At 35.8% G+C, this 72,089-nt stretch overlaps 4 protein-coding genes and 2 pseudogenes across 4 annotated transcripts; 3 read left to right on the top strand and 3 right to left on the bottom strand.

Moving 5' to 3' along the window:
• Positions 1-16,236: 16,236 nt before the first annotated feature.
• On the bottom strand, positions 16,237-19,000 carry LOC145636229 (replication protein A 70 kDa DNA-binding subunit B-like). Its single transcript, XM_081687729.1, has 8 exons — positions 18,871-19,000; positions 18,720-18,796; positions 18,462-18,592; positions 18,308-18,386; positions 18,117-18,228; positions 17,837-18,015; positions 17,636-17,756; positions 16,237-17,249 (listed from the first exon to the last, which is right to left on the bottom strand). The coding sequence occupies exons 2-8, from the start codon at positions 18,737-18,739 to the stop codon at positions 16,617-16,619; spliced, it is 1,275 nt and encodes a 424-aa protein (XP_081543855.1). The 5' UTR covers positions 18,740-18,796; positions 18,871-19,000; the 3' UTR covers positions 16,237-16,616.
• A 6-nt stretch (positions 19,001-19,006) lies between these two features.
• LOC145636228 (uncharacterized) lies at positions 19,007-29,777 on the bottom strand. Its single transcript, XM_081687728.1, has 12 exons — positions 29,407-29,777; positions 28,371-28,435; positions 26,475-26,578; positions 26,354-26,391; positions 26,135-26,225; positions 25,996-26,060; positions 25,829-25,900; positions 24,854-25,168; positions 21,450-24,777; positions 21,260-21,348; positions 19,899-20,068; positions 19,007-19,142 (listed from the first exon to the last, which is right to left on the bottom strand). The coding sequence occupies exon 9, from the start codon at positions 24,241-24,243 to the stop codon at positions 21,847-21,849; it is 2,397 nt and encodes a 798-aa protein (XP_081543854.1). The 5' UTR covers positions 24,244-24,777; positions 24,854-25,168; positions 25,829-25,900; positions 25,996-26,060; positions 26,135-26,225; positions 26,354-26,391; positions 26,475-26,578; positions 28,371-28,435; positions 29,407-29,777; the 3' UTR covers positions 19,007-19,142; positions 19,899-20,068; positions 21,260-21,348; positions 21,450-21,846.
• A 4,999-nt stretch (positions 29,778-34,776) lies between these two features.
• Positions 34,777-35,401, top strand: LOC145637172 (putative sesquiterpene synthase pseudogene; annotated as a pseudogene).
• A 7,244-nt stretch (positions 35,402-42,645) lies between these two features.
• LOC145637171 (cytochrome P450 716A2-like) lies at positions 42,646-43,290 on the top strand. Its single transcript, XM_081688660.1, has one exon. The coding sequence runs from the start codon at positions 42,646-42,648 to the stop codon at positions 43,288-43,290; it is 645 nt and encodes a 214-aa protein (XP_081544786.1).
• A 6,474-nt stretch (positions 43,291-49,764) lies between these two features.
• Positions 49,765-58,441, bottom strand: LOC145635149 (GDSL esterase/lipase At5g45920-like). Its single transcript, XM_081686433.1, has 5 exons — positions 58,180-58,441; positions 57,834-58,052; positions 51,037-51,104; positions 50,735-50,899; positions 49,765-50,040 (listed from the first exon to the last, which is right to left on the bottom strand). Exons 1-5 carry the CDS (start codon positions 58,276-58,278, stop codon positions 49,881-49,883), a joined length of 711 nt encoding a protein of 236 aa, XP_081542559.1. The 5' UTR covers positions 58,279-58,441; the 3' UTR covers positions 49,765-49,880.
• A 4,264-nt stretch (positions 58,442-62,705) lies between these two features.
• On the top strand, positions 62,706-64,882 carry LOC145635147 (protein FAR1-RELATED SEQUENCE 5-like; annotated as a pseudogene).
• Positions 64,883-72,089: the final 7,207 nt, after the last annotated feature.

The following is a 72,089-nucleotide window of genomic DNA, read 5'->3' as shown; positions in this document are numbered from 1 at the left end:
ACTAAGTGACTCATAATCCGGTTGCTCTTGTCTCAGGTGATGGTGAGGGTGGACGGCCTCCGGGGCCCTTTCAGGCGAAAACAGGAAGAGGTAAATGACGCCAAACGGAGGGCCCTTGAAAACCTCAACTCTGCTGAATATACTGATTATATGTGTAATTTAAAGATTAAAGCAGTAGATTTGAAACAGGAGGAGCTGATCCGGAGTTTGACGGCTGCAAACGATGAAGCTAACAGCCGGGCTGATGACCTTGATAAGCAACTGAAGGATGCCAAATCAGATCTCAAGGCATTAGAGGATGCTGACAAGGAAAATGCCCAACTCCGAGCAGACGTTAATCGCCTGGGAGTTGAGCTTGTCAATCTGCGAAACAAGCAGTCGGACGAGCTTGCCCAGGAACAAAAACGGCTGACAGAGGAGAATGAGCGTGACAACTTGGCCCGGCTGAAGATCACCTGGAGCCTTCTTTACCCAGAAATAGACTTTGAGGTCTATAAGCTGAGGTATGATTACGCCACTGAGGTGTATGATGCCCAGCTACTGGGTGATGCTCCCCCGCCTCGCTTCAAGGATTGGGCTGCTGAGCAGGGATATGATGTCTCTGATACCGAGGAGCCGGCGGATGAGCGTAACGAGGGCCAAACCAGCCAAACTCATCCGGAGCTGCAGCAACCACCTCAGCCTTAGGCGGGCCTCCCCACTTTCTGCGGCAGTATGCCATTCTTGTTTCTATACCGGCTTGTATGCCGTGTTTTGTTGTACTTTTACCAACCATGGGGTTGGGTTAACAATTTATTTTTTGTTTCTTCACCGGATGTAGCTCCGGTTAACACAACTTATGGCCTTTGAGCCATTTTTAATATTTAATGAAGTATTCCGACTCAGTCGGTTGTTTATACCTGTTTGTGTTTGAGTTTTTCAATTTGAATTTTGCGTATGTTTGCAATTCTTTAATATTTTGCCTAACTTAAAAAAGCATGCGGCAGTTTGCAATCTGGGTGCTCTTGCCCCTGGGCGGCTGTGTGGTTGGTTTTATTCCAAATTGATTGATTGGCTTGAAAAAACTTGATACTAGGAGAAGTATGGGGTGTTTTTGGGCCAATCAATCACAATGGTGATGGCCCCAAACCAAGTGCACAGCCGGCCATTAGAGCGGGTGCTTTGAGCTTCTTACCCAGGCGGTTATATTCCGTCTGGGGTTAACACGTAGCCATTACACATAATCTCTTGCCCCAATAGGGGTAGTGAGTGCAACTTTGGAATAAATAACCTAAGTAAGAACTTCAGCCGATGACCGACTGATGCCTCGGGGCATCCGGTATTCGGTAACTTAATCATTCCTTAGATTATTCCGGTTAGACGGCTATGAGCTGACCAATTTGGTCGTTCAATTTTCACCATCTGTGTTGGTACATAGAACCGACGAATAGTCTGTTCTCTGCGACGATTGCACCCGGAGGGGTGTCGCCGGACGCCTTTATCCATGTTGGGACAGACGGTTTTGTAAAATAAGCAACCATCCGGCCATATTGTCCTTTGGTCTTGTTTGAGACCGGTTGTATAGCCACTAAGCGTTTTTGTGCCTAGTTTTTACGCGAACTTAGTTGGTTGAACAAATAATCCGTCTGAGTATTACCCAGACGGACAAGCAATTGATAATTTACACCAAGTATCGAACGTAATTAAATAAACAAAGAGTCCGTCTGAGCTTTACCCAGGACTAGCAATTACTAGATTACACTAAGTATCAAACTTAGTTATTCATACAAAGAGTCTGTCTTAGTTTTACCCAGGCGGACAAGCAGTTATAATATTCAACTAAACTAAGTATCAAACTTAGTAAGTTAGACACAGGGTCTGTCTGGGTATTGCCCAGGCGGACGAACAATAAAAATGGCAAAATAATTCTGCAAACAAAGCCTGAATTTTCATTAATTGACTTACTGTTTACAAAAAATATACATTCTCAGAAGTAGTACTTTTTTAGATTGTCTACATTCCAAGTTCTAGGCAGGCGGTGACCGTCTGGAGTTTCCAGACGGTAAGTGCCGTTCCTGACTTCTTCATAGATCCGGTAGGGGCCTTCCCAATTAGGGGTTAGCTTCCCAGCCTCATTGGCCCTACCGGTTGCCTCCCTTTTTTCGTAACACAAAGTCATCCACCTTCAGAGGACGCTTGTGCACTTTCTTGTTATAAGCTCTGGTCATTCTCAGACGGTATATCTCATGGCGCAGGGCAGCGTTGCCCCTGCGTTCCGGGAGGGAGTCCAATGCCAGCCGCATGGCCTCCCAATTTGCCTCTTCATCATAGAGCATAACTCTGAGAGTCGGCTTGTAGTGCTCAATGGGCAAGACGGCTTCAACACCGTATACCATAAGAAATGGGGTTTCTCCGGTTGCCCCTTTAGCAATAGTCCAGATGGCCCACAGGACATGAATTAATTCTTCTGCCCATAAACCACCAGCTCTTTCAATTTTCTTTTTTATGCCGTCTGAGATGAGTTTGTTGAAGGCTTCAACCTAGTCGTTTGCTTGGGGTCGGCCGACTGATGCAAAACAGTGTGAGATACCCTGATCTCCCAACCAAGTCTTGAGCTGGGGGGTCTCAAACTGAGGGCCATTATCAAACACCATAGACATAGGTACCCCAAACCGGGTGATGATGTTCTTCCAGATGAAAGAGATGACATCCTTTGTCTTGATGTTCTTAACCGGTTCAGCTTCTACCCATTTGGTGAAATAATCCACAGCCACCAAAACGTAGCGCTTTCCGCCTGGAGCAGGCGTATAAGGACCTAAGATATCCATGCCCCATTTAGCGAATGGGACTGGGCTGTGGATTGCCGTTAGATCAGTAGCCGGGCGGCGAATTAGTGGGCCAAACCTTTGGCATTTATCGCATCTTTTGACTAACTCTTTGGCGTCTGCTTCAAGAGTAGGCCAGAAGTAATGCCGCCTGGCTCTGACGGCTAGGGACCTGCCGCCTATATGAGAGGCGCAGTACCCAGCATGCAATTCTTCGGGAACTTCTTTCCCCTGTTCTGGGGTAACACACTTCAATAGAGGTTTGAGGAAACCCGCCTTGAAGAGTTCTCCGTTTCTCAACTCGAAGTTTGCTGCTCGCTTTTTCATGACGGCTGCCTCCTATGGTGAATCAGGAAGTTTGCCGTCTGCTAAATATGCCCGGATGCCATCCATCTAGGTAGAACTTTGGTCTAAGATTCCAATGGGCTCTTCGTGTATGCTTCTCTTTTCAAGAACTTCCAAAAAGACCGACCAGCCCCTCTGAATTCAAATGGGTTCAGATCACAGCAGGCGGATGAAGCCAATTTGGACAACGCATCCGCCTGGTTGTTATCTGACCTAGGTACTTGATTCAAACGGAATTCCTCAAGTGCCCCAACCTCTTCTTTGACTACCTGAAGATGGATGAGTTGCCTCATATGTTCCCTCATACTAGCTGACGACCAATTGAGAATCAGAATAGGCGTCAATTTTAGTTGCCCCTGCTGCCTTACACATGCGGATTCCGGCTAGCAGTGCTTCATACTCCGCCTCGTTGTTTGAGGCTTGAAACTTAAACCGCAGTGCATATTCAAATTTGTCCCCCTCAGGGGACTCATATATAATTCCTGCACCGCAGCCGTTCTTCGTTGAGCTCCCGTCTACATACACTTTCCAAACCTGGTCAATGTTATCCGGTAGCACCGGTCGTGTCATTTCAACAATGAAGTCGGCAAACGCATGACCTTTCACTGCCTTTCTAGGTTCAAAAGTGATTTCAAGACTTTTCATTTCAATAGTTCATTTCAACATTCTGCCGGATGACTCCAAAGTAGACATTGGCCGCTTGAGGGGCTGGTCGGTGTAGATTACCACCGGATGAGCCAGAAAATACGGTTTCAATTTCTTGAAAGCCATATACAGGGCAAGGCCAAATTTTTCTACCATGGGGTACCGGAGCTCAGCATTTTTTAGTACATGGCTAATGAAATAGACCGGAAGCTGAACACCGTCTCTCTCAGCAAGGAGAACGGCACTGAGGGCATGATCTGAGACTGCTAGTTACATATATAACACCTCTCTAGGCAGTGGACTAACAAGCCTTGGCAAAGAGTGCAAGTGTTCTTTCAGCCGTTGAAAGGCCGCCTCGGCATCATCCCCCCATTCAAATCTGGTCTTCTTCCTGATTGCTTGGAAGAAGTAAAGGCATTTGTCACCTGACCGGCTGAGGAATCTCCCCAAGGCGGCCAGACAACCGGTTAGTCTCTGCGCTTCCTTGACAGTGCGGGGTGACTTCATGTCAGTCACCGCCTGTATCTTCTCAGGGTTAGCCTCTATCCCCCTTTGATCAATCAGGAATCCGAGAAACTTCCCAGACTTAACACCAAAGATGCATTTCTTAGGATTTAACATAACCTTATGCCGCCTGAGTGTGGTGAAGGTTTCTCGGAGATCAGCAAGGTGATCCGCCTGCTGTTTGGATTTGACTATCATGTCATCAATGTATGCCTCTACATTCCTCCCAATTTGATTAATAAAGACCGTATTAATCATCTGTTGGAACGTAGCCGGCGCATTTTTCAAGCCAAACGGCATCACCGTGTAACAGAATAACCCCTGATCAGTGACGAAGACCGTCTTTTCTTGATCTTTCTTCCATAGGGGTATCTGATGGAAGCCGGAGTAGGCATCCATAAAACTCATCAAGGCATGACCGGCTGTTGAATCGACCAGACTGTCGATCTTAGGAAGCGGATAACTGTCCTTGGGACATGCCTTGTTGAGATCTGTGTAATCTACACACATACGCCAGGTACCATTCGACTTCTTTACGAGCACAACATTCGCCACCCAGTCGGGGAAATTACATGGCTGAATGAACCCAGCATCTGTAGACACCCATTTGTTTCTCCCCAAAACCAAACCCAGTGATGAGTGCCTTTCACGTCAAATCATAATCGAATGAAACGAAAGTGTGGAAAGGTCTAGTGTTGCGGAAAGTTTTATTTCTTTTCTCTTCTCTCTGTTTTTAAAAACTTTATTTTAAGAAAACAGCCAATCCAGTTTGGTTGGTCCATGATATGGGTCCAATAGTGGTGTAGTTGGATGGGGTTTGCAAGGACCTTTCTAACGGTATATTATAAGCCCAATTCCGATGAATATTGAGGAAGTTATGGCCAATTTACTAAACTGGGCCTGGTTTAAGCTTTATGTACGGCCCAATGATCTAGGGGAGGGCCTAATATGATTTATCATTCCTAATGCAATTAGGAATGGTTTTAGTCTTCTAGAACATTCTAGAAGGTTCTTATCATTCTTAATTCAATTAGGACTCTTCAGAGTTTTAATTAGATCAAATAACATTTTCGACTGAAATTATATTATTTTATCTTCCAGTATGGGAAATTTATCAGATTTTCGAAAACGCGTTGAATTCCGAATTGGCGTCCAACCCCAGGCCTTGGCGCCTAGAACCGGGATTGGCGCCAGACGCCAGCATTGGCGCCTGGCGCTAGCCACTGGTCCTGGCGCCAATGAGCCAGGGCTGGCGCCAATGTGTTTTTGTGGTCTTCAGACTCTGTTTTGATAAATTATCTTTTTTGGATGATTTTCTCTATAAATATCGTATCAAAAACTCCGTTTTCATCATCAATTACCATTCATTAATTCTCTTCATCTACAAACAATTCGTCTCTTTTCATCAATTTTCAATAACATTAATTCTTTAGTATTCTTTTCTAAACTTTGTTTTCAACATACAAAATTCCGCATTCACAAGATCTTGATACACCTAGCCATATTCGAAGTTGCCTTCGCCCTAGACGTGAAAGGTTTTAATTTCTGAGGGTTTGGTCCCAAATCTCTCTTTCAATTATTTAATTTAATTGTTTTGATTATTATTTTCCTTGAAGTTACTAACGTGCGTATTTTGTTATTAGAAAGATGTACGAGACATCCAAGTAAGTGCTTTAATTGATTAATTGATTTATGATGTAGAAATTATGCTTAGATTGTTATTTTGATTCCTAGCATCATGTCTAGGGTATCTTTAATATTAAGTATGATTAAAAGTACGATGCTTCCTATGTTCTTCCTAATATTTATGATTGTTAGTATCATGTTAGGGCTAAAGATTTGATTTTTATTGCTTAGTGACATGCTAGGGTTTGTTATTAATCTTGTTAGTATCATGCCTAGGATCTTGCTATTTTTATTATGCTTTAATATTAACATGAACATGATTATGATTATAATTGTTATTATTATTATTATTATTATTATTATTATTATTATAATAATAATTATTATTCATGATGTTATTTATTTATTATGTTGCTTGATGATTTATTTATTTATTGCTTGATCACCTTTTATGCATGTTAAAGGGAATTGGTATTTGCAATCACGCTTAATAAGATAATTAATAATCTTGTTAGGTTAATTGTGATTATAATTCAAGTGATCGCCAATAATAGTTTATTTGTGCATTAATATTCAACCAACATAGATAAACAGGTTTAGGGTTAATCCTATTGATTGTATGTTAGTCAGAAAGCGCACATGAATACGAGCAGAATAAAGTAGAGGCCTATTATTAGGGCAGGTTCAATCTCTTTTAGGTTGGATTTGTACCATCATCCCCGAACCCTATTTTGGTTCATGACCTTATGGAGTTGACGATCTCTTGGATCGTTAAGGGGTGTAACCTTCACCTCGTGATGGTTTACAAGTTCCTTAAAAACTTGTTGGCGACTCTTTTGCTCTATCTTCTTCCCTTTTGGACGCCACCGTACTTTAGTGTATGATCACAGTGGGGTTCAAGCTAATGGGATTTTTAAGGCTTGAAATTATTCCCTACAGCATCCAACAACTTTTTAACTTCGGAAACTGCCGCCTAACTTCTTTCCTTGCCGTGATTTCTTTTCTTCTGCCGGATGGGCTTCTTTTTAGGATCCACGGCGAGTTTGTGGACAGCAAGATCCGGGCTGACGCCTGACATCTCTTCCACTTTTAAGGCAAAAATGTCTTTGAATTATTTCAGCAGGAGGTGCAAGTTTGCACCCAACTTAGCAAAAGCAACCATCCCAACCTTCACAGTACGCTCCGGACGGCTGTCGTCCAGAGGTATTTCAATATGCTCACCAGCCGGTTGGGACGGAGCTCATCTGACCGTTCACCGGTCAGTGATTGATATTTTTTCTCTTTCTTCACCTCCACCAGCATAGGTGCCTTTCTTTTCTTCCCGGCTGCTGGTGGGGCTGGTACTGGATCGACATCCTTGACATTGTTAAGGTCTATTGGTTCCTGGCCGCCTGGGGCTACGGTATCTTTGACGGCTGAGAGGTAGCACTCCCGAGCCGTCTTCTGATCCCCATTCAAGGAACCAACAGAGCCGTCATCCCTCTCATACTTGATGAGCATGAGGGAAGGGATGATTACAGCCTTAGATTCATTGAGAGTTGGCCTGCCCAAAATAATGTTGTAGGCGGTCAGCTCCTCAACAACCAAACACTTGACGACCAGGTGTCGTCCTTTTCCTTTCTCACCCAGCCGGATTGGTAGATCAACCCTTCCGACTTGGTAAACCATTCCACCCCCAAAGCCAACTAAGGGATGGGTAACCGGATGCAAGCTGCTGTCATTATATTTCAGCTTCTGCAGGCACCGGAGGCTGATGATGTCTGATGAGCTGCCGGTATCAATAAGGATCCGTCCAACCAGCTGGTTGGCAACCTTACATTCAATGACAACCGGGTCATCATGTGGACGGCGAACACTGCCCCTATCCTTCTCAGTGATCAGAACGTCTGGGAAGGAGGAGCTTGTAGACGCTTGCCCATCATCATCTTTGTCCATCTTTCGAAGATGGCTCTTGGTGCCCCGGGTGGTAGGGCCACCACATGAGAACCCGTCTGCTATGGTGTAGACCGGCTCCTTGTCGGTATCCAAACTACTAGCAAGCTAAGGGGTAGTCTTAGAGGACTGACCCTTATTCTTCTTCTTTGCCTCGGCTGGGGACTTAGAAATGTAGGACTTCAACATTCCCTTGTCAGCCAGACGGTCCAACGCCCGTTGAAGGCTGAAGCAGTCGTTTGTGTTATGGCCAACTTCCTCATGGTATTGGCAAAATTTATTTTTGTTCCTTGATTGAATGGAACTTTTCATTGGATTCGGCTTCTCTAGGGACAGCCGGTCCTTAATCTCCATGAGGATGGAGTTGCAGTCCTTGTTAAACTCGTACTTAGGGACGTACGGTTTAAATTCTTTCTTCTTCTTCTGGGACGGCTGGTCAGAATCACTAACCGCCCAGATTTCTTTTCTCTTTTTGCTCTCTTCTTTCTTTTTGGCCGGCTGAGTAGGCCGGCTGTCTTTCTGTTTGTCGGACTTCTTAGAGTCCGACTGGCTACCAGGCGAGCAGAGGTCGGTAGCTTGAATGTAGCTTTCCGCCTCCCTCAGGGCCGCCTGTAAGGTGAAATCCCCTTTTCTGACTAGGTCTAACTTAAAGGTCGACCCGTCTCTCAGACCCTTGAAAAAGTCTGTAAAAGCTACCTCATCAGACAATCCTTGAATCTGAATTCTGATCAGATTGAACCGCCTGACATATGAGCGCAACCCTTCTCTCTCTCCCTAGTTAACAGTGTTCAAGTCAAGGCTTGTTTTCTTAGCAGGGATGTTCATTGAGAAGTTGGAAGCAAACAGGAAGGCGAGCTTCCTGAAATTGTCAATGGACCCGCCTGGCAAGTTGCCAAACCATTGTTGGGCAATGCCCCTCAATGTAGCCGGGAAGCATCGACACCAAGTGGCATCATCCAACCCCTGTAAGTACATGAGGTTGGTGTATGCCATAAGGTGATCTTCCGGGTTGGTAGTACCATCATAGGTACCCACCAACACATTCTTAACCTTGGCCGGTTGTGCCGCCTCGGTTATCTCCCAGGTGAACGCAGAAGGTTGTTCACCCAGGCGTAGCAGACGAAGCTGCCAGTCCAGTGGCTGGACATTTTGATATGCCGCCTGACCTCCGAAGAGAGCCGACTGCATGAAGTGAGGGGGATACTGACCGTAAACCTGAGTAGGCACATACGGTACAGCTCCAATCATCTGAGGGCCAGAATGAACGATAATACCACCTGTCTGGCTCTCATGCAGGGAGAGTGCATTCCCTGCAGAAGTGTTGTTGAAGCTGTCTGGAAAGTTCGACGTTGAAGCCGACTCAGACAGCTGTTGGTTTCTCTTCCGGTTGATAATCTCCCAGGCATTAAGAGTTGTACTTCCCACCGGCTGCTGAGTCCGGCGGGTGTTGTTGGTGTTCCTCTTAGGAAGAAGAATTTTTGACCAATCAATGGTCCCGGCTGCCTTCTCCTTTGGATGAGGAGTGGGCTGCCGTTCTTTGACTGACTTCCCCTTTTCCAGAGGAGTATTCTTGGCCGACTGACCTTTACTTGGGCTTGCCCGGCTCTGGGTGATAAGCTCTTTAATTTCACCCTTGAAACTTGTCATGAATCTCATGAGTTCGTCTCGAGTGACAGGGGCTGATCCAGCGGCCGTATGGGTTTCCCCTTCCGGCTGCCCAGGGGGTCGGCTTGTACCCGCCTGGGAGGCACCCCGCTCCAGAGTGTCTCTGGGTCGGATGCGCTTTGTTCTGAGAGAGCCGTCATCGGCTGTAAAGGTTTCGACCTGAGGATCTTCATCCGCATGGTCTGTAAAGACTTCTGGGTCATCGCCTAGACGGTTAGGGGGTGGTACAGACTCTTGAACCATCTTCGAGGTACTCTCCCCACAGACGGCGCCAAATGTTTTGGGTGTTTTTGTCCCTTGGGAGAGTTACGTCACGAAGTCTGATCCGGCTGAGTTGTACCTGCAAAATAACGGAGACTCCGGGTGGTTGGAGCTCCGCCTTCGACGATCAAGTTAGTTACTTGAAAGGGAATAAAGAGTACGAAAATTTAGGTGGGGATCTGCTTGGATTCCAAGCTCAGGTCTTTCTCTGATGTGAGAGAATGTAGGTGTAATAAGTGATTGAATCTGTCCCCAAAGTGGGGAAATATCTCCCTATTTATAGGGTCCTTGGAGAACGTGCCCCTATCTAGGTCATTTGACCTAAATTTCAGTGGGCTGCGTCGTAAAACGGCGCTTCTAGGGATTTGGGCCCTTGAAGGCCGCCATTTCAGAGACATATCTGAGGGCGCCAAGTGTCAAGAGGATGTTGAGCCACATGGGCCATCCTGAGCTCGACACGTGGCTTCCTCTCATTGGTCCACGTGTCTAGGGTATTTTTACCCTAAACAATTATTATTATTATTATTATTATTATTATTATTATTATTATTATTATTATTATTATTATTATTATTATTATTATTATTATTATTATTATTATTATTATTATTATTATTATTATTATTATTATTATTATTATTATTATTATTATTATTATTATTATTATTATTATTATTATTATTATTATTATTATTATTATTATTATTATTATTATTATTATTATTATTATTATCATCATCATTATCATCATCATCATTATTATTATTATCATCATCATTATTATTATCATTATTATATCTCAAAAACAAAAAGTCATACAACCTACAATAAATTAGTGGGAAGCCGAGATACAATCTGGGCCCCCACTCCTCTAGCTATAGCAAAGACTACCCTAGTAAAAATATGAGCTGCAGCACGTGCTCCAATGTCTTGCGTCGTTGAGAACCTCTGAATTCGCTTAAGCAACGCAACAACTTCCTTCTCTAATTCACCAAACGAAGAAAAGGAGAAGGGAATGAATCCATATCCAATTGCCTGACAACGAGCCTCATACTTAACCCGCTTCCGCTGAGCTGCATCAGCCACAACCCGTCCAAGAATAAAGTCAGATAGCCCTGACTGTGTCAAAGGAGAAGATCCTGTCAAATCAACACAGACATCGCGACCACGATCCCAAGAATAAAGTAACACATCAGCAGGTCTGAGGGCCTCACCGTTCCCTCCAAACAACCCAATATCAACCTCTTTCCTTGCTGAAATCCCAGAACGATAGCAAACATCAAATAGGGTATCCCGAACAACATTATGTCTATGTTTAATACCCACGATACAAGCACACGGCAATGCGTGATCGCCAAAAACATCCCCTGGAAAAACCCTCGAACAAGCAGAGCATGGTGTCGAGGCAGAGAACAACGGAACACCCAATCGGTAGCATAATACACATCGATAAGTCTTTGCATTCATAGTCTGACCCAATCCTGAAATAGGAACGGCCCGAAGCCAAGCAGACGTGTGATCTCCCTGCTGAGATTTCCACAATGCTGATAGACGAGGGGATAATGAAAAGGTGGATTCTGCAGAATCGGTAACCTTCGTGAAATATATATTTGCCAATTTCTTCATGAGTTTTGGGGCAGCGACCTCACTAGGATTACTTAAAAAACCGGACTCCACCGCGCCATTAAACAGACCCAAAGCATCTTCAAAAGCTCGACCATGACCAACAATGTCAGTGTAGGGAATAATTTCAAGCTTTTAATCCCACTAGCTTGAACCCCATTGTGATCATACACTAAAGTACGGTGGCGTCCAAAAGGGAAGAAGATAGAGCACAAGAGTCGCCAACAAGTTTTTTTAGGAACTTGTAAACCGTTCACATGGTGAAGGTTACACCCCTTAACGATCCAAGAGATCGTAAACTCCATAAGGTCTAGAACCAAATAAGGGTTCGGGGATGAAGGTACAAATCCAACCTAAAAGAGATTGAACCTGCCCTAATAATAGGCCTCTACTTTATTCTGATCGTATTCATGTGCGCTTTTTAATTAACATGCAATCAATAGGATTAACCCTAAACCTGTTTATCTATGTTGGTTGAATATAATGCACAAATAAACTATTATTGGTGATCACTTGAATTATAATCATAATTAACCCTAAACAAGATTATTAATTATCTTATTAAGCGTGATTACAAATACCAAATTTCCTTTAAATATGCATAAAAGGTGTGATCAAGCAATAAAAATAAATATCACACAACATAATAAATAATAATAATCATAAATAATAATTATAAATAAAATAATCATCATCAAAATAATAATAATAATATTCATAACCATCATAAATTATAACGATTATAATCATAATCATAATCATGTTAATATTAAAGCATAATAATAGCAAGATCCTAGGCATGATACTAACAAGATTAATAACAAACCCTAGCATGTCACTAAGCAATAAAAATCAAATCTTTAGCCCTAACATGATACTAACAATCATAAATATTAGGAAGAACATAGGAAGCATCGCAGGAATCATATTTAATATTAAAGTTACCCTAGACATGATACTAGGAATATCATAATAACAATGTAAACATGATTTCTACATCATAACATCAATAAATCAATTAAAGCACTTACTTTGATGCCTCGTACCTCTTTCTAATAACAAAATACACACGTTAGTAACTTCAAGGAAAATAATAAACAAAACAATTAAATAATTGAAATAGAGATTTGGGACCAAACCCTCAGAAATTAAACCTTTCACGTCTAGGGCGAAGGCAACTTCGAATATGGCTAGGTGTTTCTAGATCTTGTGAATGCGGAATTTTGTATGTAAAAGCAAGGTTTAGAGAAAGAGAGAATTATAGAATTAAAGATTGCAAATGAAAACTGATTGTAGATGAGAATTCGTGAGAATTGGTGAATGATTAAGAGAGAATTAGAGAATTAATGATTGCGAATGAAAACGGAGTTTTTAATACGTTATTTATAGAGAAAATCAGCCAAAAAGATAAAATAAACAAAACAGAGTCTGACGCAAAGAAAACAGAGCTGGCGCCAACCCTAGCTAGCTGGCGCCAGGCGCCAACACTAGCGCCAGGCGCCAGGCGCCAAGGCCTGGGGTCAGACGCCAAGCTTAAATTTAACGCGTTTTTTAAAAATCAGATAAGTTTGCCGTACTGTAGGTTAAAATCATATAATTTCCTCGAAAATGCTATTTGATTTTGATTAAAACTCTGAAAAGTCAAAGTCAATTTATCAATGCTAATTGAATTAGGAATGAAAAGAACTTTCTAGAAGATTCTAGAAGACTAAAACCATTCCTAATTGCATTAGGAATGATAAATCATATTAGGCCCTCCCCTAGATCATTGGGGCGTATATAAAGCTCAAACCGGGCCCAGTTTGGTAAATTGGCCATAACTTCCTCAATATTCATCGGAATTGGGCTTATAATATATCGTTGGAAAGGTCTTTGCAAGCCCCATCCAACTACACTACTATTGGACCCGTATCATGGACCAACCAAACTGGATTGGCTGTTTTCTTAAAATAAGTTTTCAAAAACAGAGAGAAGAGAAAAGAATTAAAACTTTCCGCAACACTAGACTTTCCACACTTTCGCTTCATTCGATTATGATTCGACGTGAAAGGTACTCATCACTAGGTTTGGTTTTGAGGAGACACATTTGGGTGTCTACAGTCAGCATGTCGTAGAAGCTTTGTTTGCAACCTAGTAGACTGTAACCGAGAAGCAAGAAAAGAATAATGCCGAACATCACCTACAGAATAAACACCAAGCCCTCCAAACGCAAATGGTAAAGTGGCAAGCCGCCACTGCCAATCGCCAAATCCAGGTCCTGAAGCAGTAACAGTACGCTCCAAAGAAGATCGAAGAGCCTCATCAAAATTGCGCTGAGCCGCCTCAAAAGTACTAGGGGGACAAGTACGCAACGTAAAGTAGAGTTTGGAAACTCCGGTACAAGCCCTAAGTAACAATAGCTCACACTGAGGATCATCCAGCGTAGCAACCTTATCCATAAGCGCAATGGTCTTGGTCACCATATGCATCACAAGCTCACTAATAAAACCAGAATCAGAACTAGCAGGACCACCTAGCAACTTAACACCACGCGAAGGTCGAGCAATGTTAGGTGGAAAGACACCCACAAGCCTGCTTCGGGGGTCTTCTATAGGCCAGAAAACTTCAGTTTTGTCCACGTTAAGATGTAACCCAAAAAGAGGCCCTTCCTCCATAATCAGCTGCAAAATCTTCCCCACTCCATTATATCTCAAAAACAAAAAGTCATACAACCTACAATAAATTAGTGGGAAGCCGAGATACAATCTGGGCCCCCACTCCTCTAGCTATAGCAAAGCCTACCCTAGTAAAAATATGAGCTGTAGCACGAGCCCCAATGTCTTGCGTCGTCGAGAACCTCTGAATCCGCTTCAGCAACGCAACAACCTCCTTATCTAAATCCCCAAGCGAAGAAAATGAGAAGGGAATGAAACCATATCCAATCGCTAGACAACGAGCTTCATACTTAACCTGCTTCCGATGAGCCGCATCAGCCACAACCCGTCCCGGAACAAAGTCAGATAGCCCTGTCTGTGTCAAAAGAAAAGACCCTGTGAAGTCGACACATACATCACGACTACGATCCCAAGAATAAAGTAACACATCGACAGGTCTGAGAGCCCCGTCATTCCCTCCAGATAATCCTATGTCAACCTCCTTTCTTGCTGAAATCCCAAATCTGTAGCAAATATCAACAAATGTATCCCGAACAATATTGTGTCGATGTTTAATACCTACAATGCTAGCACACGACACCGCATGGTCGCCGAATACATCCCCAGTAAAAACCCGAGAGCAAGTAGAGCACGGTGTCGAGACATGGAACAATGGAACACCCATCCGATAACACAACACACATCGGTATGTCTTAGCGTTCATCGTCTGACCCAATCCAGAAATAGGGACTGCCCTAAGCTAAGCAGAGGTGTGATCACCCTGCTGCGACTTCCACAATGCCGACTGCCGAGGAGACAAAGAAAAGGTGGATTCTGCAGAAGCGGCAACCTTTGTGAAATATATATCTGCCAATTTCTTCATGAGTTTAGGGGCAGCGACTTCACAAGGATTACCTAAAATGTCAGACTCAACCGTAAACAGACTCAACGCATCCTCAAAAGCTTGACCAAGACCCACAATACCAGTACGACGCAGAAGCTGCGTCTGCAGCCCAGCAGACTGAAACCGAGAAGCAAGAAAAGCATAATGACGACGAACATCACATGTGGAATAAACACCAAGCCCTCCAGGCCAAAAGCAAATGGTAAGGTGGCAAGACGCCACTGCCAATCACCAAACCCGGGCCCCGAAACAGTAACAATACGCTCCAAGGAAGATCGAATAGCCTCGTCGAAAACGCGCTGAGTCACCTCGAAAGCACTTGGAGGACAAGTACGCAAGGCAAAGTAGAGTTTAGAAACTCCAGTACATGCCCTAAGTAACAATAGCTCACATTGAGGATCATCCAACATAGCAACCTTATCCATAAGCGCAATGGTCTTGGTCACCCTATACATCACAAGCTCGCCACTAAACCTGGAATCAGAACTAACGGGACCACCAAGCAGCTTAACACCATGCAATGGTCGAGCAATAGAAGGGGGAAAAACACCCACAAGCCTGCTTCGAGGGTCTTCTGTAGGCCAGAAAACTACAGTTTTTTCCACATTAAGATGCAACCCAAAACGAGGTCCTTCCTCCATAATCAACTATAGAACATTCCATTTGCTTCAACGCTCTACTTGGGCGTTATTAATAAACTTGAATTGCATTTAGTGAAAGAAGGCAGCACAATTATTGGTTGTTCACTAAAAAATGGTGTTGAAGTATTTTATGAAGAGCAGGGTATAGTTGATGGTGTTGGGGCTTTGGTGGTGTATCGGCAAGGCTATCCTATCATGTTTGAATTAATGCTTTGACCTGCCTAGCCGTTAGAATTTAAGTATCTTTCATCTAATGTATGGTCTATTCTATGTTGCATTAGAATGTTTTATCCGAATAAGCTGTTACTTGGAGTAGTTATAGCTGTGTGCGTTTCATGCTATGTATTAGTAATGCTAGTATTACCACTGTTTAGATAAATGTACTATATCTACGGTTGTAATACTTAGTTAATTTGTATTATATGTATTAATGGTTTTTTTAGAAAAGTCTTGTTTACGTGAATGTTAGCTAATTAATGTGATCTTTTGAAAGCTTACTGCTCTCAATATTTTGTTAGTTATTTGATCATAATTCAAGCAGCTTTAAACAAACATCATAGTAATAAATTTCACGAAAAGCAATGTAATAAATTTCACGAAAAGCAATATACATAAACTAATATATTTTTTATAGATATATTTTAACATGCACATTAATTTAGCAGTACATTAGAATATAGTCCTAGTATGGTGTTTTCCAGGAACATTAACTATTGCTATTGTTCCTGGAAAACTCCTCAAAAGATTTCTCTCCACAGCATCTAATTCCTATATACATGAAATTCTGGAGATAAACTGAAGTTTAGTACTACACGATGCTGGAGCTTTTATAAAAATTTTCGGCAACTATCTATTGTCCTTATCATAATATGCAGATCTACTGTCCCAGCGAAAGCGAAGTTCTTATAGTTGCCCATATACTTAAAGTTTAGCAAAAGATTTAATATGCAAAAGATGTTCAAGTAGTGCACCTTAAGTAGATAATCTTCAATACTTCATTAGCAGCATATATAGTTTCTTAGTAGTTCAGGGACTACTTTTCCTTGGTGGCAGATTCAACAGATGGCTTGTTAACCTTTTCAGTCTTCACAATAATTGGTGTAGTTTTCCTGTGCTCAGATCCCAGAGGCTCAGCTACATCTTCAACACGATCCTTTTCCAAAGGTATTGTAGGATTTTGGCCTGCAGTGTCCTTCTTCGGAGTCATTCCGCCAAAGCAAAGTTTCTTTTTCGCCCCGACTTGTGATAGTGGCACTTGGGATTCGCTTTCTTCACTTTCAAATTCCATAGGACTTTTTCCTAAGGATTTCTTGCGCTTAAGTGATTCAATAGTTTGCTGAGGGGTGTAAAGTGTTTCAGTGTAAGGCTCTTCTTGTGTATGCTTGTCAGAATTTTTCTTCAAGTTTGGGGTAGGAATGAACGGTTCAGAATTACCTGACTCAATAGTGTTCTCTGGAACCTTTTCACTTGCATCTTTTTCTTGGCTGAAGTAACCAGCAGATAGTTGCTCAGCTTCATGGGTGTGAGGATTTTCTTTAAGCTCAATAGCTCTGAGTGTCCACTCCAGCACATTGTTCTGACCCAAGTGCCAAGTAGGTCCAACTTTAATATAGAACGGTGTGCTGCTGAGTAAGTCTTGAATGGCCTTGAATGCGTTGTGATCATCCTGCGTTGATTTTGTTATAACAGCAAGCATTAGAATTAACTGAAAGAGCACGTGTAGAATCGTTACTCATATAAAATAAAAATGTAATCTGTATAAGCACTGATTTCATATAAGTAGATTGCGATATTGGTCTTACATAATGAATTATGTAGAGAAGATTTCAAGTGTTAAATTTAACTTGATTAATCCTAAGTCTAAGCATATTGTTGCCTATAACTCTAATTTTCTGAATGCAAAGTTTTTTTAGTATTCTTTGTAAGGTTAAACTGCACATATAGGCTGAAAATTTTCTGAATGCAAAGTTTTTTTAGCATTCTTTGTAAGGTTAAACTGCACATATAAGCTGGAAAGTAAATAGAAGGTAAGAATATCATAAATTAATTTACCGATTCTTTAATGGCATAAATTTCAGTTGCAGTTTTCATGAATAATCTTTCTGTATCATCGTTGAAAGTGGTGAATGCTATAGTTCCTGTGGTGTCGCTAGCTTCAAATTTGAACGTAATTCTGGTACAAATGTAAAGTAAGCATTGTTAAGTAGAATATTAATAAATAGTAATGGATATAAAAGGAAACTTGTTTTATACCTCTCAGTGCAGATGCATTCTTTGTTCAAACAAGAAGAGCAAGAATAGCGCTTCTGCAATGGAAGGTTGGTGCGCTTGCAGCAGTTTGAGCAGCCCGTATATGCATTCACTTTTTCTAATTCAGCATCCTGAATAGTCACTTCAATCCATAAAGTTTCTTCTTGCAAGGTGTTACTTGGCTACATGTACATTATATTTATGAATATCAGTTAGAATCTGTATACTTGATTATAGTTTAGCATGAACGTCTGAAAACAGGCAGTAATTCTTTAATGTTTACCTTTTTCTGCTTTAGTTCAGCAATGGAAACAATTTTTTTGTTTTCACTTGGGTACCTTACATCTAAGACTCTTGCTTGTCTATATACTAACCTCTGGTGGAAGAGATTAGCCCTGACACAATGTTAGTTAAAGAGCAGATCAGCACACTGTAAAGGCTATTATTTTTGTTAGTTTAGGTTTAGGAAATTACCAATCAGACACCACACGAGCTCGTTCTCCCTCAGGTTCATATATTATTCGAGTGGACATAGCAGAATTCATCGAAAAACCTAATTTAACCAAGATGGGATCATTGATTCATCGCAATTAACCATTTACGTAAGTTATAGTAATATCTGTCTTACCACGACGAGTGTATGGTTTAAGAGCCGTGAATCCTATAACCTTGAACGCTTCTGCCCAAGTAGGTAATTTGTCGAAGTACTTTCCTGCCGTAAGGTCATTCCACATTGAGATGGTGAGCGGTCGATCGCAGCTGTTACATGAAATGCATATTCTTAGTGATCTTAATTTGTAATTTGTACCAAATTATATATCTGGCATATCCGAACATTTAGTTCTTTGAAAATGAATCTTTGATCAGTGATGACTATTTCTCGCACCCAGCTTTCTCTCTTTCCATCTCTGGCTTCAACTTTCCTCGGCTCCTCTTCTACAAATAACACTACACCTACGACATCTGTGAATTAAGACAACTTTGTTAGCCTTTATTATCTAACTTTGGTGCGAGATTGTTTAGTAAGTGCATTATACCGTATCTCTCATCAGGATCTACCGCACGAGTTATACTTGCTATTGGTCGATAGTTGGGCAGAATTGGTTGGTCCAAGCTCTGGATGTACTGGCTGAATTACTGTTCTACTACCAAAAGTCATTTGGTAAGGAAACTGATCAAGTTCATTCCTCCATTTTTCGTCAATGAATTTAATTGGCGCAGCAGAAATGTCATACTCTCCGAGGTACTGTAATTCCTCATCAAAGGCTTCAATTTGATCGTCAAATAAAGTACCGCGCATTCTATTACCCTGTGAAGCAGACATTAGTAATTAAGTTCAATGACCATAACCATTATATTATAGTTATGCATCAAAATTGCTAACTATATATACCTTGTTGTTAGGTAGGGAGAATAAGGCGTCACTGCTCTTTGATTTAAATTGCATACAATATGTGCTTTGCTTAATATAATTGTTGCTCAGACAAAGTTACTTTATCACTGATGTAATTGACTATAAATGATAAGCAGCCATTCAAAACTTTTAACAACAGTAAGCTCTGTAGAGTAGCGTTATTAGAAGGTGGTTTTATTCTTATTGTAAGATAAATCTAAAAAGCTAATATTTTACTTGAATTTTAATCATTTAGACATAAGTGGAATTTCATTATAGTGTAATTTATAGTATAATTCAGGTAACTAAATGTTAATCTGAGTATGATTATTGATTACAGCATAACTAAAATTTTATTAAAAGCTAAATCACAATATAAAAATAGTAAAGTAATATAATCAGTCAAGCTGTTTTTTTTATTATTTGTTACTATAATTATTGTACAGCCTACCATATTGCCTGATATGAATTAAACTGCACTCAAACATGATCTAAAAATAGTAGTCTTGTTTATGTGAATGTTAGCTAATCAATGCGATCTTTTGAAGGTTTGCTATTCTCAATATTTTAGTATTTTAGTATGTGAAACCTTTTTACAGTGTAGTCTTTCAATTGCATCATAAATGTAGCAGATTTAGTATGAAAGTCACATATAAAGTAATAAATGCATACCTTTTCATCCTTTAGAAGTAAAGTCTGGAATCTGACCGTTTTTTTGGAAGATAGTATGTCCCTTCCTTTTTCAGCAACAACCACCCTTACTATATAAGCCTTGCTTGCTGCATTTAATTGATTCAAGTACACATATTCTGGCTTCTGTCTTGTTGTTTTGTATTTCTGATCTGTGCATGCAAATGGTTCCAGTAATATTCTGGTTAGTAGCAGCTTTTTATGAAATGCATAATTTTTCATCACTTATCTAGCTAATTCTAACTAATCAAGTAACTCACAAGAAATTTCTATAGGAATAAAAATATGCACAAGTAAAATTAAACTAAAATGCAAGGAATGTTGTAAAAGAGAGAACTATACCTTCCATGGTTAATTAAGTTTCTGGTAAGTTTGCTTTGTTGTGTGGAAAAACCGAAAGGCCAAGTAGCAAATCCCTTTATATTACCTAGGACAGAATATAAGAATAGAAAATAGAGCACAGGAATTGTGCTTGGTTTGAGTAACAGTGTTCTGAATAGCCATTGGTTTTTTTTAATCCTTGTCACTGTTTATACTGTTGAGCCCATTCTTCTGGAAAAGAAATTTGGGCTGCTCATTGTACTTTTTAATTAGTTTTCAAACATTGGAAAAGGTAAGTCCCTTTATAAACAATATAATAATGATAGATTTTTTTATGTGACAAATCTCAAATTATGACAGCCACAATTCAGTAAAATCTTTTGGAACAATCTTCCTATTTTTAGGGGAATTGCTTTTATACACTGTCATAAGCAAAGCATAACTTTAGGAATTCTGCTCAAAAAATGTACATAAAATTTAAAATACTGAATACTCCCTCTGTCCCAGTTTACTTGCAACATTTTGACTGGACACGCTTGCCGATGCACATGTTTGACCGTTGATATATTTTATTATATATTTATATAAGTTATAAAAAGTTTATATTAAGTAACTATACATTAAAATAGACCCAACAACATCTTACATGATTACATTGACTTTCATATAATAATTAAAAAGGTAGATGTGTGAATAGTGCAAAAAGTCAAACCGTTGCAAGTAATTTGGGACGGAGGGAGTAGCTTTTAATATTAACTTATTTTCCATGCTTCAAAACATAAGTTATACAATTTACCTTAGTGGGCTAATGTGTAACCACATAGGTCTAAAAACCAAGCAGAAGAATAATTTTTGGCCCCAAAATGTAGAGTTTTTTAGCATCTTAACATCCTAAAGTTGAACAAATATCTCCTCTTTTCCTAAATACAAGCTTCATGCAATGTAAAATAAACCAAGCTTTAATTTAAGAATATTTCCAACTTGAATTGTATCCTATACATATAAAAGGCTTTGCAATTCACCTTAGTAAGTTTATCTTTAGGCACATAGCTTTTACAGGCTTGGCTCATCAATAAGTTGTTGGCCCATCCTTCTCTTGAAGAGCTTTTTCCTGCAATGTATAAATGATAAGCTATTAATTTAAGCTGCTTTGGACTGTTAACCTGATTATTGGTGTCAAAAAAAGTGCTGCATAATGAAAAATAAACTCACTTTTCTTGGTTAATGCATAGTTGCTTAGATGACTCCTGCTAACTTTAGGACAGTATAAGATACCACATTTAAAGAAGGAGCTACTGATATAACCTTCACTTTATCGGCAGATCGTGCCCGTGAAAGAGCCACATACAATTGACCATGTGAAAAACATGAACGGGGAAGATAAACCAACACTTGATCTAAAGTCTGCCCTTGTGACTTGTTAATGGTCATTGCAAAGCTCAGTTTGATGGGAAATTGACTCCTCTGAAATTGGAAAGGATATTTCTGAGAACTTGATGGCCTGAGCTTGATTCTGGGTATAAAAACATGTTCCCCTTGATACTACCCGACAGAAATCACACACTCAATTAAATTGGGCAAAAACCTTTTACATATAAGGCGTGTTCCATTACATAGACCCGAAGAGGGCAAAAGGTTTCTGAGCAATATTGCTGGGCAATTTTTTTTTTAGCACAAGATTGTGAGGACTCATTCCTCCCGGACATAGTTTATTTAGAAATTCTGTAGGATATACGCTGCCACTATCATCTAGAATACTGTCATAGCTTGTATAAGTTATGGCTTCCCCCGGGAATCTTTCAATCATGAAAGAGTTTATATTATCGACATCCTCATTAATAGGTGTCAGAACAACCCTTTTAGAAAAAATTTGAGGATCTAAAGTGTCTGAACCAAGTTCCGGAAAAGAAGATTCAAGTAATCCAACTATTGGATCATCATCAGGCTGGAAAGTCTGCACTATTTGCGAAGGCAACTCAACAAAATCACTTTCCAAAGTTTGCAATTCACCGTTTCCTAGTGCAAGCAAAAATTGACAAAATGAAGGATCTTCCTTGGCTCTTAGGTTCTCAGTTAACCTGAATCTTCTTAAATGCTGCCATATATAAGAACTCACTACACTTGCTTCAACAGCTTCTCTCTGAGTCTTATTAGGGACAACAGGCAACACTTGTCGGAAATCTCCACCGAAGACAATGACCTTTCCACCAAATATTACATCATTATTGCACATGTCTTGTAACAGAAGGTCTAGAGACTCTAGATTTTGTTTGTTTGCCATTGATGCTTCATCCCATATTATAAGAGCCGTTTCTTTTATTAATGCTGCTAAACTACTTTGCTTAGAAACGCTGCAGGCTAATGAAGCATCACTATCCATTGGAATCTTGAATCTTGAGTGTGCCGTTCTACCAGACGGAATATTTGCTGCGGCTATTCCTGATGTAGCTGTTGGCAAAACAATCTTATTCATAAGGCGGATCTCAGCATAAAGTGCATTGTATAAGAATGTTTTGCCAGTCCCACCAGGACCATCTACAAAAAATGCCCCTGGTTTTCCTTCCACTATATGCTGCATGATACATGTAAATATTTCCTTTTGTGCTGGATTTAGCAAGCTTCGGCTGTCTATACAAGCCTGAGGAATCAGAGCATCTAGTGCATCTTGAATGTCTTTTGTTCTATCAATTTCAGTATCATTGTTATCCATTAAAACAGCTAGACCACAGCCACATAATGACTTCCCCATGGCTTCTAGATGTTGTTCTACTGATATCACAATTAATTTTTTGATTTTGCTTTCTGCACCAGAGTACTTTCGTGCAAAATCTTCTGACAATGCAGGATAAAATTTGCACCTTATCTCTTCAGGATTGCTTGGCTGGCAAAATATAAGAACTGTCGCAAATAGACGGCGTAAAGCTATAGGGAGCTGAATTTCACTTGCTTCAGTTAAACAAATGCTTGCTGCATCATCCTCTTCCAGAATGACAGCTCTAAGACAGGCCTCCTTGAAACTCGCGCACACATGACCCTGAACTGTACGAAGATGCGTAAATGACTTTGGACTGTTGACATGTAGTAGTAGCAGTCGAAGGTAAAAGCGTTCACCTTCAGAAGGAGCCACAAAAGCTAATCGGCCAACCATAGGCTTCTTCACTTGGCGTTTATACCATGATTTTGTAGCAGCTTCCCATCTATAGTGTTCTGGAAATTCTCCGTATAAGTACCCTAGGCCATTCTCGGTAGCCGCATTTATACGGAAGAATTCTGTTAAAGCAGTCTTAGTATAAGCACCGCTCACAATACCCACATCTAGACGCTCATAGGGCCGTACACAAACAGTGTTCATGTCTGGAATATGAACAGGTAGAGGTAACACTGGCGGATACATCTCAAATAAATCAAAGCTAAAGATTCTCCAAGCTGCTTCGCATGGTGATACCCACCTTCCTGACTGAAACTGAGCAATTTCATCAGCGGAATTTTTATCTTCAGCTGAAACATTAAAGGCCACTCGATCATGTCCTTTGTAAACATACTTATACAAATATTTCACCGCTTTTATAGTCGAGCAAACCTCGACATTCAAATGACAGTCAAAGAGTGAGGTGAGGTAAGGGTTATAAGGCACAACCCATCGATTATCTAGGTTAGCATTTCTGGCCTTCACTTGTTCCCCTGTATCCGTTCTCCGATAGATAGGATAACCATCCTTATTTGTCGTTGTTTGTGCGGTGAATTGTTTTTGATACCCATTTTTACAAGAAACGACATTATCTTTCTTTCTCATACAAGGGCACTCTGGATTTAATTGGCCACAAGGTCCATGCATCATATGCTTTAACACAATCTTACGTAATGCAGGCTGAGTCACAGGAGGTATCTCTGCAGAAACATACTTATCGTAATCAGCAGGAGACTTCATCTTATACTGCCGCTCTAGAATCAACAGGAAATGAGCATGTGGCAATCCTCTCTTTTGAAATTCTACTACATATATCATTGCTGCCACTTTACCAAATACCTCGTCTTTCTTGATTTTTTTTTTTCAGAGCAATCAACTTTGCCCTGAATATACGAGCAACTAAATCTGGTCGGTCTTGTGCAGTCTCACCGGGCTCTAGTTCAGCTTTTATCTTTGGCCAATTCGCGTTGCATGTCATAGTGACAAAGAGATCAGGTTTCCCGTATCTTTGCACAAGAGCCATTGCATTCAAATACCTCCTTTTCATGTCACGGGGGCCTCCTATAAATGATGGTGGCAGAATGAACTTATGGCCAACATTAGCTGCACTTGTCTCTCCACTTTCTACTGTGTCAAGAATCCCTTTATAAAGATCAGCTCTTATTGTATCCTGATATTGCCGGAAAAAATCTAACCTTGTATTTTCAACTTTGATATACATATCTGTGATGTACGGTAGAAATGCCCGGCCTGCTCTTAAGAGCATGTTCCCTATTCTGATTTGAAGTTTATAAGCATAGTATTCTCTTGCAGAGATATACTTATCAGCTCTGGTATGTCTTTTAGAAGCTCCTACAAACATTAAAAGCAAAGAATAAAGGCAATGAAGCAATTAGGACAAAATATCATAGATTTTGTAGAAACTTACGAGCAGCTTCTGCACCCAGAAAATCAGCCGGTGTGTGCACCACGCACGATTGAATAGGATCAGGCTGGGTTGCCACTTGTCTGTCTCCACCATGAGAAGCTTTTTTTAGGCCCTGATGCCAACCACAGTCGCCTTTTGGGAAGAGCAATGGATACTGTTAAGGGTCATAGCACCCATAAAAATGCGCAATCCGGTGAGATGTTGCAGATTTTCCTGTCACAAGAATGTGTGGCCAGGAACTCTGACTTGATGAAACACTATCAGGCCAAATAACAGCAACTTCATCTGAAGTGGGAGCGTTATACACTCTCTGATCTGGCACAGTATTTGAATTTATTATAATGTTAGTACTTTCATCGACATGTACTTCTTTCAAAGATCGAAAAAATCTTGCATATGGATTATCTTTAGTTATTCGCATTAATATGTCAATAACATCTTGTCTTAATTCTGGAAAGCAATTTGTTCTATGTTGAAGTTCATTTTGGCCATCATAGAAATAAAGCTGCAGGTACTTTGGGCCATTTTCATCTGGTATTAAGTCTGGTGCAGAATGATATATTTGGCCATGTAGCTTAAAGACATATATGCCTTTGTATGTTTCTCAATCAGTTTTACCGCCAATTGAACTAAAAGCAAATAAGTTATTGTACAATCTAGCATATTTTCTAAAATGGACAGCATCTTCATCCTTCGAAGTAAAAAGCCTTACTAATTCAGGAGGATATTCATTCCCAGCTATTTTAATATCACCATTACCACAGCAAAAATGCAGGGATTCAAACGCAAACTTTTTAGCCCAGCATTCACTACAGTAGGTAGGAGCAGATAATTCTAAGGGCTACACAGGTAATGGTTTCCCTATAGTAGCTGCAGGTGTTTCTGTAATAGCATAAAAGGAGGCATAACATAAATCTATTGCATAGCAGCATATTTATGTTAACTCTGTGAACTGAAATTATAAGTAAGACTTACTTTTAGCTGCATTTCTTAGTTGTTTTGAACTCTGTGCAGTTGATGGTGCTACCTTAGTAGCCACAGTTTTCTCTGTAAGAGGAGAAAGAGAAAATAAGGCTAGATCCTATTAAATAGCTCCACACATATATTTACTCTATAGATTCTAACCTATCCAAAGTACTCACTTTTAGTTACATTATATTTTGAAGGTCTTGATCTAAGCTTTTTAGGGTTTGATTGTTCTCCTTCACTGTACAGAGCATAAAAACTTATCAATTTGCTTTACAAGAAATAGCATCCATTATAATAAGTCAATTATTCTACCTAATGGAAGTATGTGTTGATAATAAAGCACGTGTTCGCTTTGACTTCCGACCTTGACTTGATGGCTTCTTAAAATTATAAGGCTGATCAGCTATCATAAGAATATCAAAAACAATAATTTAGTAATTTGATCATTAAACAAACACTATAAATCAGTATAGCAATTTAAGCACAAATATAAAGACTTAGTCTAAACATCATGTAATTTTACAAACATACCCATATTACGCTGCTACAGATCAAGATATGTCAGGAACCTGCACAGAGCAGCAGTTACTCCTATTTAAGTGGATTTGATATACTAAGCTGCACATGTCTTTCTACTCAATATAAATGTTACCTGTTCCAGTAATTAGTCTAGGTATAATCTTGTCATTAGGGCAGCATCATTAGCAATAATTCCTGAATTCAACACTGATCCTGGCTTCAAATTGCAACACCCCCCTATTTTCAATGTCACAAAACAAGACAAATTAAAGTTTGCTCACTACTACTTGATTAATAAAGTTTGCACATTAGTACCAGATTAATAAAGGTTGCACATCACTAACAATATTTGCCTTTCAACATTTTCAATACTTGCTGCCTCACTTTTGCTTCCTTTCCCCACTCCCTCACATTCTTATACACATTATGCTGCAGCCTTGAATTGAATGCATAATAGATTAAGCTGTGTGATCAGAACTTGCACATTAGCAAATTCAGATTGGTATGACTCTAAATTGCAAGGTGCAAAGGAAAAGTTTAAATCTAACCTATACTGAAAAAATAGATATTATTACTAAAATTCAAACGTTGAATACATATAATATAAAACATAGAAGAGCATAATATAACTAAGAGGCCCAACAATCAACAAAAAATTATAGGATTTTCCTGAATCACCATGTAAATCAAAAGGTGCGTCCATTTTTCATTCAAAATACACATTACATTATAATTTTGTTACAGCATACAAGTCTATTTTCTGCTGAACTATTTCAGCAATCACAACTCATAGACCTCAGTTTAAAAACAAAAGCAGAAACAAAAGGCTAAATAATAATAGGCATATGGCCGTACTAAACCTAAACACCTGTAATCAGGTAAACATCTTGCCGCCCAAAATAATAAACTAAAAGTTTAAACAACCTAAGCAAACTTCGCACGCTTCCAAACAGTCTCTAGCTCAGGTATGCCAGAAACCAAAGGCTCAATAACTCTAAAGCCAGAAGAAGATGCAGCATCTGATGGTGTGGTTGAGCGTCTTTTCATTGGAGCATATGGAGGAACATCAACCTTAGGTATCTGAGAACCCTCAGAAGTAGGAGTCAAGTGTACATCATCATCAAAGTTTTCTCCTCTGGCAGCTAAGTGTCTCTTTAATTGGTAAAACCTACTCTTTAAAGCACTACAAGCAACATTCCTCACCAAAGCAGCACCATAATTAGCATCAATAATTTCTAGGTTATACCTAGCCACCAAGTAATGAATAGCTCTCTTAGCAGCCTTTTGCAGTGCACCAGTTACCTCAGAACATGGATCACTATATATGCATTCCATTTCACTTCCATTATGTGGACAAGTCACTGTTAACCAAGCCACAAAACCCAAACCTTCAACCCAAATAGTCTCTAATGGACTCACATATGCTCCCGTTCTTGTAACAACAACACCCAAAAAGTCTACAAAGCTAATCGTGACATGGACAACATCAGCAGATGTTTTTTTGCACAGATTACTCTGTGTAGCAGGCATCTCTATTCCCTTTTCACGACATAACTCAACAACCTTATGCTTAAAAAGCTTACTGCATAGCTGATACATTCTTGCTCTATCAGATGTAAAATCACTCACTCTCACCCCAAACTGGCTCATCAATTTCTGCACAGCTTTCTGAGCTGCCCTTTCTTGTGACTCCTGAATTGTGCTAGCTTCCCCACCAAAGAATACAAATTCAGATTTGCCACACTCAGTTTTAATACGTACACAAGCATTGTTTCTATCCTTATCTATGAAACCATAAACTGGTTCAGGGAAGTTTAAACAGTCAACCACTTGACCTAAAAGAGGTCGAAATGGGATGGCAATTTTGCTGGATTGAACAGCCATAACCTGTGACCGGCAAAAATAGAATTAAAGAAGCAAACATACTCACTAAACTAAAACTCCAAGCAAATCACATCAGGTAAAGTAGCACATCTAAAAAGCTAAACCACCATGTAAATTCCAATTCAAATTCATTCAATAAACTTACCAACAATAGCAGGAAACAATTTTAACAGCACAGCAAGCTCCAGCCTGATGCAGACACCTACAAGGCTGTTGTTTTTTTTTTTTTCAATTTTTTTTACCCAAAAGAAAAAAAGGAAAACAGAAAACACACAAATCTATAAAATAAGCAATGTAACCAAATAGTAGTTCCATCAAAAATTTGAAAATAACACATATGCATAAACAACCAACTGAAGTAACTGTTATAGATCATCTGTAAGCAACCCATAATTGTAAGTTCAGTAATTCTAGATCAATGACTATCCAGGTAACTATGAGTAATAAAAGTCCAAGAATCATTAAGTCAATACTCAGATTTGTCTATAAAATTTTGATCCCAATGGAATTTCAGTCATTACATTGCATTTTCATGAAAAATTACCAGGAAAACAATTAACTCAGCCAAGATTTCACAGTACCAACCTTTTTTCTCACAGAATAAAGAAGAAGCAAGTTAGAAAAGAAAAGTAAATATGCAGCACATATAAATATAGAATTTGAAAACAAAGAAATAAACCAAAGTACATATTCAATATATTTTATTAGCAAAAAAAGTTACACCATATAAATTGCTCCAGCCCCCCATAAACAAAAAATCTTCCTGTCTCAAATTTTAAAAAATAATATTAGAGTACATACTAAGCCCCCCCTATAAATCTATAACATATACGAAGCATAAAATACTTCTATCTACGGAGTATTTTTTTAAAATACACTCCATCTTCCAGTATAAATATACAGTTCTTGAACAGTATGAGTTCCAAACACAATCTCATTTTCCAGCCACAGCCATCAATTAGTTGAAGTAAATACACTTTGCCCAAATTAAATTACATTACAAACAAACCACTTACCATTAATTAGTTGAAGCAACTACTAACCACACTTTTCCCAAACTAAATTACATTAGAAATCAGACCACTTACCAATAATTAGCCGTAGTAACCACACCTTTCCCAAACTAAATTACAAGCTTAACCAATTTAACCAGGTGAAAGTGCAAATTAAGACTCACAAACCTTACACCACGCAACAACCAGATGTAAAATTGCAGCACCGCAAGCTCCACGACACCACTCCATCGAACGAACTGCTGGAAAACAAAACTAAATCAGCGAAAAAGATTAACAATGGAAAATAGGGGAAAAAAAAAAAAGAAAAACAAAATTAGACATAATTAACGAAGAACGAAAGAGAGGGTAGGTAAGAGTGCCAAGCTTGCTGTCAGCAATGGAGAATTGCCCATGCGTCAAACTACAAGGAACAGCTGGAATGGAAAGAAAAAGACCAAAATAACCTTGGCAATTTGGGCAATCAAGAAAAGGGGCTAAGGGCAAGGGTGTCATTTCCTTGTTTATAAGGAATAGTAAAATGAGGAACAGTAAAGGTGTTTGGGACTTTTATATATGTTATAGATATCGATAAAAACATTTGAAACATTATTTTGAGTACATTAAGACACAGTAACATAACTTATAATCTACTTAATATGATTTTATTGTTGTATAATTCATGCATGTATAAGATAAGTTTTAATAAGATTATTAAGATACAAATAATAATATGATCAACTTCACACATTGGGATTTAAATATTACTCTTAAAGACAATAGACAACTTTATCAATAAATAAATAGCTAATTTTATTTATATTGAGTAATAATCAATTAATTATTTTATTTTTAATCATTTTAGGGTAAGTTTTAACTAATCCATTAATGTATAAAAATTTGTTTAAAAGGTTCTATATTATATTTCATCTTTAAGTTCATTATCTTGTTTGTTCATAAATTAAAGTTCATGATCTTGTGTATTATTTGTGATTAACTTTTGGTATCATGAACAATTGATTAGGTGTACGTACAACCCGTACTTCATCATTGGATGACACATCAAGAGTTGACTTTCTAAGCTCTTCTTTAAGAAGTCTTCTTGATGCAGCAAGGTACGGACATACGTAGTATTATACTTCATATTTCTACACATTGTCCTAAAACTTAGTGTCTATTTCCATTTGCGTGGGTTATAATAACAATTTTTTGTCTATCAATATGATTGATCATGTAGAACACATAACAATTTTTTGTCTATCAATAATACGATTGATCATGTAGAACACATTATAAATTAAAAAGTTGATATTATTAATATTGACAATTAGATGAATACAATGGTATATCACATGACAATGCAATTATTGTACAGTAAATAATATTGCAACATATAGAGTTTCATGCTTATTAATACACTATTTTAACTATAGTAACCTTTAATTGTTTAAAACAAAAAAAGTAAAAAAATTTAAATTGTTTGGCTGTTGATATATTTGAAGTATACACGAAATTAGATTCAAATTCAATGTAACATATATGATTGGGTTTTTCTAAGTTATACCCCTAAGGTATTCGAGTTTCTAAGGTGTACCCATGCTTTTTCAAGTTTCTAAGCTGTGCCCTTCAACTCCTTATCAATACTAAAATGTACCCTTATTAGTTGTTTAAAAGTTATTTGAGAGTGTAATTTCGTGGCTTCAGTTTTCATTATTTGGGTTGCGGTGGCTAAGATTTCTTTCTCCTACCATTTCCTTACCTTTTATCATCTTTCTATTAAATTTATAGTTAACTTTAGGTGACGTGGAAGTCCCAATGAGGGTACCATTCATTAATGGTAGTGAGTTGAGGGGCACAATTTAGAAACTTGAAAAAGCATGGGTACATTTTAGAAACTCGAATACCTTAGGGGTATAGCTTAGAAAAACTCTTTCATTTTTAACTTGTACTACGTATATAAATTGTAATATATGGTTGATGCATGGGGATTCTGTTGATTAGTATACTGAGTATTGTAAAAATGCAAATACTACCTCCGTTAAATATTATGTGCAATTTTGGAATATTTTATATCTCACAAATAATACCCCAAAGCTGCACATAACATTTAACAGAGGTAGTATTACAATATTTATGAAACTAACCAAAATATAATGTGGTCTCGCGAATTTCAATATATTTGTGTAAAGTTACAAAGGCTATTAGGAGTAATGTTAAACTTATTATATATCTTTGATGTTAAAGGAATGGATCAAACGTCAAAGGGTTTCTTCCAATGGTCATTCTTGGATGTAATTGAATGTCCAGGAGGTTATGAATTTGGCCTCTATTACGTAGATTTAGATGATCCTGATTTGAGAAGTTACCCTAGAGAATATCCATAGAATATTCTTATCTTAGGTTTAGGATATATTTTATATAAGATTATCTTTGATATCTGTACATATCTTATGTTACTTAATATGATTAGGTTTCTCATTGTAACCCTATAAATATTGATCAATGGAAATCACTCTAATCAAGGAGTTTACATTATCTGACATGGTATCACAGCTTAGGTGAGATTTTGGGATCATATACAAAAATTAAACCCACCGGCGGGATATACACAAATTTCTTATGCTTCCGCAACCACACACATATAGATTTTTTTTTCTTTTCTCAAAGTTTTTTTTTTTTAAAAAAAAAATCTTTATGTAGCCTTGCGCTTCCCACCAATAGTAGCAACCGCGAAAGCCGCCTCCATCATTGGTGGCAATCGCATACACTACCGTCTCCCACTACTGGCAGTAACCATATCTGCCAACCTACTCCATGTGCTGCACTCTATTTCCACCTCCTCATGACCAACAATGATTCTTACATTGCCCCATTGGTTTTTCTACACATAATCACATAGATTTTGTTTTGGTGGTGGTATACCAAAATAAGGTCAACTTTTGCACATCTCTTTTGCTATCAAGTTGGCTCCTCTTATTGTTGCAGCACTTGGAATCTTTGTGGAGTATTGATTCTTGCTACCTAGGTTTCTCTTTTGAGAATTGATTAATTTTAAGCAGTGGAATTTAATCGTTTTCTTGCGCAATTCTATTTGTTTTTCTTCAACTGTGATTTCACGTAGTAGTGTAGTGTCTTCTTCCCGATGATGGTTTGATCCCTTAGCTTCTTCTTCTCTGGATCTGCAACTTAGCCCAAGTTTGTGTGCGGCTCTTCTCTTTCTCCTCCGACCTAGCAGTGCTTATCTCTACTCTATGTAGGTCGTGGCTGTTGCTTCTCTCGTCATCACCGGCACATGTCTACTACTTCCCTTTTGATCATGGGTTACCATACTATCCTTACCTCTCGATGCGTGATTCAGATCCAGTCTGAGCATCCGATTTTCTCCCGCTCCGACTGCGGGGGTATGATAGAGAATATCCATAGAATATTCTTATCTTAGGTTTAGGATATATTTTGTATAAGATTATCTTTGATATCTGTACATATCTTATGTTACCTAATATGATTAGGTTTCTCATTGTAATCCTATAAATATTCATCAATGGAAATCACTCTAATCAAGGAGTTTACATTATCTGACAGTCTGCACATTGGTACTCCGCATTGTTGAAAAGAGATGGATTCCGTAATTCCTCCGTGTTGAAGAGTGGAAACCAAAGATCATTAGAGAAAAGAGAAAGACAACTGTTGCAACGAGATAATAGTATCGAGGCATTGAAGATGGTGGGAAAAATGGATGTGTATTCTCTTTGTATTGGGGCTGTTAATAAATGAACCTCTAAACATCTACTTATGTATCGTGGCTTGTAAAGGCTTGTAAGTTGTAACACACTCTATTTTATGACTCATGTTTGAAAATAATCTATAAGCGTTTCGAGGTATTATTAATTGAGAGAATGAGGGATATCTCAAGTGGTTAGAGCTTATCTTCATATTTCATAAGAAATAGGGATCGATTCTCATCAGTTGCTCTTGTGACTCATTGAAATTAGTTAGTCACCAACTCACCACCCTTCACTCCCTGCCTCAAAATGTACATTTTATTTGATACCTAGAGGCATGGTATGAGTCATACCCGCCATACCTTGTGGATTTGAGGTATGAGTTTACAAATTATATTTTTCTTAAATAAATTAAACAATATGTATGGGTATGATATATTCATTCCAACCCTAAACTTCATTCCTAAAAAAAAAAAACCCTTCAAAGGGTAGAGTTAGATTGAAAAATTTTCTAGACCAAATTAATTTTGTAGCTTGTTGACCCGAATGAACAATACAAGGGGGAGGGGGTTGAATTGTATTGTATGGGAATTATGGTATAATTTTTGGGGAATTTATAAATAAAGCTTAAAGAACTCAAAGAAACAAGATAGAATTTAGCGTGGAAAACTTCTTGGCCCTAATCAAGAAAAAAAACCACGACAACTAGGGCTTTTAAAACAAAACTCTTAACATAAAAGAGCAAACCTATTACAAACTAAGATTCAACCTCAAGTTCCTCAGTGAACTTGTTTATCCCAAGCAATTGATCCCTCAAACAGTTTTTCTCTAGAGCTTTCTCTCTCTCTTTTACTGCTTCACTGTACTCAAAGCTCTTCTAACTTAGAGTTCACTCAAGCTCTAACTAACCCGGCCCAAATACAACTCAAGATTAACTCTAATTTTTATACTAATTTTTACCTACAGCTCAGGGTAGGGAACATTGCCTGCAACCCCCCCCCCCACACACACACCCTCCACGTGTGTCTTGTCCTCCCTTTATTTCCATTTATGAATTTCCTGTAAATTTTTATGTTCATTTCTGTATTGATAAATGTTCATTTTTGTATTATTAGATGTTTATTTTTAGCAAGGATTTTTTTGTTCTAATTAATACTTCATATATTATCTGAATTGTATTTTAAGATTTTTTTTAATAATTAAAACTAAGAACAAATTTATTTATAAGAGCATCTCCAATGATTTATTAAAATGACTTACTTGCAAATTTAAAAAGTATAAAAACAAAAAGTTGACCATTGGAACAACATTGGCAGTGTTGCTCATCAAAACAAAAAGTTGACCTTGCTTTGATGAGCAACACTGCTTGAAAGTTTAAAGCAAATACATTTTTATTTTTTTTTTAATATAATGCAAATCAATTTCCACCAATTGAAATACTACTATGTGTGAAATAGCTTGGCATGCAGAATTATACAGTACTTTTTTTTTCCAATAGAAATATATAGTACTTGATATCATGATATGTATGTATGATGTATTTCATTTTCTTGGGGGTCTATCTTTATCATCATCTTTTTAAACATTTTTTTTAAAACAAACATTTTAATTTTTATTAGTCATAAATTTATTTTTTTTTATTTTTTTTATTTTTTTTTTATTTTTTTGTAGTATTATTTGTAGACTAAAATATTAAACATATAAAAAAAATTAACAAATATTTGATGAGGCAAGCTACAAAGTAATGTAGCCAACCAATGTGTAATGTAGTTTCGAACTTCATCTAAATTATTTTCTAGCTGACAGCGACATGCCAAGGTTACCTACAAGAAGCAAAATGACGTTTCAAAAAAATTGTTCCAACATATATGATGACAGCTTTAAGAATGGCATTGTTAGCTCAGGTTACTTGTACATCAGTTGTATACATTTTCTCGGCTTGGGGAAGATTGTGGCTAAGGATGCTTATGAATGGATCAGTAATGAAAATTCTAAGGCTCCTAGAGCCTCATGCATACTCACTAGGCTCTTGGATGACATTGCTGGCCATAAGGTGTGTGCCTTTAATCAATTAATAATGAAACTAGTATTCAATTTATTATCATCATTAAGATGATAGTAATACTAATTTTACATTTATTCTCATATTATTTATTGAACTTTTGCAGTTTGAGCAAAAAAGAGAACATGTTGCCTCCACTGTAGAATGTTTTATGAAACAATTTGGTACCTCCGAGGAAGAAACCTACAAGGAGATTCAGGTGCGTATTGAGGAGGCGTGGAAGGACATAAACGAAGAGCTTCTTGGACCAACTATCGTTCCAAAACCTCTTATAAATCAAGTAATTAACCTTTCAAGGGTCTTACAAGATTTCTTAAATTTAGGTGAAGATGGCTACACTCATCCCAAGTACATGAAATCAAAAGTTATAGTTGTTCTTATCGATCCTATCATAATGTAGCCAATGTTTAAGTTACCTGAGTTTGATAGGCCCCGTGTTCGGGTTTTCATATGCTTAAGGTATAGACTATAATGTAAGTATGTAACTATGGAGGCCATTGCATTAGCCAAGCAATGCTACTTCTCTTATGTCACACCTCTTTTCACTAGTTAACGAGAGGTATGACTATGCCCGTAGTTGGGCCTGGAAAATAAAGGCAGTTACGTTGGCCCACAAATAAGCAGCCCAATTATCACAATATTCAAATAATAAATGTACTTCCTTTGTTCGAGCATTGTTTGCTTGACACAAAGTTATGTACTTCCTTTGTTCTAGCATTGTTTGATTGACATAGAGTTCTAAGCACATGCATATCTATTACGTACTCCCTCTGTCCCATTTTAATAGTCTCTTATGAACAAATTTTAGTCTCAAAATGTTCACCCCATTTGTTTTTTCCAAGAGCCCTTTCCCTAAATAATGTTGGGAAATGATCTAATTCCCAAATTACATCTACTCTTTTTTTAATTTCCATTATACCGTCCACGTCAGCTAAGGAAAACAAACCGATTTTTTTTTTCTCGGTCCAGCAACAAACCGCTACTTCAAGTAGCGGTTTTAATTTTGTAAACCGCTACTTCAAGTAGCGGTAGCGGTTTATGAAATTAAAACCGCTACTTCAAGTAGCTATTTATGGGTTTGTTTTGTAAGTTTTTCTTTAAAAACAAAATATCTGTAAATCAGTAATAAGTAAATACAAACCGCTACTTCAAGTAGCGGTTTACATATTAGAAACCGCTACTTGAAGTAGCGGTTTTCAGTAGCACACCGCTACTTGAAGTGGCGGTTTTCTAATAAACCCGTTTTTAAAAAAAATTCCCACTGAACCGGTGACGTGGACGGTATGGTGGGAATTAAAAAAAGACTAGCTGTAATTTGGGAATTAGATCATTTCCCAATATTATTTAGGGAAAGGGCTCGTTGGAACTATTAATATTAATTTTTTACCAAAATTGCCTTCAATTTGCAACAATATTTGTGCAAATTGTTTTAACTTTTATTACTTTCTCTCGAGCCCTTTCCCTAAATAATGTTGGGAAATTTTCTAATTCCCAAATTACAGCTAGTCTTTTTTTAATTCCCACCATATCGTCCACGTCACCGGTTCAGTGGGAATTTTTTTAAAAAACGGGTTTATTAGAAAACCGCTACTTCAAGTAGCGGTGTGCTACTGAAAACCGCTACTTCAAGTAGCGGTTTACATATTAGAAACCGCTACTTGAAGTAGCGGTTTGTATTTACTAATTATTGATTTAGAGATATTTTGTTTTTAAAGAAAACTTACAAAACAAACCCATAAACCGCTACTTGAAGTAGCGGTGTTTTGAGGAAAACCGCTACTTGAAGTAGCGGTTTACAAAATTAAAACCGCTACTTGAAGTAGCGGTTTGTTGCTGGACCGAGAAAAAAAAATCGGTTTGTTTTCCTTAGCTGACGTGGACGGTATAATGGGAATTAAAAAAAGAGTAGCTGTAATTTGGGAATTAGATAATTTCCCATTTAGGGAAAGGGCTCCTTTATCTCTCTATATTTTTGCATACCCAATGTTAATTTGCTTTTTCAATGTAGTTAAACTATTCTTTTTTGTGATTATTAATTCCCGTGAAAAATGCCCATAAGGGACTATCAAAAGGGGATGGAGGAAGTAGTATTTTTATAAAATGTACTTAGTCAGGTGTGGATACCATTACTTTTGAAGGTGGAGTGGGAACAAAATTAATATTTTAATTGATTTCTTAAAAATTAAGGGAAAAAAAAAAACCATATCAAATAAGAGAAATAATGTATAACGGCGAAATTGGAAAAAATTGTACAATATTAAAAAAAAAAATAGTTTTCAAATGACTACAATTTTAAAAAGTGATAGTTCTTAAATGATAGTTTTCAAATGACTACAATTTTAAAAAGTGATAGTTCTTAAATGATAGTTTTCAAATGACTACAATAATTTTAAAATTGTAGTCATTATATTAACATAAATCGCAACCATTTATTTTATATTGTCTAATATAAACCGTTGATAAGGTCAACTTTTTAATTTGACGTATAAAAAAATTTGAAAAAACAAATCTGCCAGTGTTTCTTGATTTCCAGCAGTTATTTTTTGGTTTTTCTAGTCAATCTTGTTTGAGTTCTTTGAAGGAAATGGAGAGTAGGATTTCCCGCAAAATCCGTTCTACAAATTCTTTACTTACTAGTTTGTATACAAATTACGGAAGGAATTGAAGTCTATCTATAATAGGTGGAAGAAGATGAAAGTAATTAGTTTTCCCCAAATTGATTGATTCGGAATACATACCTGCATAATAGTTTCCATCATAATGCTGAGAAGATTATCTGACAAATTGTTGATGTCTGAAGATTTTGGTGATGAGGAACTTAAACTACAGCAAACTCATTTAATAAAGGTTTTTCAAGTGTTTGTTTAGTTTAGGTGAAATTGATCTTGGAGATGGAAGAAGTAACTGAAACTAAGAAGACTTGAAGAAGTTCTTTATTCAAGAAGGTTATTCGAAACAGAAGAAGTGTTCCCTCACAGGAACTGAGTTCCCTAACAGGAACGTTCCTTTACAGGAACTTGAAGATAGCTGGCTAAGATCTTTGGAGGAACTTAGTAAGCGTGGAGCTCAAGTAAACCTACCAGTACAGGAGCACAGCGCAGCAATGACTTAGTTAAGATTTTATCTTCTAGATTCATTGTTAAAAATGTTAAGTAGGATATGCATGAAGTCTATTAGAAGCGTGGCAAGTTAGCTTGGCAAATAAATTAAAATCGGAAAAGATAAAAGATAGAATTCGAAAAAGATTTTCTTTAAATGTTTATTTCTTAAAATCAGTTTGTTAAAAAGATATTATGCTTTTTAACTTAATCTTTCTATCTTATTTTTCGGAAAAGATTTTCTTCTAATGATTTACATATAAACCGTGTATAAAGATAAGTTAAGTTTAACTTATTTATCTTTAAGAAAACCTACTTTCTATACAAGTAATACTTGTATAAATAGTAGAGAAAAAAAAGGAGTTTAGTTTTTTGTGAGTTTTATGCGTGAAGAATTTACAGAGCTTTAATTGTGTAAGTTTGCCAAGCTTATCATCTTGTCATATTAGTTTCGGGTTTCATGCATAGCTTGCCTATCATATACTAGGTGTCTTTACTTGTAATTGGTTTGGGTTATTTGGGTGATAGTGTTTTTGTTATCATTGCATACAGAGAGAGAGCTTCTGTTGAGAAGTTGAGAAGATCTGTGCTTAGGGAGTACGAGAGAGAGTCTAAGTGTGGGACTTAGACTGGGTAAAATAGAATCCTATTCTGTAGCAAGTTCGTTCAGGAACTTGTGAGTAGAGGTTTGATTATAATAGGTTGTAACTTGGTGTTTGCCCTATTATAGTGAAATTGTTTGTGTTTGAAATCCCTAAGGTAGGGTCGAGGTTTTACTTCTAGTTGGGCACTAGAAGGTTTCATCGTAAAATCTTGTGTGCATTGCAAGTTCCTTTTTATTCTGTTTTATATTTGAAAAAGTAGTCACTAGGAACTCAACTACAATTCACCCCCCCCCCCTCTTGTAGTGTTCGTCTCAACTAACACAAATCATGAACTTAATGTAAACAAAAGATTGAGAAGCAAACCTACTTTTTAACAATTATATAAAATCCAATCACAACCATCCGTTATTCGGTTTGGAGAAATGAATTGCAATGTTTTCGATTTCTTTCAGTGAAAAATTGAACCTGGGAGTGAAGTATCAAGTGAGAATAAGAAAAGGGAGGGAGGGAAGGTATTATGTGGGGCCCACATGACGTCATAAGGTGGTTGAGAGCCAAATAGGTGGCAACTTTTAGTGTTTAAGAAAAAAGTTGGTGGAGTTTTAGAAAAGAATATTGCTAACGAGCGCCCCGGGGCGTTAGATAAGGATAAATTATATTGGTTGAAATGGTATTAAGTTAGGAATTTATGACAAAATCACACGTCGTTCGGTGTAATTAATGTTAATTTTACTCTAACATTTGCATTTTAATTCTCTTTTCTAACGCCCCGGGGGCGCTCATTAGCTTTTGCCTTTAAAAAAAAATAATAGTACATGGTAATTGCTAATTAAATTGGAAGCAATAGTAGGTGGTAATTGTCAAAATTTCCTTGCAATAATTTAACTTTGGAAAAATTGCTCCCATTAATCTGAACTTTGTCTCGTCCGCCGAAATTAATCCCAACTTTCGTTTATTATCTATCACTCCCAACTTTAAGGGGTATTAACTTCTATTGCACCCAACAAGTCATCCAACCTGATGTAGCAGGTTACCTAGACACGTGTCAACACGTGATAGGTCCAAATTTTTTTAAAAAAAAAAGAATAAATAAATAAAAACAAAAATTAAAAAAAAAAAACTCCCAAACCCAGTCACCACCCCCCATTCCCGGAAAACACTGCATCACCACCCCACCCCGCCGGAAATTCGCGCCCATCCCCGAAAACTCCTCCCCCGCTGCCGAAAATCGCCGCCCAGCCACCCCTTCCCTTCCCCCACCCCCGAAAACCCCTCCCCAGCAGCCCAACCACCTCCTAAACCCCCTCCCCACCCCCGAAACCCCCTTTCCCAGCAGCGCCCAATCCTTACCCCTTCGACAATCAGGCACGAAATCGGCCACAAACGGCCGAAATCGGTCGGTTTAGGGTATTCAGCCCCAACATCGGCCAATTTCGGCCATTTGTTGCCAATCTACGTGGTCGATTTCAGGGAGGGGGTTGCGTTGTGGCCACTTTTGGTGCCCAATTTTGGTGGGGAAACGGCCGTTTAGGCCTTTGATGGGTTTTCCGGTAGTAATGGCTAGGAAGGGAGTGCGTCGGTGGTGGTAGTGTGGTGAGCAGGGCGTCCGTCGATGGTGGTGGTGTGGTGGTGGAGGTGCGGCAGCTGGGTTAGTTTTAGGATTTTTTTTTTTTACATTTTTTTTTATTTTCTCTATTTTTTCAAACCAATTATATATTGACACGTGTGCAAAAAAAAAATTCAGAAATGTTTACCTGATTAACTAGTTGCAAGTCATTTGGGTTCAATAGAAATTAATACCCCCTAAAGTTGGGAGTGATAGATAATAAACGAAAGTTGGGATTAATTTTGGGGGACGAGGCAAAGTTCAGATTAATGGGAGCAATTTCACCTTTAACTTTTAGTCTTTTATAACCCTTTTTACTTGCTCGATGTAAAAATTTCATCATACACCCAAGTGTACACCCGGTCAAAATACATGAGTTATAAAAACGTGAAAAGAACATTGTACACAAATATAAAGTACACGAGAAAAAGAAAAATCAAAACGATTCTCCTCTTGATTTAAAAGATTGATTTGTTATTTTTATTCCTTGATTCATTACTTACATTCCATATTACTTTTGATAAACAAAATTTCATTTTTTTTGTTAAGAGAAAGAAATTGGGTTTATAGAGAGAGAAAACATGGTAAATTTTGAATTTCAAAGTGATTTCATGTTATTTCAATTCGGAGTTGATTTTATCGTTTTGATGAATCATTTAATTGAAAGATCGATATAATTGACAAATTCGTTGTTGAGAGAAAAGGTATTTTCAAATATTTTTTGTTATCAATTTTTATGTTTTGGTTATAATAATACAAAATATGTTTTTTGGGTATAATAATACAAAATATGTTCTTTGGGTATAATAATACAAATTATGTACTTTATAATTATTTGCTATGTTCTTCCCGCTTTAATCTGGGCGTACCATGCGCATGGTACACCTGGCTGTACAAATCACCAAATTAATGTAATTATGCTAAATATGACTACAAGAGTTCTAAGAGTTAAAACCGAAATACTTCATACTTCTTGAGTTAGGGCCTGTTCTCTTACGTTGAAATTCAGTTCAACTCAGTTCAGTTCAGTACTATTCAACTGAGTTCAGTTCAGTTCAGTTTAGTTCAGCTCAGTTCAGTTCAGTTCAGATGAGTTCAATCAATAAAAACAGGCCCTTACTCTCTTAGAAACTTCGACCCTGAAGCTTCAGTTCCTTTCTGGAGGAACTAGACCTCTGAGTTTCTTCATTGCTTCCATAGCCTTTACAAGTTGTCTTCAAACCTTGTTAATTAATTACATACTCCTTCTTACTCTAGATCATCATCACATGCACATAACTTCATTCCCTGACGCGACTTAATAACATGTCAAGTCTACATGAATTTGCTAAAGTTATCTTAAGTCATCATCAAAACTCTTGGGTCAACCTAGCCCATTATTAATCATTCTTTGTACTATGTGAAATCCAAAACTAAAAACTACTTGTTTGGCATTAATTTTGGTTTTCAGTTTTCAATTTTTTTTTAAATCAAAAACTAAAAACAGGAAACAAGAAAAAAGTGTTTTCACTTTTCTGTTGTCAGTTTTCAAAATTATCATAATTTTAATAAGTTTATATAATTTTTTATTCATTATGGGACACATATCATATACTTTTAGAAAACAAAAAACCAAAAAACAGAAAACCACAGCAATGCCAAACGAACTCTTTATACAATTATAACTCTAATCAATAGCGTGATTTAAGACACGCACGTTAACATTAGGTGAAGTCAATAAGAACTACTAACCAACAAATACTAGATCAAAGGTGGGTAGCAATGTAGCATCACTAAACTTTGTTTAAAAAAAAAATTAGTGTAAGTCAATAGGTAATTTTAAATTGTTGCTTTCTGTATTACGCAACCAATTTTTAAAACAAATTCCAATTTTAAAATATACATAGGAAAATTTGATTTGTAGTATTTTATTAGCTCAAGAATATGATAAAATCCTATTATAATTATCTTCCTCAGATTGATTACAAGTAAAATAAAAGTCCAATTCCGTAAACAAAGAGCTAGCATTCACTGTCCAAATTAAAGGATGACTTCAATCTATTTGTTAGGTGTTGGTGCTCTTACAATCCTCACCCTATTAATTTTTAATAAAATCAAAAAGAATGGTCGTGTTTCAAACCATCCTCCTGGTAATTTTGGATGGCCGATACTTGGTGAAACTTTAGAATTCAGTTCAAACCCTGCTAATTTTGTACGTGACCGGATGATAAAGCACTCTCCGGACATCTTTCAAACGTCCTTTGCAGGGCATAATGTGGTCTTTTTTTGCGGTCCATCAGGTAACAAGTTCGTCTATTCAAATGAAAATAAATTTACGAATTGGCTACCACAGAGCATGGCTAGAGCCTTTTCACTAAAAAATATTGATGATACATCACCAACATGGATATTCTTCATGAAGCAATTACACAACTTCCTTAGGCTCGAATCCCTTCAAGATTGTGTAGGCGTTATGCATAAAAGGGCAAGTGATCACTTGGAGAAGCATTGGGTTCCTTATAACGAAGTTAAGGTCCAACCTTTATCGAAAGACTTCACTCTATCTAATGCTGTCCATCTTTTAATTAGCTCAAACGAAGATCTAGCAAGGGAAGTCGCTGAACCCTTTTACACTTTGGCTGAGAGGGTTCTTTCGGTGCCAGTAGATTTGCCTGGTACATCCTATAACCAGGCTTTGAAGGCGTCGAAGATTGTTAAAGGCAAGCTTATGGATCTAATGAGGAGTAAGAGAGAAGAAATATTATCAGCAAAGGAAAATAATGTGGATATCAAAATCGTTGGCAAAGAGCTGTTGAGTAAACTGCTTATTGCTTCATATGAAGAAGATTTCAACTCTATTGATGACGAGGAAATAGCGGGTCTAATAATTGGTCTCCAATTTGCAGGATTTCATACTACAAGTACTTTGATCACATTTATAATAGATTATCTTGCTCAATATCCAGATGTTTATGCAAAAGTCTTACAAGGTATGAAGTAATATAATTCTTACTTGCAATAATTTAATTTTTACCATTTTTTTTTTTAAATGACCACCCCTTAAAGTAAAAAAACTTAAGAAATCACCACCTATTTTACATTTAGTTCTGTTTTTAAAAATAAATATATTCATTTTTGTGCTAACACTTGGTCTATATATCAAGGTTTTGGGGGTCATTTTGATTTTTTTTTAGATCAATTTGAGGTCAGAATTGAAAAAAAAAATTAAAAAAAAATTAATTGAAAATAACTCGTTTTGCAAGTTAAAAAAATGGCCTCGATTTGGGTGAAATTATCAAAATGAGGTATTTACAATACTCCCTTCGTCCCTTAATACAATGCCTCTTTTGAGCATTTATTCCTCACATAATAAAGAGAAAGAGGCATTGTATTAAGGGACGGATGGAGTACTTTTTCTTAGTGTTTTGACCCCAAATTAGTCTCAAAAGCTCAAAGTGACCCCCAAAACCTTATTAATAGATCAAACTTTGTCATGAAAATCTAAAACTTTTAGTGAAAGCGGTGCACTTACTAATGCACTACTTTTATTTCACCCTGATTATAACTTACTTTAATTAGTTAACCAATTAAGCCCTTTTATTTTCCAATCATTTAAGCGAGACACATGTATAATGTTAATGTCAAAGTATTGCAACCATCTTAAAAACGCATTTTGATAAGCTACATTGATTGCTAGAGCAATTGGAGATAGCACAATCGAAAAGGAAAGGGGAGCTATTGAATTGGAAAGATATTCAGAGCATGAAGTATACATGGAATGTGGCATGTGAAACCATGAGATTAAAACCTCCTGCGGTTGGAGGTTTCCGAGAAGCCATCACCGACATCTCCTACGCCGGCTACACTGTCCCAAAGGGAGCGAAGGTACGTATGCTAGGTTTGAAAAAAAAAAAGCCAACTGTTATTAATTGCAAAATAAAAATAAAAAGGAAAATTTGTTAAAAACTATTTTATAAAAACTAAATTTTGTTGAAAACCATTTTCTAAATTTTTTTTGTCGAAGCACACATGTTTTAAATTTTTTTTTGTTGAATCCCACCACTTTTCGGATTTCAACTATCGATTGACATTTCCGGCTTTGATTAGCATGTGCACCTTACGTGACCTACTTAACCCCACTTTTCTATTATTTTTTCCCCTTTTTCCTTCATTCGTTCCCCCTTCGTCACTTACATTTACGTGCAATTATATAAAAGGCTATAAAAACCAAAGTATGATGAAGAGGATTGACGAAGAGCGGAATGAATGGAGCGAAAGGGAGGAAAAATAAAAGAAAAGTAGAGTTAAGTGGTCACATGAGGTGCATATGTTAGTCAACCCTGGAAATATAAGTAATTAGTCGGAACCCGAAGAAATGGTGGGACTTAACAAAAAAAAGTTTTAAAATAGATGTGCCTTGACAAAATTTTTTTTAAATCAGGTGTGTTTTGACAAGAAAAAATTTATAAGATGGTTTTCAACAAAATTTAGTTTTTATAATAACAAAATTTCCGAATAAAAATAAATGAAGAAGGATTTTTTTTTTTTAAAAAAAAAAAAAAAAAAACCAATTACTATTATTCTCGTTTTAGTAATAACCATCAACAAATCTTTTTTCTTAATTTTGGCATCGACTATTTCCAAAATTAAATTTTCGCAACAGATTAAGGAGGGCTACGTAAATTAAAGATTAAGGAGTATTTTTGTTTCTTTTTATTTAAACAGTGATATGAAGGGATTAGAGTTTCCTTCCTGTTGATTAGTTTTTGTTAAAGTAGGTGCATTGGAGTGTATGTTCGACACATATGGATCCAACGTATTTCCCAAATCCGGATAAATTTGACCCTTCAAGATTTGAAAAAAAATTGCCGCCTCGTGCATTTGTACCCTTTGGAGGAGGAGCGCACATTTGTTGCGGGAGAGAGCTTGCTCGAATTAGTGTTCTAGTTTACATACACAATGTTGTAATTCGATTTACACTTTCGAAAGTGAATCCCAATGAAAAGATTATTAATAAACCTGATCCCTACTCAGTTGACGGGCTACGAATGCGCTTGGAACCACATGGAAGTCAGTCGTTATATGTATAGTGGATTAGTGGTTTGGTTTGAATAATGTTTGAAGTTATTTAAATATTGAGCTTATTGCTCAATTGGGCTGATATGATTCTCTTCCATAATTAGCTTCACAGTATATTATATAAACGATAGAAATGGTAATGTATTTCTTATTTTCTTATATATATGTTATATTTTAGTTGCAAGGTTGAGAGTTTCACTTTTTTTTTTTTTTTCAATGTGCATACATTTTATAAATAAACCACAAAGAAGTCAAAGAAGTGTGGATGAATATTAAACAAAAACAAAACTGTACGAATAAATAAGAACAAAAGAAGTACATGCATATTATTTAGAATCCTAGTTAAATGGCTAAATGCTACATGCACGACTGTAAAAAAGAATTTAGAGTTGTCAGTGTCTAACCCGAACCGTTAAACCCGATTGTTTCGAACCGATCCAAAAACGAATTGAATTGAACTGTTTGAAACCTGTTTTTTGGAAACCGAAAACTGACCTGATGACCCAATTTTTTCCAACCCGAAACAGAACAAAACCGAATTTGAGCGAACCATTACTAACCCGACCCGTTATCAAGCCAAACCATTACAACCCGAAACTGAAAGCAACCTAAACCGATTACGTCTAAACCCGATAGTAACCCGACCCATTTTAAACCAAAAACCATTAAACCCCGATAAACCTAAATCGTTCCAACTCGTAATCCGTTGTGACTGAACCATTTATAATCCGTAACCCATTGTGACCGAACCGTTTACGACCTGTAACCCGTTGAGACCAAACCGTTTAAAATCGTAACCCGTTATGACTGAGTCATTTACAACCTGTAACCCAATATGTTTATGATCTAATCCGTTTCAACCCACCACTCGATAAACCCAACTTATTTATGACTTGACTTGATTATAACATGACCCATTCCTACCCGTTATCTGACTAATTTGACTCGATAATCATCCGACTTAATTTTAAATCGATATGATTTGAACTGAAACCCGCTTCAAATTGGGTAAACTCGTTTTCAAACCAACCAAGTTCAATCTAAACGATTACAACCTGAAACGATAATGATTGAACCCGATTTCACCCGATCTATTTTGAACCGAAACCCATTTTCGACCGACCCAGTTTAACCCAAACTGATTATGACCCGAACCAATTACGACCCGTCCTGATTAAGACCCGAACTGTTTTTAGCCGAAACCCACATTAAAAGGACTAAACCCGTTTTCAAACCGACCTGGTTCAGCCAAATTGATTATGACCCGAACCGACTAGAACCCGGCCTGATAAGGACCCAATCCAAAATTAAACCAAACCAAACTGACTCGATAATTTTCAAAACCGACCCGCTAATTATTTCAACCCGTTATAAACCAACTCGTTATAACCCGAAACTGATAAACCCAACCCAAACCCGAATCGTTTACCCGAATTGAATTGACACCGCAAGTTTTGAGTTGTGTATAAGTAGGTCAAGGTCATGATTGAATGGGTATTTTTATGGGGTAATTTTATACATTGGTTGACCGATGATGATAGTCGACGATCGACGACACAAGACCAAGTCAAAATAGTTACTAGTGTTCCTAAAATCGTGGAGAAGATATTTGCTACCAAGAACATGTCATAGAGGTTGTTAAACGTATCTACACCCTAAACAAATTCACGTTCTTCGGAAGACAAAATAAAGATGTCAACAACTATCTCCTACATTTATAGAAGACACCACCACTATTCTCCGACCACCTATCAAATGCCTTATAACTCCCCTAAGCTCCATTTCGATCATACGCCTAATTACCACCATACTAATATTACTCCTCTCAAGCTTAGGCCCTGCTCTGTTCACCTTATTTTCACTTATATCAGGTTTGATAAGTTTAGATAAGGGTTAATAAGTTTAGATACATTCAGATAAGATAAGTTCAGAAAATATAAGTTCATACAAGTTGTGATAAGGGTTATCCAGGGCTACCCAAGTTTAATTTATAACAAAAAATAAGTTCTAATAAGGATTTCATCAGATTAGTTAAGATAAGTTCAGATAAGTAAAAATCAGGTGAAAGAACGCACCCTAATCTTCCCCATGACCATTTGTTGTTTTCCTCACCATAAGTCTGTCGGCCACCTAGATCTTCCATCACCAAAATGCATAATAAAGCTACTCCCTCTGTCCCTAAATTAAAAGTCTCTTTCTCTTTATTATGTAAGTAATAAATGTTAAAAAAAAAAAAAAGCTTTGTATTAAGACCATCTCTAATGATGAGACTCAAGTTTGAGTATTGAAATACAAATTGAGTTGTTTTTTACCTCCAACGGTGATACCAAACCCACTTTTCAATTTAGCAACTCATATGAAGTCTAAATTCTCAATGGTGAGACTCTCTAAAATATACAATTGTCACTTTCAATTTATGACCCATCAATAATTATAAGATTAAAAAATAATAATAAAAAAAAAAGTAAAACTTAAATAAATTTAAAAAATATAATAGAACATTGACAAGGGCCCACACTTTTTGTCAAATGAGACTCAAAGTTGAGTATTTAAATTTGGTTGTTTTAGAGTTAAGTTTAAATACCAACTTATTGGTGTACATCGCAAAAAATACTCTATCTCTCCTAAAAATACTCACTTGAGTCTCACCATTGGACCATTGGAAATGGTCTAAGGGCTGAAAGAGTACTATATTTAAGTCCTTTGAGTTCATGAGTCCCACGTATCACCTCATGAAATACATTATCTAATTACTTTGCCATTCCCCTTTTTGATACTTATTATATCTTTGGCCATATTCATCATTATTACCTTTCTGTAATATTTCGGCAAAACAATTTACACTTGACCTAATGTATGTTGTCCTCAACTGCCTTAGTAGTTTAGTACCTAGTTAGATTATGCTTATATTAAATATATTACCACCGTTAATTATTATGTGCAATAATGGGGTATTATTTGTGACACATAAAATATTTCTTTGTTGCATATAATATATTAAACAAAGCTAAGGTAGTATAAAGGGAGGTTTTTTCCTGAGTTTTTAGAGCAACGCGTAAGATTTTAATTTTTAAAAAATTATTAGAGCGACACTTAAGATTAATATTTTTAAAACGCTACAATCGGATTATGACCCATAAGATTATTACAAAGTTTTATTACATATATAACTAGGAAGTATATATTTAGTAAAACATTTCATTTGAATAAATACAAACAAACCGTGCATTACACGAATTCAGAGCTTTATCTAGCTTGATTGTAAACAATTTATGCCCACGTGTTATAGTAGATTGGTTGACTCATTGCCAAATAGGGACTGATGGACCATAAAACTACATATTGATTCAAAACTAAAGATGGTTCTATGTTTATATTTTGTTATACAAGTATATTTATGAGAAAATTTAATCAACAAGTTTGACACTTTGAATATAAACGATCAAGATAGGAACATCATGTGGAGGGAATACGAATATTGAAAATCAATTAAAGTAGGGTTATTCTCGTACGATTATTTTCAGTTCAATTCTGCTCTAATAAGTCCAGTTCAGCTCAGCTCCTAATTTCCTTCTCTTATAAAATATTCATTTTAATTCAGTTCAGCTCTAATAAGTTAAGTTAAGTTAAGTTCATTTCATTTCATTTCACTCAATGAAAACAGACCCTTAATTTAGATGATAAACTAAATACATGTTGCGGACTGTATCAAATTTAGCTTAGTAAATTGAAGGGTGCTTTTAATAATAATGCAAAAGTCCAAATAATGCAATAAAATTTCGGCAAATACAAGTTTAATTATCTGCTAGATAATCGAATTTTTGTTAATCTGGTGGCATTTCTGTAAATATATTGAAAAAGTATGATTATTTATTCGGTACTTTTGGTAAGCTGTCCAATTATTGTTTGCAACTTGTATTTACTATTTAGTGAAAGAATTATATATGTACCCCTCAACTAGTACATGAAAATGCGCATGTACTCCTTCACTAGTACTCCCTTCGTTTTGAAATACTTGCTCCACTTTCCTTTTCCGGCCGTTTTTAAATACTTGCTCCATTTCCTTTTATGGAAATCTTTTACAATATTAATTCATTTCTCACATTTAGTAGACCCAACATAATACTCTCTCTCCTATTCTTCCACTACTTTTGCTTTTTAAAATTTTTATTTTCTCAACTACCCCATTATCTCCATATTTTATTACTTTCTCCAATTTTTTCTAAAACTCCGCGCATGGAGAAATGGAGCAAGTATTTAAAAACGGAGGGAGTACTTAAAAAGACGATTATACCCTCAGATAAATAAAATTTGTTTATCTGGGGAATTAAGTAGGCACAACTCATAAAAATTAATGGAGAATTGTTGCTATTAAAAAGGTGCAAACATGTACCTTACATTATTACATAATTTACCTATACTATTTGTTAATCACTTAAGTCTCCACAAAGCTTTAAATATGGGAGAGTTTAAGGTCATAATATAAAAAATGACTCGTTGCCAAGAATTGCTTCAGTTTTCAAAAGCTTTAAGCGGGTCTTGTGGATTAATTTCTGAGAATAGTGGCAGATCAACAGGCAACAATTCTAGGCTCACTCCCACCTCTTTCAGCTTCTTGACAACTTCCTCGAACACAATCCTGTTGCCACCTTGGGCGAGGTGCAGGCCATCACTGCACATATACTCACAATTTTATTTTACTTTAAAAAAAAAAAAAAACAAAAACAAAAAACACACTAGTAAACACATCTGCATGCAAAACAATAATTGATGCCTAATTCTTCTCAGCATAACTTTCCAACTTAACAGAGTACTTTTGTAACAGAGTTCTATGATGCGGACCAACAGGAGAATTCTCAGATATGTTCTAGTCTGCAGAGCCACAAAGTATCCATGAAATCTCAAAGAAAATGTTATAAGAATTGGATGGACATGTTTCGTTCAAAAGGAAGCCAAACGCCCAGCTATTTTATTCAACCATTTCAGGGCTGACTTTATCCATGAAATCTCAAAGCATGATATATACCAACTACCAAGTATATATAATTGTCAAATATGCCAAAGATTATTATCTTTGAGATAAGGAAAAAAGACATAGATTTTAGGGCTAGGGAGAATGGTTACTTCGTGGATATATCAGTCATCACTCATCAATGTGCTTTGTGCACATTTTGCTAAGGATTTTCTTTGGATGTACAAGGCTAATTACTCTTAATTTAATTACTCTGAGATCTGCATTGTATTGCCTCTTGGCATTACTCTTAATTTAAAGGGAAATGTTATTCTTGTCATGATGATGCAGTACAGTGGCGAGTTCTGACTTTAGCTGTTTAGCATCTCTAACTATATAGCTTTATGAAAAGTACCTGAGACATGAATTCTTCCAATCAGAAAATTCTTGCATCTTGGTCCACATATCAATTAATGGTGTTGCACATTCTCTTGCAACATCAACACATGCTTTGGCGTAGGCACCAGCAGCCTCATTTGTTCTCTCGGGTAGACCACTTGGATTCTCAATGTAAGGGTGCCTGCACCAATTACTCATCAAAGTGAATACAGTGATAAACATGATATAGGCCGGGTCACAGCTTGCAAGATAGTAAACTAATGAAAATATTAATTATTAACGATAGAACAGTATAAACTGAAGAAAGAAAAACTTCACAGTAAACGTCCAGCTTCATCTATTGGAGGGGGCGTGATGAAGAGGATAATAGCAGTCTCCCATTTTTTCTGCACCCAATAAAAGCAAGTTCGAACCCAATATTAGAAATTGTGCAGCAGTTAGCACATCAACCAGCACTTGACTGGCTCAAACTGTGTAACACAAACTAACATAATGACAGATGATTATACGTGTACTGATAGACACATTGCAATAATATTCAAGCCAAGGAAAACCAGGAATCTAGCACTAAATGCACATTCATCCTAATAACGCTTATGAACTAATCTTTGGCCTAAAGGACTTCTTATTAACAAAAGGCAAACAACATCATACATTAAATATATGGCTTTTAAAACCCTCCTGCAAACATCATTTTGCCAACAAGACCACTGACATTTCAAGTTGCTGTGAGAATTTCTCTTGATCTTCCACTCCCATTGGATTGCAAAGTTTATGCCTTTAATAATAATAGTAAAGTTTAAACCACATCTTTTGGTTAGTCATCCAATGTGAGCTTGTAGCTTCATCTGCTAGTACGTATTATGTAGTACTGCAGCAATTCACGAGTTAAAATTTAAGTAGTAGGGGCCAAAGTTTTGTAGGAGGATAACCCAGTTAACACTTTAAACATAGAAAGTTAGAATATAGAATTATCGCAATTGAAACCAATAGACAAATTTAAATTTCGTAAAAAAAAATGAAAAAAATACACTGCTATCAACTGATCATCTAAGCGGCACATCTATATATGGTTGTTTTAAAAATTAGTTTCCCATTTCACTCAAAAAAAAAAACAAAAAAAAAAAAAAAAAACAATTTCCTTTTATGAATAATTTGCTGACAGCTACCATTTGAATAAATTTATTTCTCATTATATTGACAGATATTATACAATTTCAAACGGATTTCACTAGACAAATTGTCAATTTCCATCACTCAACTCTAGTTCCAAATTGTCCATTAGAATTTAGAGACAATTTCCAGGATCAAAAAAGTTTCAAATAACAATGTAGCATATATGTTACTGGATCACTTCCTTTGAATTTCCGTATGATTTCTAAATTATAAATATGTATCATCAATGGGATAGCAAACTAATTTGCTTATTTCCTTTTAATCTTCTTCATTCTAATTCTGTTTTGTACACTTGATGCACTATGCATTCACCACTGCCTACGTTTATTCAGTTTGCAATCCTGCTCCTCATATACTATGGAGAATAACATCTCAATGTTGCTGTGCTAGATAAACCTATGAGAATCCCTCATAAAATGCATGCTGATTAGATAAAACTAATACGGTGAATCAATAAAATCCAAAAGTTAGTATCTAAGCCTAATTTATACGAGCATGAAAGGTGCTCTGATCCCACATTAACAAAATTCTATAGGCTGTAACATGACATACATTCTTTTTTAAACATTCTGGATGCAAGATTGCATTAGTACCAAATTAAAATATTGCATAATCGATGACACATGAAACCACAACAAAGAGAATAACAAGTGCTTTGAAACTTAGTATTCTTCAATATCTCATTGTGGAAATCAAACGGCAACAATGAGAATGACATGCACTGTTGGACACAGAAGTAAGCGCAAATAAAGGCAAATGATATCACATTCGTAAGTTTCAACATAAGAATTAAGAAAGTGGTGATAACTGATTTCCATTTAAGGACTTCTAAATGCATTGCAAACTTTTACTCCATTTCAGGAATTCAGGGTGCACTTTTTGTAAGAATCTTGTCAAGAATAAAAAGACATAGGACCAATGCAGCTGAAGGGAGTGCTTAATACTTCAAGATTAACAATATACACTCCCTCCAAAGGAGAAGAACAATCCTTCGTGTATGAGTACCAATTTGACATAAATGAAATACAGAGTAATAGAAATTTGACTAGCTGAACAACATAATGCAATTGTGTTTTGTGCAAAAATAATATTTAATTTAATATTGTCAAATACTGATATTTTTAAACAGTATTAGCAATTATATGTATTGAATAGAGATGGGAATGGTCCGTCAGTTGCATCTTTCATATTTCTAGAGAACAATAAGGCTAATGCTTCTTTTGACTTTATGCCCATTAGTAAAAAGTTAGCACAATGACTTTTTGTGAAGCTAATTCTTTAAATCCAAATTTAAAAAGTACTCCTTAGAGCACCAGCATCAAGGCCTTTTACAATCCTTTCCGTGGCTTTTTGGTGTCCTTTCCCAATCCTGATGGATGCTATTACTTGGGAAAGATAACTGTTAGGGAAAGGATATTGTAGTATCCTTTCTCTGGAAAGGAAATCTCGCCTCGGCCCAAGTGCCATGTTAATTCAACAATCACAAACAAAAGCATACAACGGCTATATTGGAAATCATCCAACGCTCAACTTGTTGACACTTGTCAACATCTTGTTTCTTTATTTTTTTTTGCTCCAAAATATTATAACGGCTATAATTTGCAAACGGTAACTTATTTTTGAAATCCGAAAACACCAACGGTCATAAAATTTTTTTGTCTATAAAATGAGTATAAATTTGCTATATTTTCACAAAATTTCAGTTTCACTTGTACAATACTCTTAAACACAAAATTATTCTAATCTCCATATTTTCAAGTTTATTTTTCTCCATTTCACTTCCAATTTCTTAGAGTCTTCAATATGGATCGTAATAATTCTAATTACGGTCGTAACCCGAATTTTCCTAACAATTTAAACTTTCAAATTAACCAATCTAATCCTCCTGTCGACCCTAATCTGTTGAGTAATCCTCAAATTCAAGCTGCATTTTTTCAATGGTGTAGTAGTCAACCAAGAGCAACAAATTTCAATAATATTCCACCAATACAACCAAATTTTCCTCATAATTCCCAATCCTATCAACAAGCTTTTGGTAATACCCCTTTTTTCCCTATATCGGAACATTTAACTCAAAATATGAATCAATCTCCAGGTGGAGTTTGTAGTAGCAATGCTACTCCAATAGAGTTAAGTGGTGAACATGTTGAAGAATTAGCGGGAGCACAACATCTTGAAGAGATTGACAATGCTGAAGTCGAAATTGTTCCAGAAGTGCAACTCAATACATCTGCACAAAGGAAAAACCAAGCATGGAGTATCGCCGAAGACAAAGCTCTTGTATCAGCCTATATAAATGCAGGAGGCGATGTGGAGAGGGGAACCAAGACCAAGAGAAGCGGGTTATGGGCAGAAATTCACAACCAGTACGAAAAGGCTAGAGCTGAAAATCTCAATGAGATTAAGGTAAGAAACGTTAAATCTTTGCAAAATCGATGGGATCACATAAATGAACATGTAAGTAAATGGGTTGACGCCTACGGTTATCATTTTCGAACTAAGGGTAGTGGTGAATCTGAGCAAAATTTGGAGAGATTCGCTCACATAGATTACAAAGCAACTAACAATAAGATGTTTTGTTATTTGCATTGTTTTGCAATTCTGATGGGATCCCTCCTTGTCCAAAGTTCAGTCCGATATGTTACCGGGTGGTCAAGCATCTACAGATAGTGGGGGGAGCGGTAAAAGATCCCAACCCGATTCACAGTGTGAGGTTGGCGGAAGGGCTAAAAGACCTCTTGGCATAAAACAGACAAAGATGAAAGGTAAAGCATCAAGTACTTCGTCAAGTGTAAATCTTGACTCTTTAAATACAAATTTTAATGACATGGGAGAGAAATTGGGTCAATTGGGAGAGCGACTACTTGATCAGATGAGAGAACGAGATGAAGAACAAAAGGCCCGGGTAGAAGAAAAGAAAAGGCAGAAGGAGGAGGCCATGAAGTTCAGAATGTTAGAAAGGTTAATGCAGAAGCCCGTTCTTGATGACAAGGAATTAGCAATGTATAACAAACTGAGAGACGAATTTAGTAGTAGGTTTTCGCTTTAATTTCATTTTAGTATTTGCAATGTTTGTATTTTAATTAAGTATTGTAAGGTACGCAAGTTATTTTTTTTTTAAATTGTTTGTGCTACTAGTAATGTTGATGTTTATGTAGTGTTGTTATTGTTGTTTATGTATTAAATTAATATTAGTGTAGTTTAATTTGTTTTTAAAACTATGATGTCTCTTTTACCTTTTGACAAGACTCATGCATGCATTGGTAAAAAAACTGACCTTACAAAATTCTGCATGCATTGGTCATAATTCTCACCATACAATCCTTATCTTATCCATATCTTATGTGCACTAATTATGTTTTAACAAAATCTTATCTTCTGACCAACAATATCCTATTTTTGTCTATTTAAAGTACATGATTTCTATCTTCTTGTGTCACAAACAAACACACCAAAAATAAAACACCAAACACAATATGAGCTTAGATTCAATCTCTTCAAGTTCTTCAAGCTCTTCCTCCTCAAGTATAACTGATAAAATTTATGATCACATGGTCATGAATTTTATAAATGAGAGTCAACATTTAGTTGCGATGCAAAATTCAGTGCTTAATTCATTACAACCTGAAAAGCAAAAACGTCCGAGAAAACGAAGGGTAACTATGCCTAGAAATCGTGAAGCGGCTCACGACAATCTAGTTGCAGATTACTTTAGTAATCAACCGGTATACAATGATACCGTATTTCGAAGGAGGTTTCGTATGAGGAGACCCCTGTTCCTTCGCATTGTGGACACATTAACTGCAAGTAATCGCTATTTCCAACAACGTCCCGATGCTACCATGCGCCTTGGTGCTTCACCCCTTCAAAAATGCACCGCGGCTATACGTATGTTAGCTTATGGTTGTTCAGGATCAAGTAGATGAATATCTAAAGCTTGGTGAAAGTACTGCTAGAGAATGTCTTTCACAATTTGTCGATGGAGTTATTGCTCAGTTTGCAACTGAGTACCTCCGCAAGCCAACAATGGAAGATATCCAGCGTCTTCTAAGAGAAGGGGAGGATAGAAACTTCCCCGGCATGCTAGGAAGCATTGATTGCATGCATTGGGTATGGAAAAATTGTCCAGCTGGATGGAAAGGAATGTATCAAGGCCGATCTAAAACGGCCACTGTTATCTTGGAAGCGGTTGCATCTAGGGATTTATGGATTTGGCACGCCTTCTTTGGGACTCCTGGGTCGTGCAACGATATTAATGTACTACAACGTTCTCCTGTGTTTGATGATATAATAAATAATCGTGCTCCACAAGTTCTGTTCACAGTTAATGGAAACACTTACACAAAAGGATACTATCTCACCGATGGGATTTATCCAAAGTGGTCGACATTTATAGATGCGGTTACTGCCCCTCAAACAGCTAAGGATACGTTATTTACTGAACGTCAAGAGAGTGCGAGAAAGGATGTTGAGCGTGCTTTTGGTGTGTTACAAGCTCGTTTCGCAATAATCAGGAAGCCTGCTTTGGCATGGAGTGTAGATCTGTTGTGGAAAATTATGATGACTTGCATCATTATCCACAACATGATTGTTGAAGACGAGCGTGATACATATTTAAATTATAAGGATCCACTCGAGTTTGCCGATGAACAGCCTGAGAATATGCTGGGGTCGTCCTCAACTAGGAATGCAACAACATTCACCGTAACTCCCGGACAGTATGATGAAGATAATTTCGGTAGATTGATAGCTTCGAGAGGGGAAATTCGTGATAGAGACGTCCATATGGCTTTGAAGAACGACTTGATCGAGCATTTATGGGCACAGTCTATGAGGTCCGATGAAAATTAAACATTTCAGTTATTTTTAAACTTATGTTTGTTATTTTCTTTGCTATTTTTATCAACGTAATTCATGTTTTTTTTTATTCGTGTCGTTTAATCAATGTATTTCATGTTTTTAATCAATGAATTTTATGTTTTTGAATTCGTCTCGTTTAATTAATGTGTCGGTTAATAGAACGATCTATTATTAATTATTATTAACAACATTTTCAACAATAATAATAATTAAGTATATTAATAAATATATGTAATTTGAAAAAGGAATAAATGGTGGGGTATATGTAAGTAGGAGAGAGAAAGTGGGAAAGGATACTCATTGATGTTGGAAATTTTGAAGGGAAAGGATGAGTAAAAGGATGGAAATAGTGGGAAGTGATGTGGAGGAAAGAGAAAGTGATGTGTCAAGTGTAGGAAAGAAGAGAGAAACCGGGAAAGGATATAAGTATCCCCAACACTAATGATGCTCTTAGTACAATATTCAACAAAAGCAATGTTTGACAAATCCATACAGAAGTAAGATTAACTCCATGAAAAGCCTAAGATACCACCATAACTATTACCTATCTAAAAAGTCAAAATGCCTAACCACAAAACCAAACTTCTTCTATCCATTTTGATTACAACCAATGACAAAAACAAGGGAACCAACTCAACTTTCCCTTTCTTCCTATTATGCAAGAATCGATTGGCCAGAAACAAAATTCGATATCCCTTTTTAGTCTATTAATGTCATACCAATTCCAAAAACTTTTAGTCTATTAATGTCATACCAATTCCAAAAATGTATTCAATCCTAATATTTCTTTAACCAAACACCCTATACTTAAATGAATTAACAGGCCCAGGGCCACATTAATTTTGTTGAAACTTTAGCCAAGATTATAACTAACTAAAGTTGTTGAAATCCATAAATCAATGTATAAAAATAAAAAGTAAAAAGTAAAAAATGTGATCACCAAATCTACTACAGTAGAATCAAAGTCTACAACTTTAAAAATTGACACTCGTAAACATTTTAATATGCTCCACATGTGTGCATAACAGAGAGACAGAAAGAAAGACTCTGAAAAAGAGAGAGTTGACATGATGACACACCTTGAGGAAAGAGAAGATGGTGCGAAGGTTTTCTTTGTATTCATCCAAAGGCACGTGTTGAAAGGCGGCATAACCATCATGAAGACAAGCATCATTGGCCCCAAAAAACACCGTCACCGCCATTGGCGCCGCTTCATCCGCCGCCGGAAACACCTTATCCAACACTTTCACCGCCCATCTGGTGTTGTACCCACTGTAACCTCTCATCAATATATCAGCCTGAAACCCAGATTTTAAATCAAATTAATAAAAACCCACAAAAACCCAGATTCATAATCTTGAATAAAATCAAATTTGGTTGAATTGGCGTCATTTAGGCATATCGTCGAACAGTTGGTGTGCATACCGTACGAGAGAAATGATTAGCCAGTGAAGCTCCCCAGCCTCCATTGCTAAATGATTCTTCAGTAATGGAGTCTCCAAATAGGTAGATTTTGGGTCTCATGGTTTGTCAAATGATCTGCTTTGATGCGACACAGTTTTGAAGGAGTCGTAGAGGAATCAATTGTTAATTCATGGAGATTGATGAAGTATTAATTTAAAAGCTACATAATGTAATACGGATTATTGGAGCAACAAATATAAACAGGGGAGTGCTGTAAAAAAAATGTTAATTAGTGTTTCTATACATCAATCAATAATTATATGAAAAAATTGTCAATTCTCATTTGCCTAAAATAATCCCATCTTTCGATTATTTTTTAATAATTCGATCTTTAATATCAATCTGCTTCTAATGGTCTCAACAACTAAAAATTGTATAGTACACCGGGTGTACCATGGTCATGGTAGGTACACGGTACACCTAGTGTTAAATAATGTGTTTTTAACATTTTATTTGCAAGCTGTCAGTTTGTTATTTAAAAAAAAAAAAAAAAAAACAATGTCTTCCACAATTCATGGGATTCAACGTGATATTCTCCATTTCTACATAACTTTCACAATTAAATTTCACCATATTTCAATTTCGAATTAAGAGACAATAAAGTTTATAAAGAATTTTGTAGAGAGAAAAATACAGAATAAATTATGATAACATTGTAATCGATGGATCGGAAAAGGTTATTTGATTTTATTTGTTAATATTTTAATTTCAGGATTTTGCTTATTAGGTTGATTATATTTCGTTATTATTTTGCACAATTATTGTAAAATATCGCTGTTTTTTTTTTTTTGAATTTTGATATTTATGAATTTGAGATCCATATGACAAAGGTTGAAGATGATGTTCTTTTATTTTGTCAAAGGTTGAAGATGATATTCTTTATATTTTGTCAAATGTTGAAGATGGTGTTCTTTATAAATTGTACATATGTTCGTCATTATAGTTATCGAACAATTATATGAATGTTCTTTATTTTTATCCTTTATGTTTTTTGCTTCGATGTTCTTTGATTTATTCTGTATTTTTAAATAATATATCATTTATTAATTCTATATATATTTTTTAATATTAATAATCACTAACTACGTATATATATTTTTAAAATTAGGATCGTGAAGGTTGATGACGATATTCTTTTGAGATCTCCTCTATTGATGATTGTTTTTCAGATCTAAAGAACATCCGTAATATTATTAAAGAACATGATAATATTATGTAATGAACATAACATATATATATACCTACCACGATCCAAAGATAAAATTCAAAGAACATTTCACAATAAGCAATGAACATTATGTGACGATAAAAGTACATTGCAATTACAATAAAAAAAATGGACAATTAAAATAAACTACCAAAAAATCTAATAAAAATCATTATATGATATAATTATGAACATAAGGAAAAAGATATATTTTTAAAAAATAATTGTACATTACAAACAACTATAAAGTACATCACGTTTTCTAATAGAGAAACATTATTAAATCACATATAGAACATCACAAAAAATTTATATATACCATCCCTAAAATGAAAATTGTAACTATCATTAACCTATACTAAAAGCGAACTTAAAGTGACACTTGTCACAATCTCATTAAAAATTTTCCCGCCCATTTAACTTTCCATTTTTACGCAGATTCTTTAAGGAAATCATTTTATAATACTCCGTAATTTAAAATATCTTTCTTCCAATTAAAAATCTTAACAATAATAATTCTCCATATAAACCCAAATAATATATTTTTACATATAAGTAGTCTTTTATTTGGTATTATTTTTGTAAAAAAAAAATGAGGTAATTATTAAACAATACTGCTATATATTATTTTAGTCTTCGATAATACTATAAACTTTTTTTTCTTCCAATTTTGTTACTATGGTTAGAGAAGTGTAATAGAATGGATGAGAACATGTGTCTTTCTTAGTTTATTGGTTATAATTTTTAAATACTAAGTATAGATATAGATAATAGTGTTAAACTAATGATAAGTATTAAGTATTAAAAATTACCGTGCATGGCACGGGACTTAACCTAGTATATAGTAAAGGTGAAAAATATGAACAAAATAAATTTTTTTTTAAAAAAATGAAAACTAAAATTTTATAAATTTAAAATTTAAAAACGAAATCTTAAGTTATTTTTAGGTGAAATAATTTTAGAGGATAAAAATTATTTTTTTTATAAAGAGCATTATATAGTCATATAAAGAGCCTCAAAGTACGCTGAACAATCATTAAAATAAATATTATAATTAAATTTTTTGAAAGATTGGTGAAAAATATGATATATATATATATATATTAAAGAAAGGAAACCAAATATAGTATTTTGGATAATAACATTTTGAAAATGAAATTAAAATTTTAAAATATAGGTGTAGGAACCACGCATTGCTCAGTAACATATAAGTCTATAACCAGTTAACTAGGTAAAGTTTTATTAAATAAAGGTTAATTTACAAATGTCACAACGTGGTATGCCAAAAAATAAACTATATTTTTAAGTTTTTTAAAGAAATGATTATAACTAATAATCAATATTACCTCTATTTCTTTTTAGTTGACACGTATTCCTTTTTAGGAAAATATTTTTAGTTGACACGTATTCCTTTTTAGGAAAATATTTTTAGTTGACACGTTTCCTTTTAGGTAAATTATTTATCTTGCATTGGCGCCTCTTCTGTGCAGCTGGCCACACCGTGTGGCCAGCGTCCAGCTCAGCAAAATAACGGAGCTTCCACGCGCGCGTCATCAAATTGCCAAAAATAACGGAATCCAAAAAACACGCTGATCTCCACGCGCGCGTCATTTCTTCTTAAAAGCGCTGACATTCACACAAATCCCTAGAGCCGCAACTTTAACTTCTCGATTTCACCAAATTCTTCTCATAATCGCGAAAAAAAAAATTACCAGCTACAATGACTGACGAATTACAAAACTTAGTAGAATCACAAGAATCAATGGAAATCGAAGAAATAGGTGATTCATTTTTGAATTTGGAGATTGAAGAGATCGAAAAAATCCAGAAAATGATGAAATACAAGGTAATAAATAAAACTTACTCAAATTTTATTAATGGTAATCCCTAAAATGTTATACTGGTAATCCTTATTATACAGTAAGTAACCAATATTACGCAATAAGTAACACTATTACTGTACAAAAGTAAACCCTAAAATGCATTAAGTAAACCTATTACTGTGAAAAGGTAATCACTATATTGAAATAAGTAATCCTTGTTATATAACAAGTAACACCCTAAAATGCAATAAGTAACCCTATTAGATAATAAGTAACTCTTTAATCTCAATTAAGTAATCCTTAATACGCAATAAGTAATCCCTGTAATATAATAAGTAACTTATCAAAATTCAAGTAATTCTATTCTCTATTATAATAAGTAATCCCTGTAATATAATAAGTAACCCTGAAATGCATTAAGTAACCCTATTACTGTGAAAAGGTAATCACTATATTGAAATAAGTAATCCTTGTTATATAACAAGTAACACCCTAAAATACAATAAGTAACCCTATTAGATAATAAGTAACTCTTTAATCTCAATTAAGTAATCCTTAATACGCAATAAGTAATTCCTGTAATATAATAAGTAACTTATCAAAATTCATGTAATTCTATTCTGTATTAAGGTTACCCCAATAATTCAATAAGTAATTCTATTATACTTGCATGGTAATTTCTGTTATACAGTAAGTTTCCCTTACTAAGCACATTAAGTAATCAATATTATACTATAAGTAACCCTATTAGAGTATGAAAGTAAGCATGACTAAAATCACTAAGTAACAATATACTGTGAGTTTAATCCTTATTATACAATAACTCATCTAAACAGACTAAGTACAGTAACTCAACCAAACAGACTAAGAACAGTAACCCCTATTATGCAATACATTTATATCTTAATGAACTCTGAAATAATCTGAGTTACTAATGCAAAATTAAAATATTTTTACAGATTTAAGTGGAAGTACCTTAATAGATGACAGCAGATATGCAGAATAGCATACAGAAAACCAAGAAGTAGATTACTCAGGAAGCCTTGTTGGATTTACTGTTGCAACTTTAGAAGAAATATTTGAACAGTATAAAAAACATGCTTTTGTGATTGGCTTTGGTGTAAGACAATCAACAACAAGATACACACAAACAGAACCTAAAACCATCAGAGGAAAAGACTTTGTTTGTTCAAAAGAGGGTTTCAGAGTAAAACCAAAAAACCAAAAAACTCCTACTCCTATTCCTGGACAAAAACAGAAGAAAAAAAAGCAAGTTCCAATCACCAGAACTGGTTGCAAAGCTTTCATCAGAGCAAAAAAGAACAAAGAAGGTATGTTAGTTTAAGATAGAAGATCATGTCATGCAACACAATCATGAACTGACAAGAAGAGAATGGCAGCATTTACAAAGATCAGAAAGAAAGATAACTGAAGATAAAGCAAAAGTTATAGACATAATGGCTGAAAGTGGTCTAAGACCAGCAGAATCTTATCGTCTAATGTCTTATGAAGCTGGAGGTGAAAATATATTAGCACACACAATGAAAGACCATTTCAATTACATAACAAGAAAGAGAATGAAGGAGGTGACGCACAAACTGTCATAGACATGATGTTGACTCAAAGACAATCAGAGGAACCAGATTTCTTTTTCAGATTCAAGTTAGGAGAAAAAACAAACAGACATACTGCCATTTTCTGGAGGGACTCAGAAATGAAAGAAGATTTCAATGTTTATGGAGATGTTACTATTTTTGACACCACATACAGGACAAACAAATATAATCTTATTTGTGCGCCAATTGTGGGTGTCAACAGTCATTGGCAGAATGTAATGTTTGGTTGTGCTTTTATTGCTGATGAGAAAATAGAAACATTTGAGTGGGTATTAAACACTTTTAAGAAATCAGTTGGTGGAAGTGAACCAGCTTCAATCTTTATTGACCAAGACTTGGCCATGTCAGTTGCAATTCAAAAGGTAAATTTACATACTCCCTCTGTTTTAATGCTATTAATTTATCCCTATTATGGCATTTAATATCACCTATAAACCTTAATAGATAAACACTATATACCAAAACTTGGCCTTGAAAGTAAAGCCTACTAAGAAGTTAAGTAACCCCACTTATCCTATAAAGTAATCCCAACCTATAACATTAAGTAACATTAGGAAATAGAACAAGTAACAAAAGTTCATAAATTAAGCTAGCTAAGTCTCATCTACTCATAAATTCATAACAATTATATCTTATCTTAAAACTAACAGCATATTCAATGCAGGTTTTCCCACACTCAAGACACAGACTTTGCATATGGCATTTAATTAAGAATGCAGTATCAAGATTTGGAGCATTAAAAAGAGACACAACTTTCAAGGATGCTTTTAATAAGTGTCTAACAGGTTGTATAACAGAAGAAGAGTTTGAAGAGTGTTGGACAAATATGATAAAAACTTACAAGCTAGAAAACAACAAATGGTTCAAAAGACTATACAGCTTGAAGGAAAAATGGTGCACTGCTCTCAGCAAAGACTTTTTTTCAGCAGGAATACTCTCTTTTCAAAGAAGTGAAAGTGCTAATAATGCTGTAGGTTTCAAGGCAAACAAAAACACAAGCTTGACTGATTTTTTCAAGATATTCAAACAGACAATAGCAAGGTGGAGGAACAATGAATCTGATGCAGATTTCAAATGTAGCAATTCCATTCCAACTTCAAATTTACCATTCTGATGCAGATTTCAAATGTAGCAATTCCATTCCAACTTCAAATTTACCATTCTATGGAATGCTAAAGCATGCAGCAGGGATTTATACACAGACAATATTCAGATACTTTGAAACAGAATTTGAATACTCAATTGGCTGCATAACAAATCTTCATTTTCAAGTTCAAAGTTACTTCTTTTATGAAGTACAATTAGAGAATGATGAAGCTTCAAAGCAAAAAGTTACATTCAACATAGCAGACAATAGTATAGCATGTTCTTGCAAGAATTTTGAAGAAGTTGGTTGGTTATGCTATCACTGTATACGTGTGTTACAGCAACATTCAGTGACCAAAATACCAGACAGATACATCATAATGAGGTGGACAAAAAATGCAAAAGCACATGTATGGAGAAGAAAGGATGAAGAAGCAGCAAATGAAACAATCCTAGTGAAATACATTCCATGGAGACAAATTATGGCAAGGAAAGGATACAATCTGATATTGAAATGCCAACAACACACAAAGACCAAAAATTTAATAGAATCAGAGTTCAAAAAGCTTGATATACAGGCAGATGAAATAAGAAATAGATTGGGGTAAAACCCAACTGTCATTTAATATAGCAGTATATACTATATAACCTAAAACCCTTTTTTTTAAATGCAGGAAGAAGAGGATGCAGCAAGACAAGATGCAGAAACATTGCAGCAAAATAAGACTACTGCAACAACAGAAGAACAACCAGAAATTCCTACTGTGATGGATCCAGATAGAGCAAATACCAAGGGAAGAAGCAAAAGGATAAAAGGACATTTTGAGAAAGGAAAGCAAGGAAACAAAAAAAGAACAAAAGCAATGACAGCAAAAGGGGATACAAGAGAATTTGGAACACTCACACCAACACAAAATCCAAAGTTATTTTAATTTGTTTATGATAGGATATTTATGTAATAAACAATGTTTTATTTTTAAATTTCAGACTTTGTTTTATTATGAATATTAAGTAACCCCTTAATATTATTAAGTAATACTTCAAAAGCTATTAAGTAAAACCTATTATACTATTAAGTAACTGCTATTATGCCATTCAGTAATTGCTATTATACAATTAAGTAATCCCTATAATTCTATTAAGTAACCCATTTCTAACTATTTAGTAACAAGTCTAATATTATTAAGTAACACGGCTAATAATACTTCAAAAGCAATTAAGTAAATACTAACATACTATTATGTAACTGCTAAAATGCAATTCAGTAATTGCTATTATGCAATTAAGTAATCCCTATAATTATATTAAGTAACCTACTATAATTCTATTAAGTAACCTAAGTAATCCCTGTAATAAACCTCTCGTGTAGTAATGCTAGTATACTATCATAAATCATAATACATTAAAAGTAACAAGTAAACAATGAATAAGTAACTCCTATCATACTATTAAGTAACCACTATTAGTTATAAAATGGAAATTTGAAAAACTACCTATTATAGTCCAGAATTTGCGAGAAACTACCTATTAAAAAAAATGTTGTAATTGACTACCTAATTTTCGAAAAATGTTGTAATTTACTACCTTACGCCGGATTATGAAGGAGTTTGACCAAAGTTCTCCGGTGTTGACTTGGACATGTGACCATCACGTGACACTTAATGACCCTTTTCTTTCACCAAGTGTCACGTGACCAAGTCAACGCCGGAGAATTTTGGTCAAACTCATTCATAATCTAGCGTAAAGGTAGTAAATTACAACATTTTAAAAAAAATTAGGTAGTTAATTACAACATTTTTTTTAATAGGTAGTTTCTCGCAAATTCTGGATTATAATAGGTAGTTTTTCACAAAATAAAAATACCAAGAGAAAACAAACTGCTATATATATTAACAAAAAATAGAAAATATATATTTGTTCACACAAACTTTTTCCAAACTAACATATAAAAAATTTGTTCATACTACTTTGCAAAAATCAAACTAGCAAAAAAGAAACTCCATTCTTACTTTTTGCTAGTGACCACTTTCTTAGGAGCTTGTAATTTCTTTCCCTTTGCATTCCCTCCTTTCCCTTTAGCCGCTTCTGCCTGTTTCTCTGCTGCAATAGTAGCATCCACTAATGCTTGTTCTTCTGCCTTTTCTTCAGACCTTTTTTTAGCTTCTGCCTTTTCTTCAGCCCTTTTCTTAGCTTCTACTTCTGCCACAACAATTTCTGCTTGACGATCAATCTCATCATTTACCATAACTTCTTCATATAACTCTTTGTTCTTATCAGCAAACTCCTGAACCTTGTTAAGAACCTCTTCCCGTTTTAGGTTCAAGTTGCACATAACCAAAGAAGCACATATTTCAGCTCGATATCGTCGTCGGATAACTGCCTAGAAATACAAAACAAATCAAAGTCATATATAAGCTATAAATTAAGATAAGAACAAGTAAGGAATTGGAAAATAAGAAAATTACCTTGGTTAAGTTTTTACAGTAAAACTCTTGACCTTCATATGACAGACAATGATACAAACAGAACACCCCACATTCTGAATTCTTTGGACAATCTTGAGAATCAAGTTGTAGCATACGAATTTCAAATTCTTTGACATAAGCACCTTGATCATGGTTCTTCTTAACCATATACTTTGACATGAGAAATCTCTGTGAATTACAGGAGGAAAAAAAATCAGAAGGACAAAATACAAGTAAACAAAAGACTAAACTCATGAACCAATTCAATAATTATACATACCAAATGCCAAGTCAATGTATAATAATATGTATGATGAGCATCAAATGTCTTGGTGCAATTCCTTCCAACAACCAAATAATACCGTCTGTTATCCAAATAATCAACAGTATTGTTGTAAAAGTTTATCACAACTGCAGAGTAGTGATAGCCATAGTAAATTGGAATAAAAACCTGAATAAAAAAAAACAGAAACATAAAATCAGATATTATAAAATTCCAATGAAAAACTGCATAATGAGAAAACAATCACAGTAACTACCAGCAGAGCATCTAGAAACTCCACTGTTTGAGCAGATTCAAGCCAATGATCCCACGCTCCAAACACTTCTAATTCATCAGCGCTCCCTTCTCCAGAATATATATAACGCAATAAAGGATACTAGCAAAATAAAACAATTCAAATGAGGAAAGCAAATATAAATAAACAAAAAAGTTAAAGTCATCACAAAATAATTACCAAAAACTCTCCACCAAAATAAATCTTGAAACCATTTTCCTTCTGTTGAATCTTCAAATAATTCAGCAAAACAAAAAAACAGTCCATAACACGGCTTGATATAAACTCTTCACCAACCAATGTCATCAGTTCTTCACGAGGCAGATTATAAAATTCAGAGAAGTATACTAGTGTTTCCCTGTTTCACAAAAAAATACTTGTTAGTAACTTATCACATAATAAGTAACACCTTTAACACTTAATTAGTAATTACTATAAAATAGAACAAGTAAACCAAAAAAAAAAAAAAAAAATTGAGTCAAAACACAACACTTACATAGAATCAACACCATCGTAGTTTTCAGCAAAGCAATAATCAGCAACTGCAAGTCTGATACTCTTCATCTGCTTAACTCTGGGGTTCTTATCCCTTAAAAACCTTGATAATAACTGTAATTTATAACCACCAGCAGTACCAGAGTAAATATTACAGATTAAATGCTCTGCAAAATCACTAGAAGATCCACTATGATTAGAAGGCTCCTCACCATCATCACCAGCATGAATCTGTTTCAATATCTCTAATGATTCCTCTGGTGTGTGACCAGCAATACTAGCAGTAATCACTTCCTTCCTTGGTTTTCTTGCCTTCTTCCTAGCTCCTTCCTCAGGAGCTTTGGTTGTAGGTTCCTTCTGAGTAGGAGCTTTCCTCAACCTCCCCTTCGGTTTGCCAGAAGAACTTACTTCTTGGTTTTCAGGTTTATCCTTTGAAACAACACCTACATGCGCAGAAGCAGGTGCTGAGGAAGGCAGCGAAACTGTAGGTGCAACATCACGAACACCACCGGCAGAAACCGAAGGTACAGGTGCCAAGAAAGGCAGAGAAACAGTAGGTGCAACCTCACGAACACCACTTGCTGACTCTTTCTGAGTGGAACCTTTCCTTGGATTTCCTATCTGCTCCCTCCCCTTTTGTTTGTCAATTTTATCTCCAGATTCTATTACTTGCTCCCTCCCCTTTTGTTTGTCAGCAGGTGTAGAGAAAGGAGGCTGAGATACAACAGGTGTAGAAGGAGGCTGAGAAAGAGATACAACAGGTGCAGAATGAGGCTGACTAACAACAGGTGCAAAAGGAAGCTGACATACAACAGGTGCAATTATGGATGCACCAGCAGCAGAAACAACAGGGACAGGTTTAGAAACAAAGGATTCAGATATAATAACATTATTTGATTGTTGATTAGTTGATTCCACCACTTTCTCAAAAATGAAATCAGAATCAACACCCAAACCCTGACTAATGTGAGGAACTTCTTTTGGAGAAACTTCAGCAAAAATCTCCTTATTAAAGAGGTTTGAGGATATAGGTGATTCCAGATTAGGATTAGTGTAAGAAAAAAGTTCAAACGAAGGCATTTCTTCTTGTAATTTCTTCATTGCAAGTGCTTGTTCAATAATCCTATCAATTTGATTCCAGAAATTTGAATCATTGAAGATTGGATCCAACTGTGAGAAAACAGGAGACCTTTCTTTTTCAGGAAGTTTTGAATCCAACTTAACAGCTTCTGATTGTTCCCTTATGAAATTCACATATTTTTCAAATTGATGTGTCAGAAGCTTCATGTCTCTATTCATCAACATATAATTCTCTTCAACAAACTGAGAAAACAACAGAAAACTCTAAGAAAAATGGAAAATAAAAACAAATAACTTCACTTTATGCTATAAGGTAATCCCAATATGTAACAACAAGTAACTATAAATAAACTAGCAAGTAACTTACATCAAGTAACCCCAGGACAAACTAGCAAATAAGCCCAGTATTTAACAAGTAACCCCTAGATAAACCAACAAGTAACCCCACTTTATGCTATAAAGTAACCCCAACATATATCAACAAGTAATCCCAGGATAAAGAAACAAGTAACCCCACTCTATGCTATAAAGTAACCCCTACATATAATAACAAGTAATACCAGAATAAACAAAAAGTAACCCCACTTTATGCTATAAAGTAAACCCAAAATATAACAAGTAACTCCAGAATAAACAAACAAGTAACCACAATTTATGCTATAGAGTAACCCCAACATATAACAACAAGTAACCCCAACATATAACAACAAGTAACCCCAAGATAATACCAGAATAAACAAAAAGTAACCCCACTTTATGCTATAAAGTAAACCCAACATATAATAAGTAACCCCAGAATAAACAAACAAGTAACCACAATTTATGCTATAGAGTAACCCCAACATATAACAACAAGTAACCCCAACATATAACAACAAGTAACCCCAATATAAACAAACAAGTAAACCCATTTATATTATAAAGTAACCCCAAAATATAACATCAAGTAACTTCAGGAAATAGAAACAAGTAATGCAATGTATATTACAAAGTAAACCCAACATATAAAGACAAGTAACCTCAATTTAAATTAGCAAATAAATTGAACATACACCACAAATTCAACCAAACACATGCAATAAAATTAATAAAATTAAAGTGAAAATTGTACTCACATTCTTAGATATGTGATTAATTTCTTCATTTGACTTAAGTCCTTCAGGAAGTTCAAATGTCACAACCCGAGGAAAACCAGTTACAGAATTATCTGGAACTGCAGCAGAAGTGAAAGGCAACCCACCAGAAGTAGAAGGATGCAAACCAGTAGGAGAAGGCTGCACATCAGCTGATTTTTCAGAATCAACCTTCTCTTTTTCTTCAGAAGTAGAATCCTTCTTCAGCAACTTAGTAACAGGATATGTTACTTTATCAACATGTGCATTACCATACACACCAGCTTCCTGATTCAATCTATTCTTCACATCTTCATCTGACCAGTGCATAATCAAAGGCAAGGTAGAAGGCATAATGTTTCCCCTAAATTGCAACCTATGAAAGTAACATATTTGTAGAAACAAAACACACCCAGCTACATATTTCTGTGTTGCAGAATAACCAGCCAATTTATCACCCAAATCATCCAAAACAAATTGGCACCAGTTATACTGTCGAATCTTACTAACATCATTCAAAGCCAAAACCAACTTCAAATCAGCTGTCCTATTGGTCGTTGGTGTAAAAAGAGTCACCATTGCATACATAACAAAACATTTCTTGAACTCATCATTCCCCTGTAGCATACCCTCATCACTTGTCATAACAGCTTGCAACAAAGGAACCATAACTTCACGCTTTTGACCACCATACAAGTCCTTCCATCCATGACTTCTTCAACTCATTATCACAATTTTTCTTTGAAACTGGAACACGTAATGGTCCAATTGGAATCTGGAACACATCATGTACATCACAGGCAGTTAACTGGAACATCTCACCCAATGGCATAACAAACATACGGCTGCTAGGAACAAAACACCTACACAACCACCTAATCATATCTCTTGGAAATTCAGTCATCTGAATATGTGATAGACTGCCAAAACCAATACCCTCAATAGCTTGCAATTGCTTAGGAGTCAACTGACTCATTAAATCAACAAGACCCTTAGGTAAACACCTAACATGTACTTCAACTTCATCCCTACAAAACACAATAAAACTATAAGTAATTGCAGTAAAAGAAGAAAAAGAAATAAAAGAAACAGAAATAAAACATATAAAAGAAATGACAAAAACAGATATAAAACAAGTAAAGTTGAAGATTCAGAAAATAAGAAAATGTACCCATCATCATCAATATCCACATCTTCAACAGATTCAGAACATGCTTTTGAAGACCTAGCAAGCCTTCTTGAAAGAACTAGCTTGACATCCTCTTCATCATCATGCATAACCATCTTTCTTCTTTTTTTAGTTGGTTTCACATCTTCCTCATCATCAGATTGAACTACAGAAGGCCCACCCCCAACAGTATTTAATTGAATTAACTCTTGTTTACTAGGATGAATTTTAGAAACTGCTGGAAAAACAGAAGAAATAGGGTCTGTCCAAACATCTTTGTTAACACCTTGATCTCCATTAGTACTATTCTTATCAGCTTCATCCTCAATATTTTTATTTGAAGCTTCCTTTTCTGAATGAGCACCAGAAGGACCCTCTATAGGATGACCAGAAGGATCCTCTATAGCATGACCAGAAGGATCCTCTATACCATGTCTTTCTTCAACAACAGCAGAAGAACTCTCCATAAGACCTCTTCCCTCAGATGGATCAACAACACCTTCACTTGCATTACCTGTTAAATATGTAGACATTCATTATAAGTAATAATACAAATGATACACTAAGATAGCTGAACAAGTAACCACTATGAAGCATATAAGTAACCTTTAAAATTTTAACTATAAAATAAAAAGAAACATAAAAGTAACCCCTATGAAGCATATAAGTAACCCCTATGAAATCAGCAACTTTGAAAAATAATCCTTATGTAGATTATAATTAAGCAAGTCTTATAAGATTATAAGTAACTCCTATATAAGATTATAAGAATCCACTATAAAAATATTAAAATTTTCTCAGCAACTTAAAAGGTAACCAATATGTAACATAACAGTAACACCTAGGTAACTAATAAGTAACCACTGTAAAATTCAACTATAAGTAATAGGTAACTAATAAGTAACCACTGTAAAATTGAACTATAAGTAATAGGTAACTAATAAGTAACCTCAGCAACTGAAAACACAGTAAAAGTACTCAGCAACTGAAAAAGTAATACCTAATGTAAATCATAAGTAAATCCTAAATAATTAATAAGTAACCGAAAAGAATCAACTACAATATGTCACATAAGGAAAAAGCACAATAACACATGCAAAGTAAAAAAAAATAAAAATAAAAAAAAAATTATAAAAGAAACAACAACAATAACAACATCACAACATAAAAATGAAAATAATCATAATCAAGAGCTTAAGGCAGCAAAAAAAAAGTAGAAAAAGTAAAAGTTAGGGTTTAACAAATAAAAAAGATGATGTAGT

Source organism: Chenopodium album, chromosome 6, assembly GCF_948465745.1.
Source record: "Chenopodium album chromosome 6, dcCheAlbu1.1, whole genome shotgun sequence".
Classification (NCBI taxonomy): domain Eukaryota; kingdom Viridiplantae; phylum Streptophyta; class Magnoliopsida; order Caryophyllales; family Amaranthaceae; genus Chenopodium; species Chenopodium album.
Note: the sequence above shows the minus strand (reverse complement) of the source record. Positions and strands in the feature narration are given on the sequence as shown.

What these genes read in the sequence shown, in the direction of transcription:
- LOC145636229 (XM_081687729.1), bottom strand. Translation starts at nt 18,739, where the DNA reads ATGGAAAGAGAGAAAGCTGG. An exon ending in CTGAACTAAAGCAGAAAAAG is followed by an intron (nt 18,016 to 18,116) that starts GTAAACATTAAA and finishes ATGTACATGTAG; the next exon opens with CCAAGTAACACCTTGCAAGA. An exon ending in GAATGCATCTGCACTGAGAG is followed by an intron (nt 17,757 to 17,836) that starts GTATAAAACAAG and finishes CATTTGTACCAG; the next exon opens with AATTACGTTCAAATTTGAAG.
- LOC145636228 (XM_081687728.1), bottom strand. Translation starts at nt 24,243, where the DNA reads ATGATATATGTAGTAGAATTTCAAAAGAGAGGATTGCCACATGCTCAT.
- LOC145637171 (XM_081688660.1), top strand. Translation starts at nt 42,646, where the DNA reads ATGGCTAGAGCCTTTTCACTAAAAAATATTGATGATACATCACCAACA.
- LOC145635149 (XM_081686433.1), bottom strand. Translation starts at nt 58,278, where the DNA reads ATGAGACCCAAAATCTACCTATTTGGAGACTCCATTACTGAAGAATCA. An exon ending in CTAATCATTTCTCTCGTACG is followed by an intron (nt 58,053 to 58,179) that starts GTATGCACACCA and finishes TCTGGGTTTCAG; the next exon opens with GCTGATATATTGATGAGAGG. An exon ending in CCATCTTCTCTTTCCTCAAG is followed by an intron (nt 51,105 to 57,833) that starts GTGTGTCATCAT and finishes TATTGGGTGCAG; the next exon opens with AAAAAATGGGAGACTGCTAT.